Source organism: Antechinus flavipes, chromosome 1 (genome assembly GCF_016432865.1).
Source record: "Antechinus flavipes isolate AdamAnt ecotype Samford, QLD, Australia chromosome 1, AdamAnt_v2, whole genome shotgun sequence".
Classification (NCBI taxonomy): Eukaryota; Metazoa; Chordata; class Mammalia; order Dasyuromorphia; family Dasyuridae; genus Antechinus; species Antechinus flavipes.
Genome location: NC_067398.1, coordinates 223245505 through 223317593, shown reverse-complemented (window position 1 = coordinate 223317593; position 72089 = coordinate 223245505). Strand labels below are relative to the sequence as shown.

The 72089-nt window shown below is 33.8% G+C and overlaps 1 protein-coding gene and 1 long non-coding RNA gene across 3 annotated transcripts; one reads left to right on the top strand and one right to left on the bottom strand.

Annotated features, from left to right (window-relative positions):
• Nucleotides 1-14016: 14016 nt before the first annotated feature.
• Nucleotides 14017-16080, bottom strand: LOC127553820 (uncharacterized). Its single transcript, XR_007951830.1, has 2 exons — nt 16000-16080; nt 14017-14310 (listed from the first exon to the last, which is right to left on the bottom strand). It is a non-coding gene; the product is annotated as an uncharacterized LOC127553820 (long non-coding RNA).
• Nucleotides 16081-31711: 15631 nt separating this feature from the next.
• Nucleotides 31712-71817, top strand: HABP4 (hyaluronan binding protein 4). Of its 2 annotated transcripts, none has more exons than XM_051996812.1 (7): nt 31712-32269; nt 39312-39474; nt 45638-45802; nt 54003-54086; nt 61781-61955; nt 65553-65735; nt 69238-71817. In XM_051996812.1, exons 1-7 carry the CDS (start codon nt 31807-31809, stop codon nt 69292-69294), a joined length of 1290 nt encoding a protein of 429 aa, XP_051852772.1. In that variant the 5' UTR covers nt 31712-31806; the 3' UTR covers nt 69295-71817. The 2 variants fall into 2 exon arrangements, with proteins under 2 accessions (XP_051852772.1, XP_051852762.1); XM_051996802.1 differs by having other exon boundaries at nt 54000-54086.
• Nucleotides 71818-72089: the final 272 nt, after the last annotated feature.

Here is a 72089-nt window from a genome sequence, read left to right as displayed (position 1 = left end):
GGTATATGAAAGTTATGGAATATTATTGTTCTGTAAGGAATGACCAGCAGGATGAATACAGAGAGGACTGGCGAGACTTAAATGAACTGATGCTAAGTGAAATGAGCAGAACCAGGAGATCATTATATACTTCAACAATGATACTGTTTGAGGATGTATTCTGATGGAAGTGGATCTCTTCGACAAAGAGAGTTAATTCAGTTTCAATTGATCAAAGATGGGCAGAAGCAGCTACACCCAAAGAAAGAACACTGGGAGATGAATATAAACTGCTTGCATTTTTGTTTTTCTTCCCGGATTATTTATGCCTTCTGAATTCAATTCTCCCTGTGCAACAAGAAAACTGTTCAGTTCTGCACACGTATATTGTATCCAGGATATACTGTAACTTATACAACATGTAAAGGATTGCTTGCCATCTGGGGGAGGGGGTGGAGGGAGGGAGGGGAAAAATTGGAACAGAAGTGAATGCAAGGGATAATGTTGTAAAAAATTACCCTGGCATGAGTTCTATCAAAAAGTTATTTAAAATAAATAAATAAATTCTCTATTTTGGAAATGAGACCTTTATCAGAACCTTTAACTGTAAAAATGCTTTCCCAGTTTATTGCTTCAATGGATGCTCTATTTAAAAAGATTAGAAAACATGGATCAAGAGGAAGCTAGATGGTGCAGTAGATGGAGCACCAGCCTTAAAGTCAGGAGGACCAAAGTTCAAATCCAGCTTCAGACACTTAACACTTACTAGCTATGTGGACTCAACTGGAAAAGCCAGAGAGAGGGTCTTAATCACAGCAGATCAGCAACTGAGATCCTTGGTCCTGCCTCAGTAACTAGCTGACCAGTGGAGCAGCCTCTCCAGTCTCAGCACAAAAGGCAAATTTCCGGTTAGAGAAATCAGGCTGTTTTCTGGAGAGAGCAGGTACCCTCTATTACAAGCAAATCACCAAATCAAGGGGCCCTTGTGCTCAAAGCCAAGACTCAAAACTACACAGGAAGCTTGGGACAGTGCCCCCCTTTGCCCCAGGAGCAGAGCTCAACCACAAGAGGCACAAAACAGGAAATTAAAAAATAAAATGAGCAAGAAACACAAAAAAGGAAGATCAAAACACCAATTCAGACAAGGACAAAATGTCCACATGGGAAGTTTCAAAGGATGATATGAATTGGTCTCAAGCCCAAAAATGCTTCTTGGAAAAGCTTATAAAAGATTTTAAAGGCAAATAAGAGAGGTAGAAGAAAAAATAGGAAAAATGAGAGGTATGGAAGAGAATCAACAGCTTGGAAAAGGAAGGAAAAAATTGAAAATAATTCCTTAAGTATACAATAAGCCAAATACAAAATAAATCCAGAGGGAAAAATACCTTTTCAAATGGATAAAGAGATACAAAAGCTAACTGAAGAAAACCACACATTAAAAACTAGAATAGGGCAAATGGAAGCTAATGACTATAAGACATCAAGAATAAATATCTGAAGCTGGATTTGAATTTAGGTATTCCTGACTCCTAGTCTAGAACACCACCTAATTAGCCTGTGGAAGGCAGACAGCCATACATGGTGGGACAATTATAGTCTTTAATTAAGGGAGTCCAATTTTTGAGTTGATGGCTTTCCCATTCATAATCAAAGACATAAAGAGATTTGGTTGAGTGTCTTTGGCATGTTGGGCATGGGGAACATTTCTTTTGGAGATAGCATATTATGTATTGTTTCCTCCTATCAGATTCAAATTTTTTACTGATTGTGATAAATTGTGATTTAGTCTCAAGGCTTAGCATATAGCTTTGCAGATAATAAGAGTTTACTAAATGCTTTTTTTCCATTCACTTATTAATTTACTCATTATCTGGAATCCATTTTTTCTTTCCTTAGTACTTTAGTTGTCTTTCACCAACTAGACAATTATGTATACTCTGCTGAAGAGGTTAATGATCCTAACACATCTTTCTCTTAGTTCATGTACTCCTGATGGATTTGTGAAATAAATCCACTAGTCAGATATATTAACTGTACTTCCTTTTATGATTAAAAAAAAAATCCACAAAAAAACACAAAACAACTTTTTAAAAAAATATTCTAACCACAGATAGCCATCTGGGTTACTTCTTTTCTTACAATCCTGAGATCACAGAACAGACTGCTGTTTGATAGATTGTTTAAGACTGTTTGGTTAATTTCCCTGAGATCCAATAGTGCTTTCTAGCAAATATTCCTTTCAGACTGGGCTATTCCCAGTTCAAATCTGTTTGCCTACTGGACCTCTCTTCAAAATCATTTTTAAAAGATTAATCTGGCTAATACAATTAGAGATAATAGCCATGCAATAGCTTTACTGGAATAGCCATACTCAAACAGTCATTAATGGGTCAATGCCAACTAAGCAGGAGGTCTCCAATGGAGTGTTTCAGAAATCTGTGTTTGGCTCTCTACTGTGATATGATATGACAATATCATCAATGATTTTGATAAAGGCATAGATGGCATATTCATTGTAGATGACACAAAGATGGAAGAGTAATTTAACAAACTGGATTAGAGTCGGGATCCAAAAAGATCTTGATAAGAAAACTGTACCTAATAAGAAAAAAATGAAATAGGAATAAGTATAAAATCTTTCATTTTCATAAAATCAGACTCAATAAGACTGGATAGAAAGGCATTGTTACATATTTAGAAAAGAGGATTTTCATTTGAAGATGAGAAGAGCACAAGATACCTGTGAAAGATGGTACTGTAATATTGGATCTTAGTTCACTGTTAGAGCTCAGCTAAGAAACAAACTAGATCCAATGAATAATGGATATATCTCCTAAACTATCTACTTATGTTACTAATCTCCTGTGCAGTTTAATTGTTTATATTCAGGTGTCAGAGGAGTAGCTTTCTTATTAATTAAAATAAAAACTACCAAAAACAAAGCAAATTATATCAGTAATTCTATTCACAATTAAAGTATGTCATTTAACTTTCAGACTTTAGAACCACAAAGTGGTTTACATTGCTTTAAGATTACTCAGTCACTTAGTAACACTAAGATGAGCTACAAAATAAATTATAGCAAATTTGCAACATCAACAGAGCCTGACTGATTTGAGGAGACAAAAATTTGCTAAAGTTATAAGCTAGGAAAAGAATGAATTGTTTCATTATGGTATTTTTAAAATAATTTTTAACATTCATTTTTTAAATTTTTGAGTTCTAAATTCCCTCTGTCTAGTAAGAAGGCAAACAAGATGATATCAACTATACATATGAAGTCATTAAAAACATATTTCTATCCTAGCTATGTTGGGGGTGAGAGATGATGGCACAGGAGGAGTAAAAAAAATAAGAAAAAGTGAAAAAAATCTTTAGTAGTTTGATTGGTATGGCACTGAATAAGTAAATTCATATTGGTAGAATTATCATTTTTATTATATTGGTTCAGCCTACCTATGAGCAATATTATTTCTCCTATTATCCAGATCTGTATTTATGCAAAAAAAAGTGTTTTTGTGTAATTGTGTTCATATAGTCCCCTGTTTTATCTTGGCAGATAGGCTCCCTAGTATTTTGTAATTCCTGCAAAGCATAGGGTTTAAAGACATACATTTTTAGACATGGCCATTATATGAGTTGATTGTTTGACTATGCATGTTTGTTACATTTCTGCCATCTGTCTTCTTAATTTGGGGATTGTTGGGTATTCAGAGGATTGTCAGTACTGATGCTCTAAAAAAAACCCCACTACTGAAACATTTTTAAATGCACAGGTAAGAACAGAAAGATATATAGAAGCTTAGACAAGCAAGACAGTTGAAAGCAATGTATAGAATTTATTACATTTGTTTTTCAAAAACAAACAATTTCACATAGAATACATAACATTGACTTCCCAAAATTCTCCATTATTATTTAGCCAATTACATTAATATACTTTTACAAAGAAATGTTACTGAGAAAGTATAGCAAAAACAAAAGGAGAAATATTTCCCCTAAGAAATTTGATACCCTATTAAGCAGAGTAGCCCATCAAAAAAAAACCAGATATTTGGAATTCTAATCATTTTTTCCAATGTACATGGGAAGAAGGCAACTGTTTGGACTATGAAAACATTCCTGCTCTTTACTGAAGTTGATCAAAGGAAAAATCATGGGAATTCAGGAGGCTGATGATCTAGAAATCAATTGTATTTAAAGAGAAACAAATATGTACATCATAGTCCTCAAGCATGAGGGCAAGAGTAAGGAGAGAAAAAGTTTGTCAAGTATTTCTAGATGGCACAATGGAAAAGAGATAGAAAGGGATTGGAGAAGAGTAAAACTGAGCTAGATAGGAATTAAAGAGTAAGAATAATAGGAAGGGAAGGATTTTTTCATTTCAACAGTGGAATACTCTCCCTCCTACAACCTCCTCTACACTTCTTTGGCTTTCTTAAAATCAACTGGAATCCTACTTTCGCCTTTTTGGGTATTTCCCTAACCTCCTTCTTCCCACACTATTATGTCTTCCACCTGTGATTACTTTCCCTAAACTCTGTATGTATTTTGTATATGTGTATTTTGTTTGTATGTTGTCTCCCACAAATGTGAATTCCTGAGGACAGGAGGATGGGATTTTGTTTTTTTGCCTTTTTTGGAACTTGATAAATACTTGTTGACTAACAATAATTTTAAGTGATAGGCATTAAAAGAGACATTTTTCTAGACATAGAGCACTCAGCTTCTAGGTCCCATATTGACAGAGAGTGACACCATCTTGTACCCTGTAAACATTTGGGAGCAGGGAAATGAGTCAGAAGGAAAAGGAGTTAGTCATCTGGCCTATTTTTTAGAACTGTTAAGGAAACAAGCTTTGAGTTAGTGTTTGGAATCAGATAAGAATCACATTTTGATACTTCTTGCAACCTCAAGATTTTCACAGGAACTCTGAGAAACAATCAAGTAGCTTTTATGCATTCTGAAGATAATCTAGAGTTATTTCTGGTTTTAACATTTAAATGCAAAATGTTGCAAACCAGCCTAGAACTGTCAGCTTTAAAAAGTAAACTCAAAGATCCTTTTGTTTTATTAACAAAACAGAATATAGTACATATTCTCTAAGAGATTCTGATTGAAGATATTGCAGCTTCCAAAGAGGCACATTGTTAACAATTTTAGAGCAAACAATTTTAGATTGTGCTCAGCGGTTTACTTCCTATATTCTACTAATGTATGCATACTGAAGTTCAGCTGCTCTCTACTTTACACAGGATGGTTCCCAGAGAAATCTAAAGGTGCATTTTAGATGAATGGGGTCCTTTTATTCTGTTTAGAATGAATATTGAATTGTAGATTCATGATATTGGGTGGGTATTTTAAGATTTGTCCTAGTCCCAGCAATTGATACAAGACACTACAAATGTAGTACAAATTGATACAAGACACTAATCCTGGGAGAATGCTAAACTGTTTACTGAATATATAGTATGCTTTTTAAATTACCAAGACTCTCTTCCCAGGAGAATTAAGCCTTTAATCAGAAATTTAGGTCATTGAAAAAAATTGATGCCTTTGTTTTTATATGTGTAAAAGAAGGTGCAAGAAATGCCTTTAATTGGCTGTGGAGACATAACTGAATGTGCTTGTGAAAGGTATTAATTGAATTGTACCCTTTCCCTCTTGTGGCTATCAAGAGAAAAATGCCTGCAAATGGCATATCAGATGTTTATTTCTTTACTTAGACTCGATGTGTGGCCTTGAACACAGGTTTTTTTCTCTCTCTTAGGTTAAATACTCTTTCCGGTTTTTAGGTGATTAAATATAGAGGATGGACAAGGCTAGAACCCCATATGCTTCAACAGATTACAAGAACCACCAGAGGTGTTCTCAATGAGTACATCCTAAGGAGTAAACTGAGAGACCTAGTCCAGGAGCCTTGGACAGAATTAGTAGCTGAAAGTCTGTGTTCTGTAGCAAATGAATAACTCATCATCAGCTATGCTTCACCTGGAAGGTGAGGATGAATGGTTAGTAGAAACCATTTAAATTTAAACCCATTCTTATACCCCAAAGAGATACTAAAGAAGGGAAAGGGACCTGTATGTGCCAAAATGTTTGTGGCAGCCCTGTTTGTAGTGGCGAGAAGCTGGAAAATGAATGGATGCCCATCAATTGGAGAATGGTTGAGTAAATTGTGGTATATGAATGTTGTGGAATATTATTGTTCTGTAAGGAATGACCAGCAGGATGAATACAGAGAGGCTTGAAGAGACTTACATGAACTGATGCTGAGTGAAATGAGCAGAACCAGGAGATCATTATACACTTCGACAACGATATTGTATGAGGATATATTCTGATGGAAGTGGATCTCTTTGACAAAGAGACCTAACTGAGTTTCAATGGATAAATGATGGACAGAAGCAGCTACACCCAAAGAAGGAACACTGGGAAACAAATGTGAACTATTTGCATTTTTGATTTTCTTCTCGAGTTATTTTTACCTTCTGAATCCAAGTCTCCCTGTGCAACAAGAGAACTGTTCGGTTCTGCAAACATATATTGTATCTAGGATATACTGCAACATATCTAACATATATAGGACTGCTTGCCAGGGGGTGGTGGGAGGGAGGGGAAAAATAGAAACAGAAGCGAGTGCAAGGGATAATATTGTAAAAAAAAAATTACCCTGACATGGATTCTGTCAATATAAAGTTATTATTAAATAAAATTTTAAAAAATAAAAATAAATAAATTTAAACCCATTATCCTCAGGTACTAAGAAGATAGAGGAGAGATATGTATTCTGATTCATGGAGATGTTATATATTTTTTAAGTTAATTACTAATTGGTGATATCTAGGAGATAGTAATCAATTAACTGATATTGAGGCACCAATCACTGGCAATGATATTGCAAGAGAACATATTAGAAAGAGGAATTGAAATAATAGCACTGAAAGGACCCTATAGTCCCTCAAAGTTACCCCTAGGACCTCCTTAAGGAGAAGAAATAATTACCTGTGTTCTGAGAAGGCAACATACTAGTGTGCATGCTGGTTGAGAGAATAAGTCCAGAATATCATAGATGAACCCATGAAGGGGGAAAATTTTTAGAATCAAGACAAAGTTCTGACAGTCAAGGGCCATAATTGTGAGAAGGGACCAAGTATGAGCTGGACTCCTCTCTCAATTCTCACTTTTTGATCCTCTCAAGCAATGTAGCATTTACAGTTTCCAAAGCACAGATCTGGAAGTGGAAGTAACATTTAACATTTGAATTCCCCATAAGTTACCATCCTAGAAACTCTAGAGAAACAAAGAAAACTTACCAACAACCATTAAAGGCAGGGCACTTGATAAACTAAAGAAGAAAGTTGGGAAACTTTCTTGGTTGCCAAGAAATTGCTAATTTCTCCAATAGCAATTGCATTGCATATAAACTTGGATATTTACAGCACCCCCTAACTCCAGCATATCTAAGCTTTCTTCCAAAAAATTTTTCATTTGTAATAAGTACATTTTGTATATAGATTCTCCTTTTTTCCTCTTAAGATGGATGATGATTTAATGCAATCACAATGTGATTTTTTTTTTAAAACTTGGTTCTACAAATCTAAGGTCTCTCTCCTCAACTTGTAAGCAATCTCAGTAAATACAGACACCTACCTCTTAAAATTATATTCCTAATCTTCCCATCAAAGTATTTTTTTAAATTTTTGTTAATTTTTGGTTTTGTATCATTTTTACTTCCCCATATGTCCCTTTCCACAGATGTATTCCCAATTATGAGGAATAAAAAAAAAGAGAAAAAATTCAGCAAAATTAAGGGGGGGAACGGAATAAGCATTTATATTGCACCTACTATCTGTCAGATGTTATGCTAAGCATTTAAAAAAAAAAAACAAATCTGATTCTTACAACAACTCTGGGAAGTAGGTTCTATTATTACCCACATTTTACTGTTGAAGAAATTGAAGCAAAACTAAAGTTACATGACACACAGTTAACAAACATCTGAGACCCAATTTGAACTCAGGTCTTCCTAGTGCCAGGCCTAGCACTCTATACATTCTGCCACCAGTTGCCTCTGTTCTAAGCAACTCTAAACCAACCAACATAATATCCAAATTTAACAATATATGCAGTGTTCCATATCCATATTCCCACAGCTGTGTATTTCTTCTTAAAGGTCAATTTTCATCATCATAATTATAGAGCATCCTTCTTTTGTTGTTGTTATTGTTCTTCCATTTATTTTGTTGTAGTCATTTTTTCTTGCGTCCCTGGTTCTACCTACTTCATTAGAAAAAAAAAATGTTTTATTTTTATGAACTTGATTGACTAATATCAGTAAACATTATCATTTCTATATAAAACAATGAGAAAAAGAGAATTGTGTATAAGCCTATGAAGCTTTAATTCATATGTGTATATAAAATAAATCTACATAAATTTTAAAGTATATAATAACACTAACAATAAATTCCACAATAGTTCTATTTGTATCTCTCCCAATTTCCTTATGTACTTCTCTGTGCATTTAAAAATGTTTCATCCTTTTCCTTCTTTTATTTCTGGAATAAATATCTCTGCTCTTTCATGTCCTTCTAATGTCCCCCAAATAAAAATAAATACACTTCCTTGTAACATACATATCCAAGTAAAACAAATTAAATTCACACATTAATGTAGCTCTTATCCATCCCTTCTTTGTTAAGAAAGGTGAAACATGACTAAACATCAAATTTTTGGAATCTTGGTTGGTCATTGCCTTGAGTAGAATTCTGGAACTCTCCTTGTAATTTCTGTGGAGAAGTCATGTTTCAAGCCTTTATATGGTATTTTCCCTTCAAAGCTCTAGGCTCCAGGCTCCACTAGATCATCTTTAATCTCAAGATTAATCTCAGCACTATGACCTGTAGGCTCCTTTAGAGTGTTATAGCTCAGAGTAAACCTACTCAGAGTTTTGGTTGGTGCTTCCTATTTTAGTGGAGTGCTACAGGCTTTAGGTCCCTGAAAGTGTCCGTGGCCACAATACTGATAAATATAATACTTACTTATAAAAGTATATGTTGGCTTCCTTTGCAGAATCCCTTCTCAAGAATCTATAGATTTATTCTCCAAATAACAAATGATCAAATAATACGAATAGACAATTTTCAGATAAATTAAAACCAATTCTCGTTATATAAAAATGCTCTAAATCATTATTGATCAGAGAAATGCAAATTAAAACAACTCTTAGGTACCACTTATACAACTATCAGATTGGCTAAGATGATTGGAAAAGCTAATGATAAATGTTGAAGGGAATGTGAGAAAACTGGAGCATTAATATATTGTTGATAGAGTTATGAACTGATCCAATCATTCTAGAGAGCAATATGGAACTATGCCAAAAGGGCAATCAAACTGTGCATATCCTTTGATCCAGCAATGTCTCTATTGGGCCTGTATCCCAAAGAGATCATGAAAAAGGGAAAAGAACCCACATCTGCAAAATGTGTGTAGCAGTGCTTTTTGTAGTGGTAAGGAATTGGAAACTGAGTAGATGCCCATCAGTTGGAGAATGGCTGAATAAGTTATGATATGTTAATGCTATAGAATATTATTATTGTATAAGAAATGACCAGCAGGATCAATTCAGAAAGGTCTGGAGAGACTTAAATGAAATGATGCTAAAGGAAGTAATTAGAACCAAGAGAACATTGCACACAGCAACAACAGGATTATATGATGATCAATTCAGATGGACATGGCTCTATTCAATAGCTAGGTGATTCAGGCCAATTCTGATGGTCTTGTGAGGAAGAAAGCCACCTGCATCCAAAGAGAGGACTGTGGCAACTGAGTATGGATCACAACATAGCATCTTCACATTTTTTGTTATTTCTTTGTATTTTGTTTTCTTATTTTTTCCCTTTTTGATCTGATTTTTCTTGTGCAGCATGATAATTATGGAAAGATGTATAGAAGAATTGCACATGTTTAATATATATTAGATTATTTGCCATCTAAGGGAGAGAATAGGGAGAACAGAAGGAGAAAAATAATTTGGAACATAAGGTTTTGCAAGGATGAATGTTGAAAACTATCTATGCATGCATTTTGAAAATAAAAAGCTTTATAAAGAATCTATTGGCTTCTGGTTCTATTTTGAAACATTTCTGGGCTAAACATAAGAGTTTAGTGAATCAATTAACAAACATTTATTATGAGAAAAGAGAAGAAAACACTAGACACAGTGAAGAAATACTATGGCTTAAGAGAAACCAAGAAAGTTAACTCAAAAGAATAGAATAAGCCTAGAACAGCTATAAGTAGAATCTCAGAGAAGAAAAAAGTGGATTGGCCAAAAGAATGCCAAGAGTGAAATGAATAAGTATAGCAAGAAATTAAGTACTAAATTGAGCTTATGAGAAAAAAATAAGAATAATTGGCTTAGAACAGAAAGTAGAAAAATGCTCTAAATCACTACAGAATAAAGAAATGCATATTAAAACAACTTTGAGGTATCATCTCACTTCTGTCAGATTGGCTAATGTGACAAAGGAAAATGACAAATATTGGGAGAGGTGGGAAAACTGATATAATAAAGCACTATTGGTGGAGTTGTGGATTGATCCAACCATTCTAGAGAGAAATTTGGAAGTATGCTCAAAGAGTTATAAAACTGTGCAGACCCTTTGATCTATTTATACAAAAAAATATTTATAGCAGCTTTTTTTTTTGTGGTGGCTAAGAATTGGTAATCAAAGGGATGCCCATCAATTGAAGAATGACTAAATAAGGTGTAGATATACAGGGGTCCTCAAACTTTTTAAATAGGGGGCCAGTTCACTGTCCCTCAGACTGCTGGAGAGCCAAGACTATAGTAAAAACAAAAACTTTGTCCTCAGCTGCCACATCTGTCCCACAGGCCATAGTTTGAGGAACCCTGGTACCATAGGATATAATTATGGTGGAATATTATTATGCTGTAAGAAATGACAAGGAGGATGACTTCAGAAAAACCAAGAAAGGCTTATATGAACGGATGCAAAGAACAGTCAATAGAAGCAAAAGAATACTGGACACAGTAATAACACTATTATTGTACAATGAAGAAAAGAACTGTATTCTTAGCAATACAGTAATTCAGGACAATCCCAAAGCACTCGTGATGAAGTATGCTACCTGCTTCCAGAGAAAGAAGTGACATTGTCTGAATATAGATTGCAACATACTATTTTCCACTTTTATTCTTTTTTTGGGGGTGGGGCAGCAGAGTCTTCTTGTACAAAATGATTAACATGGAAATGTCTTGCATGAATGTACATGTATAACTGATATTGCATTGTTTGTTGCCTTGGGAAGGGAATAGGGGAAAGGGGAAAGGCTATAATTTAGAATTCAAAAATTTTTAAAATGTTAAATTGTTTTGACATGTAATTTGAGGGAATAAAATATTATATTAAAAAAGAATAGAAAATAGAAAAAGTATCTAAGTTGCATACTTCTGAAAAAATAAGATGAAATAAACAAAACTCAATGATTCCATGGAATAAAAGAAGTCAAAAGATGTCTGTTTCTTTTTTTTAATAGGAGAAAGTAGAAGATATCTACTCTCAGAAACAATTGAACTAAAAGGAAGATTGAGAAGAAACAATAAAAATCATTAGGTTGCAAATGTACAGATCTTTAATGCTCTTAAAGTAGCCTGAGATCTGCAAGTTCATGACCTGGGTTTGGGTCTGAATGCTATATTATTCCTATGGCTTGCCCTGTTTTGAGTTCTAGCAGACTGTTGCTGGACTCTATGACTATTAATCAACTGGAAAGCTCTGCTAGTTCAGAGTGACAGAACCACCCTTCTGTTTGAGAATTCTCCCCTACTTACTCTATTATAGCTTCAAACTGAGCTGGAGGCTGGAGTTGAGATTCCTCCACTCCTCGCTTCTGAATCAGTGTTTGCTTCTAAACTTGTTCCTTGCTCAGTACACAACTTAGAGTTCATTCAAGAATGCCTCTCTTAGATGCAAGTCCCTCTCTTAGTTCACTCTGGATCTGTGGCTTGGAATTGGATAGTAAATAGGTTGTTGTTTGTCCTCATTCTTGAAGAAGATCATGACATCAGGGAGGTGATGCCATGACATGCAAGTGAATTGGATTCAAGTGAGAGAGAATTTTGCAAGGTCACCTGCCTCAATTTTCCTCCAGAGACATCTGGGTCCAGTGGCAAGATGTTGTTCAAGAACTGAAGATGGTCTTGGATGAAATGGGAGATCTTGGCTAGATAGCAGTTGAGAAAAAGAATCTCTTCTTTCATCTAGCCCCAGACTAGCAAATAAAAGAATCTCCAATTGGCATCTATTGCTGAATATTGCACAAGTTTAGGGCCACTCTATACAGAATCTGTGACCTTTTCTTATCTTGGTGCACAGTCTCATCCTCTGTTAGAATGCTCCACTATTGCTAATATCCTCAATTCTTTTAGTCTTTTTCTCTGTTAGTCTGAGTTCAAGGAGAGTGAGGCTAGGAGGGAATCAATCACTGTGATTTTGTGATGTGTTGCTATAGTCCCTTTCCTTTAACATTTTGTTCAAATTTTTTGTATCAATATTCACTAGGAATATTGGTTTACAGTTTATTTCCCTATCTTGATACTACCTAGTTATTCTGTTAAATGATACTTTTCTTTTTGTGTTTTGTTCCCATGAGCAATATAGAGAAGTGGTGATTTTATGGATTTTTTTTATAAGATTGTCTCAATCAATCTTAATTGATTTTCTAAGATAACCCCATAATTTGAAAATAGTGATAGTGCTTCTTTCTAGTTAACATTTGATCATTTATTCATTTTTTAAATGTATTTTAATCTTATACTTAGCATCTTATGTACTATGTCAAATAATAATGCTAATCATGGGTTTTCTTGATATCTGCTTGATCTTATTGGAAAAGTTTCCAGAGTTTTTCTAATATCACAATGTTAGCTCTTGGTTTTAGACAAATATGATTGATCACATTTATGAAAAATCCTTTTATTCTTATCCTTCTTAATGCTTCCAAAAAAACCACAGATAAGCGCTATAATTTTCAAATCTATCTTTTAAGGTGCTCTAAATCACTATTATTCAGAGAAATGCAAATTAAGACAACTCTGAGATACCACTACATACCTCTCAGATTGGCTAAGATGACAGGAAAAGAGAAGGATGAATGTTGGAGGGGATGTGGGAAAACTAATACATTGTTGGTGGAGTTGTGAACACATCCAGCCATTCTGGAGAGCAATTTGGAACTATGTTCAAAAAGCTATCAAACTGTGCATACCCTTTGATCCAACAATGTTTCTACTGGGCTTATATTCCAAAGAGATATTAAAGGAAGGAAAGGGATCCACATGTACAAAAATGTTTGCGGCAGCCCTTTTCATAGTGGCAAGAAACTGAAAACTGAGTACAAAATGGCTGAATAAGTTATGGTATATGAATGTTATGAAATATTATTGTTCTATAAATAATGATAGGGGGGTATTTTTAGAGAGTCTGAAGAGACTTAAATGAAATGAAGCTAAGTGAAATGAGCAGAACCAAGAGATCATTGTACACAACATCAATATTATATGACAATCAATTCTGATAAACATGACTCTTTCCAACGATGAGATGACCGATGCCAGTTCCAATGATCTTGTGACGAAGAGAGCCATCTACACCTAAACAGAGAATTGTGGGAACTGAATGGAGATCACAACATAACATTCTCACTCTTTTTGTTGTTGTTCGCTTGCATTTTATTTTCTTACTCATTTACTTTTTTTATCTGATTTCTTTTGTGCAGCAAGAAAATTGTATAAATGTGTTTATACGTATTGGATTTAACATATGTTTCAACATGTTTAACATATATTGAATTGTTTGCCATCTAGGGGAGGGGATGGGGGGAAGGAGGAGAAAATCTGAAAGACAAGGCTATGCAAGAGTCAATGTTGTCAAATTATCTGATGCATCTGTTTTAAAAATAAAAAATTTATTAAAAAATAAATACAAATTTTAAAAATCTATCTCTTGATAAGTCATGTGATTTTATTTGTTGTAATATGATTATGTTATTTCCTGGAATAAATCCAACTTATTTGCAATGGGTAACATATACATTCATTCATTTTTTTCTCATGTAGTCACTTACAGGGTCTCAATACTCTCAAAAAAACATAATTTACAGGGATCTAAATGTAATTAGAATCTTTACCAATATGAAATGTTTATTCACCATACAGGCCCCATAATCCCAACTGGGGCATTCTAAAATTCCATTCACATATTTTCTGGAGCTCTCTCTCTTCTTCTCTCTGTCCATCTGGAAAAACAAAGCATCTAATAATTATTTTTTCAGTGATTTATCCTAAATTAACATTGAACATCAATACAAATGTATCAGGGTTTAGATAACTTCCTCATAAGTAACAAAATACATAAAATCATTCACTTCACTTGTAAGTCATCCTTCAATCAGCTACTTGATTCATTTTCATATTTAATCTTATTTCACTGAGATCTAGGGTAATACAGAAATATGTTGGATTTTTTTTAGTAATCAATAAAATTGCAGCTTCTATCCCATTACTCATTTAACTCAATATCCACCATGGTTCATTAAAAAATATTTTTTAACTAATTGGAAAAATTCCCTTTCCCAGTAGCAATTACTTATAACACTATATCTTAAATCCATTTACCCCAAAGAAGTAAATAAATATTAAACTTATGAATTTGTAGTAGTGATAAAATAAATAATAAAGCAAATATTATCTCCTTTTTTCTCTGAATTCTGCCTCTCTCCAAATATGATAGAATCTCACCCCTTAAGATTTTTTCTTTTAGATTTAATCTTCAAAAAGTATTTTTTCTAACATTTTTTCATAAAATAATTTAGACAGTTCTAAAAAGTAAAGCTTCTCCTTGCCTTCTTTCTCATTTTTTCACAAACTCCTCATAGATGCTTATATATCAAAATCACCTTCCTCACTCAGACTATCTCCTTGATTCTTCAGTTACAATCACCTCAAAGAATGGTAATTACAATTTCAACTTTAATATCTCAACTCTCAAAGAGACCAAAACATTTTTTATAGCTGTTGTATGAGAGGTTTTTGAAACAATTGTTGCACAAGTAATAAACCTTAGTAGATATTTATATTTAAATTAATTTTCATGAGAAATATTCAATAACTTTTCATTTGCTCTCGATTTTAATCTGGAGTCTTTTTTCCATTCCTTTCTCCATACCTATTTTCTATTGGTTTAGCTTTTCCCACTGTACATGGGCAAGTTTTGGTCATGACTGATTATTTTCTGTTTTTAATCATTTTTGCTTTAATTTTACTGATACCTTTTGTTTTCATATATCTTTCACTATCAAGTATAGTCTTCTCCCTTGTCCTATCCAGTGAGTCATCTTTGGTAGCAAAGATTATTTTTAAAAAGGGGGGTGAAACTCACAAAATGAGACATATATCAAACTTGTCTGACAGTATGTATAATTTTCCATATCCATATTTCCTGATTTCTACAAAGAAGAGGAGATAAATTTTCTCAACCTTTTCCACGACCAAGGTTGATTATAATTATAGAGAATTCAGTTACACTCTTTTTTCTTTCTGTTTATATCATTATTGCCATTGTGCATAGTCTTCCTAGTTCTGATTATTTTCTTTATTTCTTATAAATTTTTCCATTCTTCTCTGAATTTTTCATATTCATTATTTCTTTTTAAAGTAGCTTATTTTTATTTTCCAATTACTATACATTTAAATTAATGTGTCCTTACCACTACCCCCCATCACAACTGAACAACAATAAGAAATCTGAAAAGTTAATCCTTCAGTACATAACTATATAGTTCAGCAAAATAAATCACCATATTAAACATATCTGAATATGTATGTATTTTTCTATATTTTAAATTCATCACTTTTCTGTCAAGAGGTTAATGACATGTGTTATCTTCTTTTAGAACTCATAGTTTAACTAGTGTACCTGCACTTACCATTGTAATCATAGACAAAAAAGAAAAGAAAGTACTTGAGTTGAATCTGAATGCTTTCAAACTCCAAAAGATGCAAAATCTAAAAGGAAAAGGAAAAAGGGGGAAATTATTTCTCAGACTTTGCAAAACTGTGAAGCTGCAATCAGTTGGAAAAATATCAGGTGCTCATGGATAGGCTGAGCAAATATAGTAAAAATGACAATACTACCTAAATTGATCTACTTATTTAATGCCAAACCAATCAAACTCCCCCAAAATTATTTTACAGACCTAGAAAAAATAATAACAAGGTTCATCTGGAAGAATAATAGGTCAAGAATTTAAAGAGAATTAATGGGAAAAAATGCCATTGAAGGTGGTCTAGCTGTGCCAGACCTAAAACTATATTATAAAGCAGTGGTCATCAAAACCATTTGGTACTGGTTAAGAAATAGAGTAGTCAATCAGTGGGATACACTAGGATCACAGGCCAAAATCACAGGCACTATAGCAATTGAGTGTTTGTCAAACCCAAAGACTTCAGCTTTTGAGATAAAAACTCATTTTCTGATAAAAACTGGGAAAATTGGAAACTAGTATGGAAGAAACTAGGCATTGACCGAAACCTAATACCACATATCAAGATAAGGTTGAAATGGGTTCATGATTTAGACAAAGAGTGATATTACAAGCAAATTAGAAGAACATAGGCTAAATCTGTGGAGAAGGAAGAAATGTGTGTCCAAAAAAGAACTAGAACTCATTATTGAACACCAAATATATAATTTTGATTATATTAAATTAAAAAGGTTTTGTACAAACAAAACAAATGCAGATGAGATTAGAAGGGAAGCAATGAATTAGAAAAAACATTTTTATATTTGAGGTCTGATAAAGGCTTCATTTCTAAAATATATAGAAAATTGACTTAATTTCTAAAATATATAGAAAATTGACTTAATTTATAAGAATTCAAGCCATTCACCAATTGATAAATGGTCAAAAGATGTGAACAGACAATTTTCAGATGAAGAAATTAAAGCCATTTCTAATCATATGAAAAAATAATCTAAATCACTATTGATCAGAGAAATACAAATTAAAACAACTCTGAGATGCCACTACACATCTCTGAGATTGGCTAAGTTGACAGGAAAAGATAAGGATGAATGTTGGAGGGGATGTGGAAAAAGTAGAACACTAATACATTGTTGGTAGAACTGTGAATGGATCCAGCCATTCTGGAGAGCAATTTGAAACTATGCTCAAAAAGTTATCAAACTGTGCATACCCTTCGATCCAGCAATGTTTCTACTGGGCTTGATCCCAAAGATATATTAAAGGAGGGAAAGGGACCCACATGTACAAAAATGTTTGTGGCAGCCCTTTTCGTAGTGGCAAGAAACTGGAAACTGAGTAGATGCCCATCAATTGGACAATAGCTGAATAAGCTATGGTATATGAACATTATAGAATATTATTGTTCTATAAGAAACAATCTGGAGAATGATTTTAGAGACGCCTCGAGAGACTTACATGAACTGATGTTAAGTGAAAAAGAGCAGAACCCGAGATCATTATACATGACAACATCAATATTATATGATGATCAATTCTGATGAACATAACTCTTTCCAAAAATGAGATGATTGATGCCAATTCCAATGATTTTTGATGAAGAGAGCCATCTGTATCCAGAGAGAGGACTGTGGGAACTGAATGTGAATCACAATATAGTATTTTTACTCTTTTTGATGTTGTTCACTTGCATTTTGTTTTCTTATTTTCTTTCCTTTTTGATATGATTTTTCTTGTCCAACAAGAAAATTGTATAAATATGTTTACACATATTAGATTTAACATATATTTTAACATGTATTAAAATATAGTAGATCACTTGCCATCTAGGATGTGGAGGGAAGGAAGGGAAAATCTGAAACACAAGGCTATATAAGGGTAAATGTTGAAAAATTATCTGTGCATGTTTTGAAAATAAAAAGCTTAAAAAAAAAACTGTGAAGCTACCTTAAAGTTTGCTATGGCTAAAGTGTGTTTTTACTTTTCAGATTTCTAATTTTCTGAAGAAAGTATCTGATTAGAAACTCAAAATAATTTGTCCTGTGACGGAAGAAATATTTTATATATAAACATTTTAATGTCCCAGAGAATAAAATGTCGCTCCTTGAATTAATATATTTATTTCTTTTCCATAGAAGTATGTGATCAACATGCCCATAGTTGTTCCACGAGCCTATCAAAAACAATACTTTTGTATTTTTTACAGAATATCATTAAAAGTCTTTTTTTAATTGTATCAGTGACTATAGAATTCAAAGGAAATTGCAGAGTTAAGTGGATGATTTTCTAAATCTCAATTTTAAAAAATAGCTTTTTATTTTCAAAATATATGCAAAGATAGTTTTCAACATTCACCTTCGCAAAACCTTGTGTTCCAATTTTCCTCCTCTCTTTCTTCCTCCCTACCCCCTCCTCTAGACAGCAAGTAATCCAATATTTGTTAAGCATGTGCAATTCTTTTAAACATATTTCCACAATTATCATGCTGCACAAGAAAAATCAGATCAAAAAGGGAAAAATGAGAAAAAACAAAAAGCAAGCAAACAACAACAAAAAAGATGAAAATGCTGTGTTGTGATCCACATTTAGTCCCTCCTCTTTCTGGATGCAGATGATGCTTTCCATTACAAATCTATTGCAATTGGCCTGAATCATCTCATTGTTGAAAAGAGCCAAGTTCTTCAGAATTGATCATCACATAATCTTATTGATGCTGTGTTCAATGTTCTTTTGGTTATACTCTCTTCACTTAGTACTAGGGTATGGGATCCTGCCAAGAGGAAATACAGAGGCCACCTCAACCTTTGGTGCACAATAAGTTTTCTGCCACATTACTGAAACACCCTTGTTGAGCAAGGAGCAGTGATGCATGACATGGGAAAGGGATCAGCTTGAGGGTCACAGTAAAGTTGCTCATAAGCAGGGATGCCTTGACAGAGCCTCTCACTTGTGAATGGGTTGCTAGAATGGCTAGATTGGCTCTCCTCCCATTGGCAGATACCATGCATAGGCAAAACCATGAGCTGTTTCTCTGAATGGTGATTGTGAATTGCCATGTGCTGATCTCACTTGCAAAAATGCATATCAACAAGGATGTACAGCATACACTTTTCACACTCTATGAGTCTCCTGCTTCATTCATCTTGCCTCTCAGATAAAAGGGCTCATATATTTTGAGGTCTCTATCAAGACAACCGCAACATCTTAGTATCAGCTCATATAAGTCTCTCCACGCCTTTCTGAAATAATCCTGCTGCTCATTTCTTAAAGAACAATAATATTTTATAACATTCATATACCATAATTTATTCACTCATTACAAATGATGGGCATCCACTCAGTTTCCAGTTTCTTACTATTATAAAAAGGGCTGCTACAAACATTTATACACATGTGGGTCCTTTTCCTTTTTTAAGATCTCTCTGGGATACAGGCCTAATAGAGACATTGCTGGATCAAAGGATATGCACAGTTTAATAAGTCCTTTGAGTATAGTTCCAAATTGCTCTCCAGAATGATTGGGTAAGTTTACAACTCCACTAACAATGTAATAGTGTCCCAGTTTTCTCACATCCTCTCCAACATTTATCATTATCTTTTCCTGTCTCTATATCTCAATTGTAAGCATGGCAGGTAATAAAGAAGCCACAGACCAGTTTATTTATAATTTACTTTTTTAATTTGTATTCTAAGATAAATTTAGATTGCAATTATTTTCATATCATTTATATTTTGATTATGTCTCAAATTTAGCAACTATTTGGAACATTAAAATGGCAAACCAATAGAATACACACACACACATACACACACACACACCTTCTTTTGAGTCTTCAGTGAATTTAACTCCTACTCCCTTATCCTCATTTAAGAAGCAAATCATGTGCTTCTTAAAGAAAATTGTTAGGCAGACCAAATAGAGTAAAACTGGATTTCATCAAGGATTTTTCACATTATGGAAGGTTTTATCACAGGATTATTTTAAATTATGAATCCTAATTTAAAACATGTTTTCATTTAAGTTTAATTTATATGCATCTTTTTGGGAATGGAAAGGAATTTCTTCTGAAAATTGTGTTTGTATTCTATTTTTTAGATGTGCTTTGTAATGAATCAATTATATGTAAGGAAATTTGATTATTACCAAAGTGGTTTTTTTAGTGTATTCATAATAAAAATATATTCTTTTATTTCATTTAGCTTTCTAAGACTTATTTAAAACATAAATAAAGGGGGCAGCTAGGTGGCACAGTGGATAGAGTCCTGAAGTCAGGAGGACCTGAATTCAAATTTAGTCTCAGACACTTAATACTTCCTAGCTGTGTAACCCTGGGCATATCACTTAATCCCAATTGCCTCAGCAAAACAAACAAACAAAACAAAACAAAACAAAAAATCATGAATTTAGTTGTGAGTTTGAGTATATTTTAAATATACTCAGATAATATAGTTAAATGAAAGTTAGAATGAAATTTGGTATAATTTTGATAGTGGAATAACTGAATTTTGTAATCTCACTAAATACTCTTTTATTTGACTTTGAAAAAAAAAGAAAGAAATTTGTGCTAAAGAGACCAAAAGAGAGAAAGAAAGCAAGATAAGAAGTGGGGCACAAATATTTGCTTCATACTTGTGCTTCCTTTGCTTACATTCTTATTTTACAAATGATGATCTAGCTATAGTGAAAAGCAGAATTCTTTGCCAGCAACAGTATATCCAACAACAACAACAAAAAAAAACCACTTAGTCTTAGCATTTCCCATTTATCCCAGCTCCGAAGTCCTGTGATTTAAGGACAGGATACAAGAATTCCTGAGTTTTCAGCTAATGGATGACCTTACTATGTAGAATGAATCAAACATTAGCTGGAAACCATGTTATATTGTCTATATTCTTTTACCCATTTTTAGATACAGTGGCTCTAGTGAACTAAATTAATGAACCAATAACTTTCCTAGAATTCCTTGGAGGTTGCAGCAACCTATGTACTGTCATGGGAGGAGAAGATTTGCCTAGATCTAGAAGAAGCTGTAGATCAAAACTAACATTGTTGATACTTTACCATGTGCTGATTATTGTTTTTTTTATTCCTATTTAAAGACTAAAATACTAAATAGATTTTAGCACAGTCTGTTTGTTCCTGTGGGGATCAACCCCATTATGCCAAAGTCACATGATTAGGTTTCACTCAAATATCAATGATTCAGGAAAAAGGCAAGATAGGATGACTGCTCAGAGATGGTTCTGACTGGGTAAATTAATATTAACCACATTTCCCAGACAGAAGAAATTGTTAGGCATCCAGAGGTGAAGAAGGACTTCAAGAACCACACAGGGCTTGGCACATCCCTAGCACTTTTACTAAATGGAGCAGAGTACAATGATAACTAAAATGAGTTTAGGGTTCCAAAAGTCTAATCCTTCTTGCTGAATAAGATTTTACAAATAAAGCATTTTAAGAAAGAAAAAAGGTTAATTATTAAAAGGACTAGACTATGGGCTACTGGCAACCATTGGCATTATAAAAAATAAATTCCCAATAATGGGACTTGTGGGGTGGAAAGGTATAATTACTTTTTTGTAATTTATTGTATGCTGCACGCCTGCAAATTTATAGAAATTTTTTGGACATCATTTTTCTTTGACAATGAATGAATCTATCAGTTTCTCTACAACCTCACTTATATTATTTCATTGCTTTTCAATATTTTTTCAAGTTTAATAGATATGAAGTAGTGCCTCAAAATTGTTTTAATTTTTTCTCTTTGATTACTAGGAAAGCAGAACATTTTCTAAGTCATTGATATATAATGAATTCTGGACTTTTTGTAATTTCATTCTTCCAAAAGTAGAATATAGAGGACAACAGATATTGGGGAACTTTGGAGAAATATACTTGAAACAAGTTTACTTACAACAAGGTGTTAATTCAGTGGAATTGATGAGATGATGGATTTTTAGTATACATATACTTAGTACTTAGCATGATGATATAATGGTCCTCTAGTTCACACACGTAATGTGCTGTAATGATATAATCATAACCAAGGTTTTTAAGGGCTGAGAAGGACTGGAAATAAGACATTCTATCTTTGACCATTCTGCTGGTGGCTCTCCTGCTTCCTGCACTCCTCCACTAAGATCAAGAGTGAGTGAGTCAGTCAAACAACCGTAGAGGAAAGACTGAGTGAAGGAGTCTGTGAGAGTGAGTGTGCTCTAGCTTGACTTGAGACTCAAGAATAAAGACTTTAGACTCTATTCCTGACTATCTTCATGGTGACTATCCTGCTGAGACCAAGGCCTGTTCGAAGGACCTCCAAGAAAGCTAGCCCGAACATTACAGTAGAAGAAAAAATGAATAAAAATTTATATTTGATTCTAGAAGAAATTGGCTGCCTTTGGAATTTATGGAGTAGTAGGATGACTTGGTTAGACCTCTGACAGAGGTTCACTTTGGCAGCTGATTGGAAGTTGAACCAAACGGCAAATAGCAATCCTCAAAACAATCTGGTACTGGCTAAGAAATAGAGTAGTAAATCAGTGGAATAGATTAGGCATGCAGTAGTAAATGACCATATTAATTTACCACATGACAAATTAAAAGACCTATCCAATTGGCTAATATGACAAAAAAGGAAAATGAAGGGGATGTGGGAAAACTAGGACACTGATGCACTGTTGGGTTTGTGAAGTGATTCAATCTTTCTGGAGAGCAATTTGGAACTATGACCAAAGGACTACAAAACTGTGCATACCCTTTGATTTAGTATTATTACCACAATATCTATATCCCAAAAGGGAAAAAAAAAATATATATATATATATATATATATATAACAGCTCTTTTTTTGTGGTGACTAAGAATTGGAAATTGGTGAATAACTAAACAAGCTAAAGTATATGATTGTGATGGAATATTATTGTGTTATGAGAAATGGCCAGCAGGATAATTTCAGAAAAAACCTGGAAAGATTCACATGAACTAATACAAAGTGAAGTGAGCAGAACTAGGAGAACATTGTACCCAGGAACAGCAACACTGTATGATGAAGAATTGTGAATGACTTAGTTATTCTTAGCAATACAGTGATTCAATACAATTCCAAAGGATTAATGATGAAACATACTGCCTCCAGAAAAAGAACTGATACTGTCTGAATATGGACTAAAGCATGCTATTTTTCACTTTCTCTTTTATTCAAGTCTTCTTGTACAAAATAACTAATATGGAAAAGTTTTACCTGAATATATAACCTATATCAGATTAGTTACCATCTCAGGGATAGAAAACAGGAGGAAAGGACAGAGGGACAGAATTTAGACCTCAAAATTAAAAAAAAAATTAAAATTGTTTTTAACATGTAATAAATAAAATATCTTTTTAAATTTTAAATCATCAGCATAGACATGCTAATTGAATTCACGAAAGATGATTAGGTCACTAAGTGAAATATTACAAAGGTAGAAGAGAAAAGGGCACTGGACAGAACCCTGTGGGATACTCCATAGATATCTACTTAACTAGGAGGTGTGACCTAGATAAATAACTTTCAAAAGATACTGAGGAATGGTGAGATAGGTGGAAAGAGAACCAGAAAACAGTAATGTCATAAAAACTAGTGAGAAGAATATCAAGAAGGGAGTGACTGATAGTATCAAAAATTGCTCACAGTCCAAGAAATAAAAAACACCATAAGATTTAGCAATTAAGAGATTATTCATAACTTTGGAAAGAACCATTTTGATTCAAGCCAGATTGTAGAAAGTTACAAAAAGAATGAAATAAAAGGAAGTAGAGTCATTAATTGTAGATACTGTTCTTGAGAGTTTAGCTACAAAAGGAAGGTGAAATATAGTATGATAGCTGGATGGAGCAAATGAAGGTTTTTCCAGCAGGAGGGGAATACATTGGGCATATTCATAGGCAGTAGGGAAGCAGATCAGTGAGAAAGTAGGTCTGATAGAGAGGGTATCAAGCTGCTGAAAAAGAGTAGAATGTGATCCCTTAAATTAAAATTCTATAGAGTTAGTGAATGCTCAAGAATGAAATGCTCAAATACAAAGAGAAGCAATTCAAATGTGAGAGATAAAGAAGTTTTCCAAAAAACATGCTGTGAATGCAAAGTGAATATACCAACCCAATTAGCTTTTTTAAAATGTATGCATAGAAGATAGAATACAAGTCACATTACAGGATGAATAGCAAAAACAAAACAAAACAAAACAAAACAAAAAACCTATGCCATAGTACTAATTTTTTTTTGTAGACAAGGTTAAGTGGCTTGTCTATGATCATACAACTTGTAAATATCTGAGCCTGGTTTTGAATTCTGATCCTCCTACTTTCAGGGTCTATCCACTTTACTCCCTAGTTGCTTCCTACACCCCTATAATAATAGTGTAAGGTATACTCAATGAATTAGTTTGGTGAGGAAAGTGAGAAGAAAAAGAGATTCATTTTATTTTGTTTTGCTGCTATGCTGGAGAAAAAAGAAAATTATTAAACAGGACTGCTAATCAAAATGTGACAGAAAATGCAACAATGGGAGAGAAGGAAAAACTGCTCAACTTTTTTTCTTTCAGTTTTCTTTATCAAGGAGAATAATCTCTGGTTCAGGGAAAAAACCACAGTTGACAAAGTTGATAACTGACATATGCAAGGAGATTGTAAAAGTACATACAATTGTTTTTGATGAGGTCAAGTCACCAGCTCAAATGAATTGCACTTCAGAATGAAATAGATCCCATTTCCATGTCACCATGTAGATGATTTATATCCCATTTTAGAATCAAAGCTAATAAGTAGACATAACTGCTACATGAGTCAATGATATCTGAAAGATCTGGGAAACTAAAAGAAATCTTGCATTATCTAAGGTCAAATACCATATGATTTATAAAAAATGGGAGAAAATGAAGTCTATAATAACTGTAGGCAAGTGAGTTTAACTGATTCCTGGTGAAATTCTAGATGCTATTATTAAAGTTAATGAATACATAGAAAACAGCAATTATGGACAATCAATATGTTTTCATCAAGAACAGGTCATCCATTTTTGTCAGCATTATTAGGTTTATATATTGAAAGGATGCTATAGATATATCATGAGTTTCAGAAATTTCTCATATTATTCTTGAAGACAAAATAGCTATCAGCTAGATGAGCATATACTCGGGTGGACTTAAAATCCATTGAATGTGACCAGTAATGAACAGAACCAGCTATATCCAGAGAAAGAACACTGGGAAATGAGTGTGAACCACAACATAGCATTTATACTCTTTCTGTTATTGTTTGCTTGCTTTTTATTTTTCTTCCCAGGTTATTTTTACCTTCTTTCTAAATCCAATTTTTCTTATGTGTAATGAGCTGAGGCTTGAATTGATGCACTGAGGTCCCAAGCACATGAGGCTAAATAGTAATTGGACCATACTCTATTAATATATAAGCTTGGAGAAAGAATGGCCCTTGCCTACTCTTTGTGCAAGTCCTGATGTGTTGTATAGGAAATGACGATTCTGGTGGGTGGAGGCAGGGGAGTGAAAAAGGAAGGGGAGGAGGAGCTCAGCCCTCACTTGCTCTGCTAGCTGGCTTCCTGTCGCAGCTGCCCATATTGCTATTGCAATCCTTCTTGCCCACATTGGGCATTTTTTCACCTCTTCACTTGAATAAAGACTGAAGATTTTTTCCCTTAACCTGAGTTCCTGATTCCGGCTGATTTTAAATACGCGATCATTACACTTATGCAACAAGATAACTATATAAATATGTATACATATATTGTATTTAACATATACTTTAACATATTTAACATGTATAGGACTATCTGCCATCTAGGGGAGGGGATGGAGGAAAGAAGAGTATGGACTAGAGAGAGATAAGGTGAAGAACTTACAAGAATGTATGAATTCTTTTTCTGTATTTTATTTTCATTATTTCTGTGTTTCCCCTATGACCTGTATAATATGTGCAGGTTCATATTTACTTGAGCCTTGGCCAGCTACACATTTACTTAATCTGAGCTGATGACATTTATTAGTATTTGACATTTATCAATATTTAATCTATTAGCTTGACCACTATCTGTTTGATTAAACCTGAAGGCCTGATTTTCTGTTTCCTAGAAATCAGGAGATTTCAGGGAAACAGAAACTTTCCATTCCAAACTCTCTGAATAGCAACAACCAATTAGATGCTTCCCTCTCCCCTTCCCAATGCTCTCTTACTTGTGATATAATCTCTTGTGTAAAAGCTATGTATCTTTACTATTTCTTTAGCCTCCTACCACGAGCTTTCTCTTTCTTATCTCGTGATAGGACAGCTCATCCTCCGGAGGTTTTCAATAAACAACTTGTCTGCTTTTTACTGAATGATCTCTGAGTAGTCATTTTGGGTATGGGTTTTCTATATCCCTCACAAGGAGAAAAGTTGGAACAGAAGTTTTTGCAAGGATCAATATTGAAAAATTACCCATGGATATGTTTTGTCAATAAAAAGTTATAATAAAAAATAAAATAAAATAAAATCAATTGAATGCCCCTACCCAAAGAATAATTATTAATATTCTTATGTTAGTTTGGAAGGTACCTAGTGTAGTACCTCAGCTCTGTGTACTTAGTATTTTTATCATTGACTTGGGTAAGGAGATATATTGCATGTTTATGAAATACGTAAATGACACAAACCTAGGAGGAATAATTAACATTTTGAATGAATTAAGCATCACAGAGATTTTTAATATGAGGATAAAAGTTATGAGGTTCAATTTTATGAGGCTATATGTAAATTGCCATACTTATATTTTTAAAAAATCCTTCTTCGTAAGTATAAAATAGTACAAGTCTTCCTTCACAACTATATTGTCTGAAAAAAATCAGCATACTTCAGTGGAATGCAAAGTCAAAATGATACAATAGTGTGATATAGTAGGTAAAAATTATAACCAAACTTGAGGCAGCATAAAGAAGTGGGTGGAGGGGAAGCTAGGTGGACAGTATATAGTACACCTGCCCTGAAGTCAGGAGGATCTGAGTTCAAATTTGGCCTCAGACACTTAACATGTCCTAGCTGTGTGACCCTGGATAAGTCATTTAACCCCAATTGCCTCAGGGGGAAAAAAGTAAACTATAAATATTGTAGTAACATTCTGTCATATTCAGGATATAGCTGGACTTTTGAAGTGTGTTTAGGGTATATTTTCATAAAATAAGTATATGAATATGAATACATGTATGTTCTCATAGAAACCAAAGAAGGAGACTGAAGAAGAACAATTAGATACATAACAGGAAACTTGTGTAGCTTAATTGATAACCAAGAAGAAAATAATTACCAAGGATCAATAGTCAGAACTGTTAACAGTGAATTTCTGGGGAAATATAACTAATTACATTTTGTTCTTTATTATCCATCTTTCTGTATGTGACTCCTTCAGAGACTATAAGACCATCACCAGCAGCTGGTTTCCCTTCTATACTAATCTTTCTATACCAATTTGAAAAGGAAAGAAAAGACATTTAGTCTTTTCTTTCCTTTTCAAATTGGTATAGAAAGATTTTCAGAGTCTTTGAATTATCCTCCTCTTTTATCTAACTTGACAAGTAGTTCCCCTTTGATTTAGTAGAACTGACTATACTATCAATGACACATATCTACCTCCTGAAGCTATTGATATATTTTCCTTATGTATACTATTTTTATTCATTGGGTATAGCCAGCTGCATTGTAATGAGCAGCCACATGTTTTCCTTGTTTAATATAATGTATAAAATTGCTTGCTAAGGGAATTAATGAAAAAAAAAAAAAAAAGCAAATGAAGGTGGCCTAGCTATGCCAGACCTAAAACAATATTATAAAACAGTGGTAATCAAAACCATTTGGTATTAAGAAATAGAGTAGTCAATCAGTGTAATAGATTAGGTTAACAGGACAAAATAGTAACTATAGCAATCAAGTGTTTGACAAACCCAAAGACCTCAGCTTTTGGGATAAAAACTATTTGAGAGAAACTTCTGGGAAAATTGGAAACTAGTATGGAAGAAACTAGGCATTGACCCACATACCAAGATAAGGTTGAAATGGATTCGTGATTTAGAAACAAAGAGTGATGTTATAAACAAATTAGAAGAACAAAGGATATTTTACTTCTCAGATCTGTGGAGAAGGAAGGAATTTATTGCCAAAGAAGAACTGGAGTTCTTGAATACAAAATAGATAATTTTGATTATATTAAGTTAAAAAGTTTTTGTACAAACAAAACAAATGCAGAAAAGATTAGAAGGGAAGCAATAAACTGGGAAAACCATTTTTCATTCAAAGATTCTGGCAAAGGCCTCATTTTTAAAATAGAGAATTTATTCAAATTCGTAAGAATTCAAGCCATTCTCCAATTGATAAATAGTCAAAGGATATGAACAGACAATTTTCAGATGAAGAAATTGAAACCATTTCTAGTCATATGAAAAGGTGTTCTAAATCACTATTGATCAGTAATGTAAATTAAGACAACTCTGATGTACTGCTACACAGTTCTCAGATTGGCTACGATGACAGGCAAAAATAAGGACGAATGTTGGACATTGTTGATGGAGTTGTGAACTGATCCAACCATTTTGGAGAGCAATTTGAAACTATGCCCAAAGGGCTATCAAAATGTGCATACCCTTTGATCCAGCCTATATCCCAAAGAGATCTTAAAGAAGGGAAAGAGACCCACATGTGCAAAATGTTTGTGGCAGCTCTTTTTATAGTGGCAAGAAAATGGAAATTGAGTGGATGCCCATCAGTTGGATAATGGCTAAAAAAGTTATGGCATATGATTGTTCTATTGTTCTATAAGAAATGATCAGCAGGATGATTTCAGAAAGGCCTGGAGAGACTTCCATGAACTGATGCTAAATGAAATGAGAAAAACCAGATCTTTGTATATGGCAGCAAGATTATATGATGATCAATTCTGATGGATGTGGCTCTTCCCAAGAATGAGATGATTTAGACCAGTTCCAGTAGAGAGCTTGAACTCTGAAAAGGTATACTTAAGATACTGATAGTAGGATGCTTATAAGTGAAGCACCTACCAGGTGTGATTGATGAGATAATGATTCTCTAGGTAAACACATACTTAGTGTGATATAATGATGTAATCATTCTAGTTAAGTACATATTTAGCATGATATGGTGATATAAAGGCTCTCCTAACAGTTGGCACATGCTCAGTGTACTGTAGTGATGGAATCCTACTGAGGTATTTAAGGGCTGAGAGAACTAGGAATCTCAGATACAGACACAGAGAAGATTCAGGATTCCATCTTTGACCAGCCTTGTGGTGCCTCTCCTGCCTTCATCACTTCTCTACCTAAAGACCAAGACCAGTTCTGAGACCCTCCAGAGATCTACCCTGGACATTCCAAGTTCCAATGATCTTGTGATGAAGAGAACCATCTACACCCAGAAGAGGACTGTGGAAACAGTGTGGATCACAACATAACATTCTCCCTCTTTTTGTCGTTTGCTTGCATTTTATTTTCTTTCTCATTTTTTCCTCATTTTGATCTGATTTTTCTCGGCAGCAAGATAATTGTATAACTATGTATGCATATATTGGGTTTAACATATTTTTACCATATTTAACATATAATGGATTGCATGCTATCTAGAGGAAGGAGAGGGGAGAAGGGAGAGAAAATTGGAACTCAAGGTTTTGCACAGGTCAATATTGAAAAATTGTCCATGCATTATGTTTTAAAAATAAAAAGCTTTACTAAAAAAAAAAAAAAAAAAAAGAAAGAAACACAATAACAGTAACAAGGACCAAAAAAAATCAACCCCCTCCCCCCAAAAAAAGTTTGTCTCTTGTTCAAACATATAGAAAAAAAAATAGACTTCTGGTCTTTCCAAATTTTTTGTTTGAATTAAATTCTATGTTCACTAAAAATAAAATAAAATTGCTTGATGAATTGTGAATGAAGCCATTCTCTATTAGTTGCTTGGAGGGTAGGCTTCACACTGTACTTAAGCCTGTCTTCTGATTTTTTTTTTTTCTGGCATATTGATGATACCTAGTTTAACTGATAAGAAAATTCATAAAAATTCAAATGCTGCAAAGACATTAAAATAGACTAAGTTCTAAAAAGTACAATAAGGAAGTCATTGATAATCTTGGAAAAAGAAATTTTAAATTTAAAGGATTTAAAAATGACTGTAAGAGGTAGAGGCAACAGGTGTAGTTTTTTTTTTTTTTCTATTGTCATTGACAATTTGAAAGATAGCAGGGAAATTCCTTCTTTAGTTCGTTCTTTCCTTCCTTTCATCCTTGCGTATAAGAAAGGAACCAAGAAAAAGGAGGCAGTAGAGAGGGAGAGATTGCAAATACATGAGGGAAATTAGGGTTGATTGATGAAGTAAAGGTCAAACTGGATCTGGGAATGATTGTGACTAAGAATAAAGAGGGAGTAGTTAAAATGATGAGATTTGACAAATAGGAGGGCCACTTTAACCCCTGGTACTGAATGGCAAATGAAAAATTTGAAAGCTTTAGGGGGGAATTAAAGGGAGTAATTATTGAAAGCACTTGGCTTACTTTTTGGCACATAGTTGATATCTAATAAATGCTTGTTGAATGAATAGATGGCTCCTATAGTTTTAGTAAAAGAAATAGGGTCTTCTCCTTGGAGTAGTATTGGTAAAGCTGGGAATTTAAAGAGATTTGGAACAGCCACTGTGAAGAGTTCAATTCAATAAGAGATTAAAAAAAAAAAAAAAAGAGTTTGCTATGTAGTGGTACTAGGTTCAGCTGTGATGAGATAGCTATAAATTTGTAATGATTCTAGTCAGGCTTGGTTTTGTGATTTCTTCCAAAACTAATTTTCACTATTTAGAAATAGGATCAGACTGTGTAACCTAGGGTAAAAGAGAAAGAAAACAATTGAGGGGACCTTTTCCACAGGATGCAGCTGTGAATGCACACAGATTATATGCATTTGCTGTTGTGGAGAAATTGAGATTATGATTTTCTACATAAATTTCTACAGAAAATTGTCTGTATTGTTACCTTGGAAGGATAAACAGGGTGATTGGCCAGCACTGAAGAAATAGGTTTCAGAGACCCTTATTTCTACCATCCATTAGACCTGACAGTTACTGAAGAGTGCTATATGATATCCTTACAACAGTGAAACTCAGATCTCAATGCGATACTTTCCCCCCCAGTAGAGCTTAACTTTTATGGACATTAAAAAAACAAAACACTCATTAAAGCTATTGAGGTGTTATGGAAGTTAGTGGTTTCAAGAGTCCACCCACTGCCAAAGACACTGGACTGTATTTGTGGGAGGAACTGGTCTGCTCCACCTAAGTCCACGCTTCTCCAATTTTACTGCCAACAAGCCCCGCCCCTATAGTCAGTACCTCCTCTCAGTCGACTGGGTTAGATGGGCTGAGGCGGGGCAGAAAGTTCGCGTGACGAGACAGGAGAAGGCATGCAATTGGCCGTGACGAAGGGTCTGGGCGTAACCAAACCCCATTGATTGGTTGATGGGCGGGGCCTCACGAGCCGGGGGACATCTACGGCGGCTGGTGGGGGATCCGGGGACGGCTGGCTGTGGGGGGGGTGTGGGCTGTGGGGCTGGGGACCGCGGAGGGCTGAGGGCTATCGCGGCGGCGGTGGCGGCTGCGGGATGGAGTTGAGCTCCCGGCTCCGTTAAAGATTGGCATCGGCTGCGGCGGCAGTCGAGGGAAGGAGGGAGCGGACCATGAAGGGGGCTCTGGGCAGTCCGGTGGCCGCCGCCGCAGCCGCCACCTCCGTGATGCAGGAGAGTTTCGGCTGCGCGGTTGCCAACCGCTTCCACCAGCTGCTGGACGACGAGTCGGACCCGTTCGACATCCTGCGCGAGGCCGAGCGGCAGCGGCAGCGGCAGCAGCAGCAGCAGCGCAAGAAGCGCGACGAAGCGGCGGGAGCTGCGGGAGGAGGCGGCGGCGGTGGCGGCGGCGGCGGCGGCGGTGGTGGCGGGGGCCGGAGACCCGCCTCGGCCGGAGCTGCGGGCCTTAGACTGAGTGGCAGCAGCGGCGGCATCGGCGGCGGCATCGGCGGCGGCGGCGGCGGCGGCGGCGGCAGCGGAGGCAGCGGCGGCCGAAGGGAGTCCCAGAAAGACCGCAAGATCTTCTCCTCCCCCTTCTCACAGCCAGACAGCTTTGGGGGAGGCCCGCAGCCGCCCGGTACGCCCACACCCTCTCCCTCTCGCGCTAGCTGAGGGAGCTTTTTACAATTTATTAATTTTTTTCTTTTTTAGTTTACAAAAATCTGCCCACTCTCTTCCCTCTTCCTCCCCTCCTTGGTGGAAAGAGAAAAACGAAGCCAAAAAAACCCTTGTAAACAGATGCATAGCCTAGCAAAACCTCCCGCATTGGCCATAGCCAAAAACGTACGTCTCATTCTGCACCCAGAGCCAGTCTCCTTCCCGGCCCTTTGGAATCGTGGTTGGTCCCTACGTTGATCAGAGTTTTTAACTCTTTCATAGTAGTTTGTCGTTACATTGACGTGGTTACTTTATACATACTTTTGGTTCTGCTCACCTAGCTGTGCATCAGTTCAAACAAATCTTCCCAAGGAGAAACTCAACCCCCCTTCATCCCTCCCGTCCCCTTTATCGTTTCTTACGGCACAATGGTATTCCATTACATCTATATACCGTAATTTATGCTGCTATCCCCCCCTTTTGCTAGTCACATCCTTTAGTTTCCTATTCTTTCTCACCTGTTCCCACTCCCCCCAACTACAGTAGTAGGGTAGTAATGTGGCTGCGGTGGGAACACCACAGAAAGATGATGATAAGAGGAAACTCAGAAAAATGGGAAAGGAACGTCATCTCGATCCTTCCCCAGCCCCCACCCTCCACCCCTATTCTGTTCTCCTTGTCATCCCTCTGAAAAGCTGGAGAAAAGTCAAAGGTGAATTTGAAGTATGGTGAAGTGTGGAGATAAGAGACACTGAATGTGCTTGAAAGATCCCAAAGAAATCCATTTTTTTTTTCTACCAAGGACAATTTGAAGGGGGGAAATTATACTGTTTTTGGTTTAAATGCGGGGGAGGAAGGTAGATAAAATCATCCTTGTGAGGCAGAGAGAAAAGTACAGTCAAGGATGCTGGGAGGGGAAAGGAAGGAAGAAGACATTTACGACTCTGTGGGCAGAAGTAAGAGCCTGGATAATCTGGAACAACCTGGTAATGATAATACCTGTTAAGAATGAAGTAACGGAATGGTGTAAAACAACTGAGTAATGTGTTTAAATTAAAAAAAAAAAAAAAAAAAAAAAAAAACTGGGAGGAGGAAATATCCTAGGTCGATTTTTTAGGTAACGAACTGCCTGAGATTGAGAACCAGTGCCTAATTTGCTACCCAAAATTGAGAACCAGTGCTTAGCTGATTTGTTTGGGGATGTGCATGGGAGCTGAGGCACAGCCTGGAGTTTACTAGAGTACTAAGTGGCCACTGGGGGGGATTCAGTATTTTAAACAATCTTATGCAAGTTTTTTTTTTTTTTAAATTATCTGGTACTGAATAAACTTAAAAATAACTGATAGCATTTTTCTTTTGGATTTTGAATTTGGGAGTATGCCAGTCTGTTGCTGATATATCATAGAGTTGGTACTCAATAAGAGTGTAGTCAAAAAAATAATTCCAATGTTGTTGGTAGAAATGTCACATTTCTTTGTAGCAAGTAGAAAATCGGGTCTCCAGGTTGGGGTTCCAATATCTCTACAAAGTAAGTGTATTTCATTATTTCTAAATTCCAACTGATAATTTGTATTGATAGATAATTTTTAATTCTACAAGACAAGCGCAATCCCTTTTGCCTTCTACACAATCCAATTTAGTCAATGTCTGATTTTTACATAAAACTACTACTATATTTGCTTTCTGCTTAAAATTAGAGGATTTAAGATGGCAGTTTCCTCAAGATTAATATGAAAATGATGAAGTGGAGTAGGTTTTTCAATTTGTCCATTTGCAGGCATGCTGTCTACTTTGCTGACCCTAGGTCAGTTTGGGTAAGGAATCATACAACCATAGCACTGAATTATTTGGTCTAATTTAAGCTTCAAAAATTTGTCTGAAGGCATAGATAATAATGAAGTACTTTTAGCTGTTGAAATTTAATCAAGTTATTTTACTTTTAGTAACTGTACTTTACAAAACTGTCTAAATGTGTCACTAAGTATGTTTAGCTTGCCAATTAGGGATGATATTTGAAAGCTATATTTATTTACCATGTTATTTTGCATATGGTTCCTTTGAGGTCATTATCAAAGTAAAATTTTGCTGATGTAGTTTTTTTCCTCTTGGTTAAAAACATTTTGTTTAACTTTAGGTTAATCTTTTTCTTCAGTGTCTTATATGTTATTCCAACAAATGAAGATTTCTGTTCTTTGCCCCCCTGGGGGTTAGTATGAAACTTTATTAGTAGTATGTAACTAATATGATTAAAATTATTTTAAGTTCTTAAATCAACTTTTAAAAAGCACTTCAACAGCTTTGGGTAGTCTCTTTTCCTCTGTCTAGGAAATTTTTGCTACTCTACTATTATTTTAAAATTTTTATGAGATCAATTTTTTAAAGAGTTTTGGGTGGCTTTGATAAGTCTCAAGACTTGAGTTCCAGGAACAAATAATTTGCTTATCTTTGTGAAATTATTGTGCTGAGTTTTTGTTTAATAGGTATGAAAAATGCAAGTCCCAAGTTGTTATTATAGTAGGTGTGTTGGGCTTTGTTATCTCTGAATTTTTATTCAAGTAGAACATTATTTACATGTGAAAATTTAATATGGATAAGAAATCAAAATTCAAAGAATATGAATGATTTTTGATAGATCATTTATTAATCAGATAACATCATACAAATCCTAATCAGATTTCTTCATTGAAAATGCCTAATATCTCTTCTGTTTAAATAGTTGATCATGTATTGACTTGGTAAATGTAGACTCATGTAAGTGTAACATTTCTTCAGGTTATCAAAGTTCTTGCCTCAATCCTAACTTCCCTTAGTTACCATAACTGTAGGAAATTCCCTGATGTGGTCCTTAAACTAAAAACTTGATTTTTGTCAGATAATTGTTGTACATATTATTTATTTATACCCTTTTATATGATCTTGCTTGTCTTATTCTTTGATCAGTGGTCAAATTGCATGTGCCAACCCTCTATTGAAAAGGACTGTGAAATGCAAAGTTTGCATTATGCATTTACAATGCTGATCGAGCAGAAAGGAGCTGAGTTCCACCCTAGTCATCTCTTAACACTGTTTTTCCAAAATTGGAATCACTGATATTATACATCTTTTAGAATTTTGCAGGCATGAAGTAACCCTTACAACAACATATAGTACTTTATCCAGTTCATAAAAGGCTTATTAGGGAATAGACAAGATTTTGGCAATGAGGCCTTAGTAAGGACACATAAAACTACGTGATTTTTAAAATCTAAATTCTAACTTGATATTTTTTAATATATTGGAGTGGGATACTTACTAGCTATGTGACCCGTGACCCTCACAATGATTGTCTTCAAATATAAATTTAAATAATATATGCACACATGTGTGTGCATGTACACACGTACACACATACATGTGTATGTACACATATGAATTATGCATACGCATTTACATACACTTGTATATACATTGAAGGGGAAGGAAAAGTATTGTCTAAATTCTTGTGAGGAATTTTCTAAGAGGGATTTTTTAAAATCATAGTTAGTTGACTTCCCTACCTATTTTTAATTTTTAAAATGTGATAAAATGACTTCATGTTGAGAAAAATTCAAATTATTTTAATATAAAATATATTTACATGTTTTTAGTGCATGTGCTGATGACTACTTATATTCAAAATCAATCCTCAATTTAAAACACATCTTAGAACAGTCTTTCATTTTCCTACTTGTTAATTCATTTTGATAAGCATATTTATCAGATTACATGGTATCCCTTTCTTTCTTTAGCAGTATGTGCCAGAGGAACTAGCATTGCATTAATTTTTGATCTTCTCAGTATTCTAACTAGGCTTCTCTATATATTTTATCTATATCCATATCTGTATTCTAACTGTTGTTGTTCTGACTCTTCAACAAAACTGTAAATATTGTATTTATAATAGCAATATTACCTGTGGTACCAAATTAGTCATGAGCTTCAAATTATAATTTTTTTGCAAGATAGAAATCAGTTTAAAACATTTTCAGAAATAAAATATAACTATTATTGTAAATTGAATTTAATTTCAATATACTAATTACTATTAAAATAGCAACATTCCATATTTTAATATCAGGAAATGTTGTTTTTTGCATAGGGGCTTAACCTACCTCCATTTTCAGTAGTACTAAGTATATGGGTTTTTTTTTGGGGGGGTGGGGGGAAGGGAGAGTTGTTTTCACTGAAAGTTGAATTTTATAATTTATTAGAACCATTATTTTTCATCTGGTCTTTAGAGTTTTATTTGGAACAAGTTAATTTTCCTGATAGTATTTTGTTTTTCTAATTATATGTAAAAATAGTTTTCAGTATTCATTTTGTATTTTGAGTTCCAAATTTTTCTCCCTCTCTAAGACAGTAAACAATCTGATATAGGTCATGTATTAGTTTCCATATTAGTCATGTTGTAAAAGAAAAATCAGAATAAAAGGGGAAAACCACAAAAAGAGAAAGAAAGCAAATAAACAAAAAAAGATGAAAATAGTATGCTTCTATCCACATTCAGTCTCCATAGTTCTCTCTCTGGATGCAGATGGTATTTCCTTTGGGGAATTGTTTTGGATCACTGTATTCTTAGAAGAGCTAAGTCCATCATTGTTGATCACTACACAGTCTTGTTATATTGTATACAATGTTTTGGTTATGCTCTCTTCACTCAGCATCAATTCATGTAAGTCTTTCTAGGTTTTTCTGAAATCACCCTGCTCATCATTTCTTAATAGAAGGGTAATATTCCATTACAGTTCCATACATTATATAATAGAACTTGTTCAGCCATTCCCCAGTTGAACCGCCCAAAAAGAACTGGTACAAATGTTTTTGCACATGTGTATCCTTTTCTCTTTTTTATGATTTCTTTGGAATACACACCCATTAGTGACACTGAATCTATTTTATAAGTCCTTTGAGTATAGTTCCAAATTGCTCCAAAATGGCTTCATCAGCTTACAACTTCATCAACAATGTTTTAGAAAGATCTCAGTTTTCCCACATCCCTTTTCAACATTTATTATTTTTTTCATGTCATCATGAAATTTACTGTGTAGGTATTGATATATATAACTCAGAGTGAACAAGTTAATTTGTGATCAAATTCTCATTAAAGTGCTGTTCTATAGTGTGTAATATAAACATGAAGACATTCCAATAGTTCAAAATAGTTAACTATAGCATTAAATTTTTATACCCACAAATCCTGAGAAAAAATTATATGTAATTAGAGCTGAGTTAAAAGATATAGAGGATACCTATTATTAATCAATGGAAATTCAATAAACTTAACATGTAAAATAAGGCTTTTTGACCTAGTAAAAGTAGATGCGTTTTTGTCCATTTTTCTGTTCTTAACTTTCAGTTAAAAGCCATCTTTGAATAAAGGAATGGAATAATATTACTTCTCAGTCTTTTTAGTCTTTTGAATGAGTGAAGTGGCAAACCCAATTTCATATTGAGAAACAGAATTCATGTATAAATGTCATTGACGACAAAAAAACTTTAAAAATAGATATATTAATTTCAAATAGAATAAAAATACTGTTTCAACTAGTGATTTTAATTGTTAATTGATAGTTGTAATTAACATGTAGTTGGATTCTATAGGAAATCAGCCATATTTGTACCAATATTTGATTTGCGTGTGCTTTAAATTAACACTCATGTTTTCATAGTTTACACTAATGAAACATGGCAGCTTATTTATTATTGCATAACTATATCTGTTAGTAGCATTTTTGAACCAAGGTATTTTTATAGTTGGTTAAAGAATTTTATATAAAATTGTTTATTTTGTGGCAAATTCTAGAACATAACTAAAACTTTAGGGGGTTTAGTTGAATTTGTGGTTGCATTGGTTTGGGGAATTTTTTCTATGGATATAAATCTGAAACCCATGTGTAGCCTCCCATTTTATTTATTTATTTTTAATTTTATTTATTTAATAATAACTTTTATTTAATAATAATAATAATAATAATTAAATAAATTATTTAATAATAATAAATAATAACTTAATAATAATAATATTGACAGAATCCATGCCAGGATAATTTTTACACGACATTATCCCTTGCAATCACTTATGTTTCGTTTTTTCCCCTCCCTCTCCCCCCCCCCAGGATGGCAAGCAGTCCTATATATGTTAAATATGTTGCAGTATATCCTAGATACAATACATATTTGCAGAACCGAACAGTTCTCTTGTTGCACAGGGAGAATTGGATTCAGAAGGTAAAAATAACTCGGGAAGAAAATCAAAAATGCAAATAGTTCACATTCATTTCCCAGTATTCCTTCTTTGGGTGTAGCTGTTTCTGTCCATCATTTCTCCAATGAAACTCAGTTAAGTCTCTTTGTCAGAGAAATCCACTTCCATCAGAATACATCCTCATACAATATCGTTGTCGAAGTGTATAATGATCTCCTGGTTCTGCTCATCTCACTTAGCATCAGTCCATGTAGGTCTCTCCAAGCCTCTCTGTATTCATCCTGCTGGTCATTCCTTACAGAGCAATAATATTCCATAACATTCATATACCACAATTTACCCAGCCATTCTCCAATTGATGGGCATCCATTCATTTTCCAGTTTCTAGCCACTACAAACAGGGCTGCTACAAACATTTTGGCACATACAGGTCCCCTTCCCTTTTTTAGTATCTCTTTGGGGTATAAGCCCAATAGAAATACTGCTGGATCAAAGGGTATGCACAGTTTGATAACTTTTTGGGCATAATTCCAGATCGCTCTCCAGAATGTAGCCTCCCATTTTAGACATTTATGGGGACACTAAGTGATTAAGTGACTCACTTGTGGTCACATAGATACTGAATATCAGTGGCAGAACTTGAACCCATTCTTCCTGACTGCAAGTTTTCTAGAATGGTATTTACTCTGCTTTGTTGCCTGTCATGGGAAAAAATGTAACTTAATATTACTTCTCAAAGTTACATTGAACACTGCTTTGATGTAATTACTGTTTTCTTGACATCTTTTTCAAATTTCAGGTCAAAAGCGAGCTGCTAAAAGAGGGGAGCAGCAGGCATGGAATGATAACCGGGGAACAGATGTAAAACTGGACAAGACAGAACGAAGAACTTATAGGGAATATCGACCCTATGAAATGGAGAGACAAGTGGAGTTTACAGTGGAAAAGTTTACAATTGGAAAGTATGTACTATATGCTTTAAGGTGACTCTGTTGGGAGTAGGAATTTGGAAAAGGCACTTAATACAAGTATAGTAGTTCAGTATTATCTAAATTACACTGGTATTCAGCATCATTTCTTACTGCTTAACAGTCCAGCCAGTAGGCATTATGTGCCTGTTATATACCGGGCACTATGCTAAATTCTGGGACTATAGAAAGGCAAAAAAATAGTGCTTGCTATCAAAAACATCACAGCCTCTCAGATAAGTAACTATGTATAAACAACATACATAGGATAAATTGGAGATAAACCCAACAGAAAGGCACTAGCATTGGGGGGGGGGGGCACCAAGAAAGGTGTGGGTTTTTTTGGTTTTCATGATTTGGCATTTTACTTAAGATTTGAAGAAAGCAGAGAGATCAGGGAGAGGTGATCTGGATACTTCTAGTGCCAGAGTTAGGAAGACAAGGGAGCATATATGAAAGATATTATGAAGCTAGAATTGAGAAGACTTAATCACTAATTGGTTGGGGGGGGGGAGTGATAGTGGTGAAGGTGAATGAGGAATTGGGGATTACAGACACCTATATTGTGAACCTGATTGACTGAGAAGATAGTGACATTTTCAGTAGTAATAGGGAAGTTTAGAAGGGGGAAAAGATTATTGAGAAAGATAATCAGTTCAGTTTTAAAATTTAAAATTTTTGACACATTAACAGATATCCAATTTGACACATCTACTAAGCATTTGAAAATGTGAGATTAGAGATCAATAGTAGACTATTAGAAATATTTTATTAACTTAAATCACAATTCTATTTCACTTAGAAAAATTTTGTTTGTCCATACATTTAGCCTCCTTCATTTGTCTAACTGGAGCCTTGAATACCTCTAATTTTATAGAATTAGAATCATAAGTTAAGAATTGGATAAGAGACTTGCAAATTATCAAGTCTACTCTCCCAATATACAGATGAAGAAATTAAGGTACAGAAAAGCTAAATGTTTTGCCTAAGGTCACAGAGCTAAGTTTCTGATGTGAGATTTGAAATTTACAGTCCTCCTGACATGTATATGTGTGTGTGTGTGTGTGTGTGTGTGTGTGTGTGAGAGAGAGAGAGAGAGAAAACATAGACCATATGCTCTTTACAAATATATAAAACACTTCCCCCTACAAACTGGGAGGAAGGTATTATTTCCTTATAGCTAAAGTATGAGAATTGAGGTTTAAATGATTTGTCCAAATCACACATAGTAAATTAATATAGAGTTTATCATGCTCTCTCTTTAATTAATGCCTACTTCAATCCCAATCAATATCAAAATAACCTTGCCTTTTACTTTAGTGGGGAAAAAAAGAGGCTATCTGCTGCCAGTTCCTTTGTCTTTCCTACTCAATACATCAGATCCTTTTCCATCTTCACCCTTACATGACTTCCTAACTTATGTCTCTTTGGAAAGAAGTGAACTTTTTCATTGCAGGTATAAGCTTTCTACCAGTATCCTTGACCCTTTTACATTTTTGTCTCCTTCCATTTTCTTTCTACCTATCCATCTAGCTTCCTTTTCTTACCTGCTTATAAACCTGTTTAAATCTTCCCAGTTGTGAAAAATTCTTCATTAGACTCTGTCATCTTTTTTTTTTCTTTGACTGTTGTAAGTCATCACTCAGTTCAATTAAATAAGCATTTATTATGTTTTGGTTTTGTGATCTCATTGATGTGAATACTACTTTCAGTGATATATATTGGAAAGCACTGGTGCCTAGTCATCACATACTATTTTTGTCCCTGTCATTTGGTTAGTCTTATCACAGAGATAAACCTAAGGTGATAGAGAGACCTTTAGTATTTGCTGTATGAATTTGCTTTGGTTCCTATGTAGAAACTTTTTCACTTGCAGATTATCAAAGATGAAATACCAACATATTGAGAAAAGCTTGAAGAGGGCTTAAATACCTTGTTAAGAATTTCAAAGAAACTGGGGGGAAAACTTAAAGGAGATTTAGCAGTATCAGATTTTTAAATTAAATTATAAAAATTGTTGGAAGTGTAAAATGTAGAAGTTCAATTATTTTAATAAAAAAATTTCTTATGTAAACAAAATCAGCATAGCCACAAATAGGATTACAGAAAATTGGGAAAATATTTTCATAGAAAATCTGTCAGGATATGATTATGTTGGAATATTGCTATTGTGTAGGAAAGAATGAGCTGGTTGATTATTAAAAAAACATGAAAAGACTTGGACATATGAAGGAAGATGCTATCTATCTCAAGAGAAAAAGATGACAAGTGGAAATATGCATAGTATGGTCTTACCACATATGTGTATGTTCATAGATATCTGTGTACATGTATATATCTCCCCAAGTTTTAATGTAGTTTTCTTTATGAAAGGAATGGGAGGAGGGAAGGGGGAAAATTAAAAAGTACACAACAGAAAATAAAAGAAAACCTAGATGGAAGAAAAGAAAAGTTGTGTATCTTTGAAAATAATTTGTAGAATTTATTTTGTAGGTTTTATATTGAATCCTCTCTCTATGTTCTGCTGTGTACTTGGAAATGTTTTTTTTTTTTTTCCTTTTCCAACTATGTATTCGAGTATAAAAATACATTAAAAAATTATGAGGAAAAAATCCCACTAACCCTCCATGAACTTAGGATAACTGAGTTCAAAAACTTCTAAGATGATAAAATGGCCTCTTTTTATTCCAATAGATCATGATGAAGGTGATGATAATAGTATGATATAGCAATCAATTGAGCATTTATGAAATGCCTGTTATATGTGCCTGACATTTATATCTGGATAAAGAGATAAGGCATCTAGGTAGAGTGGTAGATAGAGTTCTGGACCTAGAATCAGACTCATCTTCCTGAATTCAAATTCAAACATTTACTTGCATGATCCTGGCCAAATCACTTAATTTGCCTCTGTTCCACATCTGCAAAATTATCTAGAGAAGGAAATGGCAAACTATTTCAGTATCTTTGCCAAGAAAAGCCCAAATAAGATCATGAAGAGTCTGATAGAAATAAAACAGCTGAACAGCAGCAAAACAGAGAAAAAGTGAAACAATTCCTTTCTCTTAGAGATTACATTCCATTGAAGAAGCAACATGTAATATGGTTATGTACAAAAAAGATAAATACAATGCAATTTTTATATTTTTCAATTACATGTAAAAAACAATTGTTTTTAAACTTTTGAGATTCAAATTCTCTTCTTCCCTCCCTTCCCTCAGATGACAAATAATTTGAATACAGGTCATACCTGTGTAGTCATGCAAAATCTATTTCCATTTTAGTCATATGATTACAATATAATTTGAAGAAGACCCTAGCACTCAATGTGAATGAAAGTGATAGAGTGACAAGAGTCTCTTGTTATTGAGTCATAGGATCCTAGCTGGAAAGCTGGAACAGGCCCCAGCAACTATCTTGTCCAACTCCCCCATTTTACAAATGAGGAAACTGAGGTCCAGAAAGGTTATGATTTGCCCAAGATCATAGTCACATATAGTAAATATTCAAAGAGTGATATGAAATCCAGGTTCTCTGACTACAGAGCTATGTTTGCTTTCCCCTCTCCACGCACTTCCCACTGTACCATATTTTGACAAAAACTAGGGATTTTAAGAAACAGAGGTGAGGAGGAAGTGTATTTGACAATGCAAAATTGTGAAAGCAGGAAATGTATCATACAGGGGGATGGACAGTAAGACAGCTAGTTTGGATATATAGTTTGGAACATAGTGCAAAGAAGAGAATGTTGTGTACCAGTTTTGCTATCAGGATGGGATTCAGATTTGGGATTAGAACAAAATGAGACACTTGTTGACTATTTACTAGTTAATTGAATGAAGTTTACTTAATTATAGTTTCGAAAGGATGTGTTCAGAATTCATTTGGCACTTTCTTTCTGTGCCTTTAATTGGCCATGGTGCCATGCTGGCTAGAATAAATTTAAATTTAAACTTAAGGAACCTTTAACTGCTCATGTCCCTCATCCCCACAACTTCTTCTGGTTTTTGTACTTAGTGTCCATCTTATCTTTTTTTATTATCTTCTTGGACCAATTATGTTTTGAGGATGTTTCATTACTTTTTTATAATGATAGCTTTTTATTTTTCAAAATACATGCAAAGATAATTTTCAACATTCACCTTTGCAAAATCCTGTGTTCCAGATTTTTCTCCCTCCTTCCCCCCCCAAGATAACAAGTAATTCAGTATAGTTTAAACATGTGCAATTCTTCTAAACATATTTCCACATTTATCATTCTGCACAAGAAAAATCAGATCAAAAAGGGAAAAAAATCAGAGGAAAAAATAAGCAAACAATAAAAAAAAAATGAAAATACTATGTTGTGAGCCACCTTAAGTCCCCCATAGTCCCCGCTCTGGAATGCAGATGCCTCTCTCCATCACAAGTCTATTAGAATTGATTTGAATCATCTCATTATTGAAAAGAGTCTATCACTGTTGATCATGATGTAATCTTGTGGTTGCTGTGTACAATGTTCTCTTGGTTCTATTCACTTCTGTTAGCATCACTTCATATGAGTCTCTCTAGGTCTTTCTGAAATCAGTCTGCTAATCTTTTATTTATTTATTTTTTTTTGCTGAGGCAAATGGGGTTAAATGACTTGCCTGGGTCACACAGCTAGATAGTGTTAAGTATCTGAGATCAGATTTGAACTCGGGTCCTCCTGACTTCAGGATTGGTGCTCTACCCACTGCTTATCATTTCTTATAAAACAATAATATTCCGTTACATTCATATACCATAATTTATTCATCTTTTCCCCAATTGATGGGCATCCATTCAGTTTTGCAGTTCCTTGCCACTATAAAAAGAACTGCTACAAATATTTTTAATGTATATGTAGGAACTTTTCCCTTTTTTGGCTTCATTACTTTTTAAGGAAAAACTAGGTGGTGATATATTGCTTTGTTCCTACAACATACTACTTCTTAAAGATAAGATGCTAAAAAGGTTTCTAGAAGATCTTTTATCACTTAAATGACCAGGCCCATACTGGAAAATAATGACTTTTGCCATGGGAGAAGCTTAGCACTGGAAGATATGTTGAATGTAGAGTTTAAAAAAAAAAAAATAAATACAACTCTGCAATTTATCTTCTTCCCCCCTTTTTATTTATACTCAATTTGTAATAAAAATGGGTCCTGTAAAGGAGTGACTGAATATGGAGAATTAAAAACCAAAAATACTTTTTTTCCCTTTCAGAAAACCCAAATGTTGCCTGTGTGGGAGATAACAATGCCAAATTTTTGCAATTCACATTGATTTTACAGATACAATGTAGTGATGGTGAGCTAGAGTAGCATTGGGATTGCTTCTAGATGGGGTTGTAACAATTTATTGTACCAATTCCTTTCACCAAGATTGTATAAATGTACCCTTTTTTTTGGTAACCTCTTCAAAATTTGTCATTTTCCTTTTTTGTCATCTTTGCCAATCAGAAGAATGTGACATGGAACCTGAATTGCTTTAATTTGCTTTTCTTTAGTGCTTAGTGATTTGATCATTTTTTTTCATATGGCCATGGATAGTTTGCAACTCACTCTTCTTTTAAAAACTACCTTTTGTCCCTTTGACTATTGGTCACTTATAAAAAAGTCCAATCAGTAATTTTTTAAATCTTATTTAAACTTTTTCCTTAAAATAGCTTTATTTTAAAGGTACTCTCTAGTATAGGGATTCTTAACTCTTTTGTATCTTGAATCCAAAGCACATTCTATTGAAGGCTATGGACCCTCTTCTCAGAATAATGATGTTTTTAAATGTGTAAATATATAAAATTTTAAAAGGAAACCAAAGATTAGTGAAAATTTTAAAAATTGTGATCTAAATTCAAAAATTCTATAAAATCTCTACAAAGACTCTCACCAGACTTTTAGATTATGAATCCTTGCTCTAATGATTCCTATTAAATTTAGAAGTTGCTTTTATTATTATAATATTTTATAATTATATACATAAATATAATTATAATAATATATAAATAAATTATTTACTATTAAGTTAGAAGTTACTTTAGTGCCTATTAGCTATGATTTCTAACATGCTAATAAGAATTATTAAAATCTTATCAGATTTTTTAAAATTATGTTTAATTGACTAGTTAATTATTTCCATATTCTTTATTTCCTTTTAGGCCAGTTGAAAGATTTGAACGGGAAAGACCAATTAGAGGCCGTGGAGGCATAAGAGGTGGAATGCGAAGCAGAGGAAGAAGTGGTGGAATAAACAGAACTTTTGATGGTTTTGACCAAAGGGGGAAGAGAGAATTTGAAAAATACAGTGGTGGAAATGATAAAACGTAAGTTCCTTGGGATATGCTGTTTTTATTGTGTAGCATTAGATAATATGAAATGCTCTTAGGGTTTAAATTAGTTTCGAATTAATAAGTCTTTTGTGTAACCTCACCTTTTTATTTAGACTATTTCTGAGTTGGAGGAGTAAGAGAAATAGGCCTTCAATTTAAAAGAATATTGTTTCTACCTCTGAGAAAATCAGATTCGAAAAGGTGGAAAGTGGAGTTCATAAATAGGGATGAGTTAAAGAATGATACAAGGTACAATTCATATTTGTGACCCCTCTATATACTCTGAAATCAATTTAGAAAGTTTACTTTCTAGCCATCTTTTGGGAGAGCAAAGAGGCATAATAAGAGTACTGAATGCTGATTTCAGAATCAGGAAGATGTAGGTTCAATTCTTCCTCCAGATATGTCTTAGCTGTGAGACCGTAATTAAGTCACTTCCCCTTTTAAGAGAGCCTTAGTTTATCAACAAAAGGCAAATAACATCACCTACCTTCAAGGTTGTATAAGAAGCAAAGGAAATGATGCATGTCAAATACTTTGTAAATCTTTGAAAAGCTGTATATACATGTGAACTATTCTTATTGCCTGGAAGTGTGTTTTCTTTTCCTAAAAATAGTTTTCCTAGTGATCTGCTATTTGCATGTCATTAAGGAGGTTCTAGTTTGAAGACAGATAAGTTACTTTTAAGGTATCTGTTTCATAAAATTCATGAGACATCTCTACTGAGAAGACTTGCAGTGAAATGAAATTTCTTTCAACTAACATTTAAGTGCCTGGCTCTTGTGCAATGACATTTTTAAGTTCTTTTTAAAAATTTTCACCAAATACTACACAGTTTTAAATCAACAGTTTGTTATACCCTGTCAACCAAATGCTTTTGAGCATCTATTATGTTTCTATATTCCTCAGATTTTTTAAATAACAAATTATCTAGAGCTTTAAGATTTTCAAAATCTTTTCTTACCATATCGCAGTGGAGTTTAATAATACAAACATAATTATGCCATGATACATGGAAAAAAAAACAGGTTTTGTGAGGTAAAAGGATAATGTCCCTGGTCATACAACTATTATATGTTATGATTTGAACGTAGCCTGACTCTGAATCCAGTAGATTTCCATTATATCATAGTGCTTCGTGGAAACGAGTAAGAAAACATAATTAAATTTTCTCAATATTTTTGTAAGTCCATGATATTTTGCTTTGTTCCCTTAAAATTATTTCTAGAGTTCAGATGCATTTTTTAAATCAGGGGCAGAAAACTGAAAGAAAAGTCTTTAATGATGTTGAAAATTTGAAAATTTCTCTTGGTGATTTTATTTCACCAGAATTTTAATACTTTTCATACCTCTTCTTCTGCCTTTTCTATCTTTTATAACAACTGTAACAATATAGAGATATTTCTCAAATGGCTTCTGTAAAAATGGGTATCTTAATATTCTAAGATTCATTCTACCTTGTGATATTTCTGCTTATTGGAAAGAGTAGAACCAGGTATGTTAACTACTTTAGGAAAGGATAAATTGCTTCTATAAGCAAGAAAGTATGTCTGTAGATGAAAAAAAAAATGTGGGTGTTGTATGTCTATGAACATCTGGAATTAGATTTCTTAAAATGGTTGCTTTTTTGTGGTTGCTTAGGGGTCTGGATCTGCGATTTCATCTTAATAAATAGATCTGACTATTTATAAATTGAAAATTGACTTGTTGCCTATTTGTAGTTTGGAAGGTATGATCTAAACAAGTTTAATTAGGACTTAAATAAAAAGATAATTTCCCAATTTTCTCAAGTTGCAAAACAGTAGGGAAAAATCATTTAATTAATAGACCATGAGTTTAAAAAACAAAAAACACTGCACTTTACATTTATTTCACTGAGCTAAAAGGAAATTCTGTGCTTGGCAAAAAATAAATAAATAAATAAATGATTGGTATTTGCTGTCATATCCAATGGAGAATCCAAATCAGAGAAGGATTCCCATACTACAATAGAAAAGGCAGTATCTTAAGAATCAGAGGATCTCAACTCAAGTGCCACCCCTCTTAAGTACCATTTGTGCTACCTTAATAATTCATAACTTCCCAGGCCTCCATTTTCTAATCTATAAAGTGAGAAGATTGGAGTAGGTGTCCCCAGAAATCCCTTCTAACTCTAGATCCATATGATTATATGATCTCTCTGGACAGTGAAGTCTTTCGGATGCTCATTTACACTTAGCATTGACTTTATTTTTAGAATTTCAAGTTTAGTGTTTGACTGGGGGTTTTTAATTTGTTCCTTTTCTAGCATTTTTAGTTGCAAACCCAATTCATTGACCTTCTCTTTCTCTATTTTATACAAATAGGCCTCCAGAGATATGAAATTTCCCCTTATTACCGCTTTGGCTGCATCCCATACATTTTGGTATGATAGCATTGACTTTATATATCAAATCCTGAAACATAGGAAATTCCTAAATGAAGTTCAATAGTTATGCAAAAGAATTTGCCTTCTCTGTCCGCACAGAAAACTGATTAGATGAAGAATGTTTATTATCCACAAGATGTTATATAGTTAAATGAACAAGCCATATGTCTTATTTATCATCTCTCTGCAGATAATTCACAGATCTTTATATAATAGATTGTTGTCATTCACTTGTTTCAGTCACATCCCTGACCCAATTCTTTCTGATTCCATTTGGGGTTTTCTTGACAAAGATACTGGAATAGTTTGCCATTTCCTTCTCTAGCGCATTTTACAGATGAGCAAACTGAGGCAAACAAGGTGAAGTGACTTGGCCAACGGTTATAACAGCTAGCAAATGTCTGAAGTCAGATTTGAATTCAGGTCTTCCTGATTGCAGATCTGGCACCTCCATCCACTGTACCGCCTAGCTAACTGTCCAATAAGACCATACTGTATATGGACAATGAGCCAGAGTCTGAACTGTGAACACGTAGAGATAATAATAATTGATTTTGAGAAATTGAATAGTTTAATGAAACCTAATCATCTCTGTGAAACAAAAGATTCATATTTCGAATTTTTAAAAAAAAGTTGACTTTTTAATTTTGTCATTTCCTAATTGAACCATTCCTTTAGAATTGCCTCTTGTTACAAAGAAATAGTTAACCATTATAGATCAACCAATTACCAATATCTTGACACAGCCTATGCAATCCACCACTTTTCTGGTGAGTAGAAATAGAGGTATTTCATTGTTAGACTTCTTGGTCAATGTTTTGATCTTGAACTGTGAGGCAATACTGTTGGACTTAAGAAGAATTTGTTTGAATCCTGCCCCAGACCTTAAATTTGTGACCCTGGGTAAGTCCATCAATGTTTATTTGCCTCAGTAAAATGGGGATAATAATAGCACTTACCTACATGGTGTTGTTAGAATCAAATGAGATAATATATACAAAGTATTGTGCAAACTAAGCTTCAGGTGCTGTATAAAAGTTAGCTATTTTTATTATCCAAATTCAGATGTCTTTTACTCTTATTTTTTCCTTTATGTTGCCTTGATCATCATATATCTTAGTTTCTTAATACTGCTTACTTTTCTCTTTCATTTTATAAAAGTCTCTAGAAGGGTCTCTGAATTCTTCATTTTCATATATAACTTCTTAGACTGCAGTAATATATGTAAAATATATTACATGTAATATATAACATATGTATAATATAACTATATAACACGTAATGTAGTTGTGTTATATATTGTAATATTATAACATTATGATTTATATTTCTTCAGATATCTTCCAAATACCTCTATTTTTCTGATGTTTGACAGGGACTCATGGAATACCACAGTCTTTATGATAATGAAGAAATATATGGTAGATATGAACAGGCTATAATAAAGATTAGTATTTGTATAGTATAGATGACATTAAAATGTCATCAGAGAAGTAGGAAAAAAGATAGACATACCCATGTATTAAGGGCGTAGGATAATTAATTTATAACCCACTCTCAAAAATATCAATATTGTACTTTGTATTTTTATGTTCCTCTATCAGAAACAATTTTATTGAATTTAACATTAACCTAATAGACAAACATTTATAGCTTAGAGATATAAATGTTTAAATTGGCATAGTCCAATCCCCTGTGCTCTCCAATATGATTCTCTCTCTCTGGTCCCACAATGATTTTTTAATGCTTATAAGTATTATAGTCTTCAAAAGAAGATATGTAGGCTGTTCACAATCATAAGAAAAAATGCTCCAAATCATTAAAATAGAAAGACATTTTTTTTTCTGAAGTTTCACTTCCTCTACCCATCATATTATTGGCAAGGATGCTGACAAGACAAACATTGCAAATGTTGAAGGAGTTGTAGAAAGATAAGCATAGTAACACAATTGTTGGTAGAACTTAAACTGGTCCAACTATTGAGGAAAAACAATTTGGAATTATACATTTGAAAAATCACTAAATTACATAGCCTTTAATTCAGCAATGATTCCATAGAGATCAAAAACAGAGGGAAAAGCTCTCATCTGGAAGTATAGAGGCATGATTTTAGAAGCCTTGATCCAGAAGGACATTTTCCATCAATTTGAAAATGGCTGAAGAAATCATGACATATGTGTATAATCTAATAGTACTGAGCTGTAACAACCTAGAAATATGAAGAATTCAGAGAAATTTAGGAAGACTTAAATGAACTGATGCAGACTGAAGTGAGTAGAAGAAGAATAATTTATAAAGTAACCACAATACTAGCAGGAAAACAGCATTAAAAGTCTTCAGAATTGCTATCAATATAGTGACCAATCATGATTTAAGAGTACTGATACTAAAATTTGCCTCGTGTTTCTTGGAAATAGGTAGTTGACCCTTTAAGGGTGGAATGAAGCACAGATTTTCATATGTGATCAATTGATATTCTCATTTCTTCTTTTTTCTAATTTCTTCTTTTGTTTAACAGTGTTTTAGTGGGGACCACTGGTGTCTTTGGGAAATGACAGTGATAGCCATGCTATTATTGATGAATATCAAAACATTTCAAAGGGAGGAGGAAGAACATCGTTTACTAAAGTGCACAATGTTCCCAAATGTAAAAATGTTATTGAAGTCAGTTTTAATTAGTGCTGTGCAGAACCAAATACTGTTTTAACTCAAGTCGATGACAAGCATTTTTACTAAGTATCTACTATATGCCAAGTATAATATGTGTTAAATTCTGGGAATCAAAGAAAAGTGAAAGGCATATCCTGCTTTCAAAGAAGTCATAGTTTAATGGAGAAAGTACTTTTGTTCTTTATTTCTTTTAATATTTTTCCCAGTTAAATTGAAAACAAAAGAAACATTTTGCATTTGCTTTTAAATTTTTTTGAGTTCTAGATTTTCTTTCTTATTCTTACCCACAATTAAGAAACCACATGTGAAGTTATGCAAAACATTTCCATAAAAGTCAAATTGTGAAAAAAACATAGAAGATAACTTTTAAACAACTATGTATTCCCTCTTTCTCAACAATGTTATTCTTCCCATGAAATGTTTTATTTGATCAATAATGTCATATATATAATCATATCCATGTATGATAAATTGGAAATAATTTCAGGAAGGAGGCACTGGCCTTAGGGGGAGATCAGAATAGGTGCTATTTGTTTGTTTTGCAGAAGAGTAGGATTTTATTTGAGATTAAAGAAAGCTAAAGAAAAACCAGACTATGAAGGAGAGAATTCCAGACATGAGGGACAGAGAGGAAAGGAGTTGGGAGATAGCAAGGAGACAAGTGTTACCAAATCATGGAAGAGAAGGGAGTAAGATGTAGCAAAACTGAAAAGGTAAGAAGGGCCAGATTATGAGGGGCTTTAAATTCTAACAGGAGATTTTACATTTAATCTTGGGGGGGGGGGATAGGGAGCCATTGGAATTAACTAAATGGTAGGGGTAGGTCAGATATGTGTTTTAGGAAGATTATTTTGGCAGTTGAGTGGATGATGGGTTGGGGAAAGACTTGAGGGTAGGTAGACCAACCAGAAGTCTTTTGCAGTAGCCAAAATGTATGTAATGGGATATAATAAGAGGCTGCACACTAGGGTTTTAGCAGTGTCAAAGGAGTGGAGGATTATACTAGAGAGATGATAATAATATCCAGCATTCATATAGCATTAAGATTTCCAGAGTGCTTTACAAATATCTCACTTTATCATCAAAACAACCCTGGGAGAATAGGTATCCCCATTTTATAGATGGGGAAATAAGCACAGAGATATTAAAAGATCTGCCCAGGATCACTCAGCTAGCTTCTGAGGTTGGATTTGAATCAGGTTTTTCTAATTCTAGATTTGGCACTCTTGTCTATTGTTTGACCTTCCTGCCATGAAGATAGTGAAAACAAAATTGATAAGACTTTTAAACAGATTGGATAATGGGGATGGGCTAGCATGAGAATGAATGAGAAGTTGATGATGACAGACACTTAAGTTGTGAGCTTGTGAAGCTGGGAATGATAGTGTTTCTCTACAGTAAAAGGAAAGGAAGAAAAACATTTTAAGGGAAAGATAATGAATTTGAATAAGACATAATGCCTTGAAGATAAGATGTCTGTAAAATATCTGCTTCCAGATGTCTAAAAGACATTTGGGCATGTGAATCTTTGAGAACTGATGAGATATCACTAAGTGAAATCTTATAAAGGGAGAAGACTCCCTTTATAATTGAGCCCTGTAATAGAAGGTGGACACATACTGTCAGCAGGAATGACCTGGATGAATGAATATTCAGTAAAGGAGACTTAAGAGAATAATCAGACAAGTGAGAATCAAAAGAAATTGTCACAAGAACCTAGAGGGGAGAGTATTAAGAAAATAGGGTAATTGATGGTGCCAAAAATTGTTGAAAGGTTAAGAAGGATTAGGATTGAGAAAGGGCTGTTAGATTTGTCAATTAAGAGATCACTGGTAACTTTGGGGTGGTTTCAGTTGAAGGATGAGATTGGCAGCTAGATTGTAGAATTAAGAAGAGAGTGAGAGAAAGTAAGTGGAGGCACTCATGGAGGGCCATTTCAAGGAGTTTATCACAAAAGGAATGAAAGATAGCAGGTAAGAAGAGATCAAAGTAAAATGTTTTTGATGATGGGGGGAGGGGAGGAATGGGAGTATATTTGTAGAAAGTAGAGAAATAGCCATAGAACAGGAAGAGACTTAAGGAAAATAAGTGAATTGGTAATGATAGAGGAGTAATCTCTTAGAGGAGGTGGCATGAAATGCAATCACTTGAACACACAAGGGGGTTTCTTTTGACAAGAAAGGCCTTTTTATGACAGATGGGATAAGGGAACAGATAGTGGTGGAACACATCTGAGTAATATGATATAAAGAAGGGAGGAGAGGTAGCTCTCAGCAAATTCCCTCAATTTTTTTTTTTCAGTGAGATGATGGGGGGAAAGGGTAGGGTAGCCAAGGTTTCAGGAAGAATGGAAAGTTTTGGAAGAAGCACTGTGGTGAATGGGACACTAAGTAGATTAGGGAAGTGTAAAAAAAGACTTTCTTCCTGCATTGAGGGCCCAATTGAAAAATTTAATAGAAATTTGAAGTGGATTAATTCAGTCAACATAGTTACATCATTTTCACCATCTCTGTTCCACAGCACATGAGTTGTTTGAATTTTAAATAGAAATGTATATTTATTAGTCTGTATGAGCAAAAATAATGTTTCAGAGGTGCTCTTTGTTAACCAGTGATTCTCAAGTTGTTTGAAGTTGACAGACACAATTAAAAATATTTGTTTGTTGCTATGTTGCCTCTTTTTATTCTCCTGTGGATTTTTCTTAAGAGTGTTTTAGTTTATATCATTTTAAAATTCAGTTGTAGAGTGGAATATAATTTTTGTTAATTTTTTACACTACTATAATATCTAATTTTTGTACAGAAGAGAATCTTAGATTACAACTTGTTTTCTTAGAATAATTTATTCTTTATGTTTGAATTCAAAGAAATACAATGATCCTTTTGATTTGCAATGGTACTTGCTAAAGTGATCTATAAATATTCAGTGATATAATATTATTATGGGAAAATTTTAAATCGCTTCTTATGAAATCAAGTAAAAATAAATTTGAAAAAATATAACCTGTATTTCTGATTCATCACCTTTATACATACACATATGTACATTATTCATGTGTATATTATTTTATGGATAACAATAATAATTTTAAATTATGGCCATCTTTTTGTCCAGCAGTGAGTTGGAACAAACTGCTCCTATGGAAGAGACTGCAGAAATAGAAGAGCACCAAGGAGTACCTGAAGGAGAATCTTTGACTAAGTATTATGTTTCATTTAAGTATTCTTAATTTGACTAGGCTCTCAACAGTATTGATTAATTGATACAATAGAAGAAACTGCTAAAAAAGCTAAAAGATAGTCTTTATACTTATTTCACTATTAGCAATATGTATATGTTTGAAGGACCAATGAACCAGCCTTGGATTAACTGAAATCTTTTTTTTTTTTTTTCCATTTATTCATTTATTCCTTGTATCATTTCCTTTTTAAGGGGGGATAGCAGATTTATATTTTGATTTTTTTATAATTCAAAATTTTGTAGTCATGTTTTTCAGAAAGGACCTACTGAGGTATAACATTTAGTATTGTTAATATTAACATTAATGTTATAATAATATTAATATCATCACCGATATTCATAGAAACATAAAGGGTAAAAATTATCCAAAGCACATGCCTCCAGTTGGACAAGTTTAGTGCTAATTCTGGTATGTTATTTTCCTCAAAGAATATTGTTGAGGCACTCAGGTGGCACAGTGGATAGAACACCAGCCCTGAAGTCAGGTGGACCTGAGTTCGAATCTAGCCTCAGACATTTAACACTTCCTAGTTATGTGACCTTGGGCAAGTCACTTAACCTCGATTGCCTCAAGGTATGTGTGTGTGGGGATATATATATATATATATATATATATATATATATATATATATACATATATATATTTTGTTGATGATGTTTATTCTTTATTCCACAAATATTTTCTAATATATACAATTTCCCTCTATCTCCTCCTACTCCCATCAAAACTCTCCATATCCTAAAGAAAATTAGTTAAGCAAAACCATCACAGCAGCTTTGTCCTGTGGCATATGCAACATTCAGCATCTATATCCTTTTCCTTTCTACTGGAGGCAGGTCATATGTTTAATGATGTCCCCTGGAACTAATAATGATCTTTGTCTTAAAACCTTATTTTCTTCTTTTTTTTTTTTTCTTTTTTAACAGTACTTGTGAGTTCATTGAAAACTTTCCACAAGTCTCCCCTCTTCCTTTTCCATATGCCTTTTAAATACATACAATGATTAGCATATAGGAGGCACTTGATATAAATCCTTATTGACTTGATTTAATATGCTACTTTTTAAAAATTATTTATTTTCCCCAGTCACATGTAAAAACAAATTTTAATATTTAAAAAAAAATTTAATTCCAAATTCTCTCTCTTCTTCCCTTCCTCTCATTGAGAAGGCAAGCAATTTGATATAGATTATACATGTGCAGTCATGCTTTGGATTCAGGAATTTTGACTTTTATTGTCTTGCCTACTCCCTCCCTCCAGAGACAGCAAAAGGACCCCTGTAATCTCCTTCTGATCACTTGTTTGATGCTCTTAACTTCTGTGGGTTGAGAGCTTGAGAACCTACTCTGACTGATTTGAGTCATGCCCAATGCCTACTGCCATTTTGCTGGGCATTGGTCTATGCTCAACTCTTAGTTCTTATGTGATAGACCTTTTCTGCTTCTAAGACAGATTTTTCCAACTTCTAAGTTGTCTTCAGCTGAAAAATTCTTTTACCTTATCTTTTTTGTTTTGAGATATTGTTTGAAAGGAAATTTGAAAGAGCTTAGGAGTCCCTTTATTCTCCATCATCTTGGCTCTGTCTCCTTCATCTTTTCTAATCTTTAGTAACCTTATATCCTGTATTTTCTATGACAGTTATATTGTCTTTAGTAGGAATTTTCCAGAACTTTTCTGGTTAGTTTTTCATGTTTTAGTTCTTTACAAATGAACCATTAATTACATGTTTAATTGACCATAAACCCAAAGTTAATAGAATAAACAATTGTCTCTGTACAGAGAGTTCTTTCTTCTTGAAAGTTCAGTGAAGTTAGCTGTTTGATGTCTAAATTTCCCACTCAAGGGAAAGGTAGTGGGGAGAAAATAGAAACAGCATTTGCACAAAAGTTTATCTTGTGCATAAGATTTCCCCCCAACCACACCCATATATCCGTGTTTCCTGAAAGCAGATCTGTTTTTCAATATTATAGAACTAAGCAAATATTTAACAATATTGCATAGTAAGTTTGTATTTTGGCATTTTTCCATAAATACTACTAAAGAAGGGCCTGAAATATTTGGCAATTCACAATTCTCTGTTTACTTCTCACTTAAATGCAGCCTGAAATCTTTCTGGTAACATTTGATATAGTCACAGTTGCACTAAATAAATACCATCTGTTATTATATATTTCATATGAACTGTAGTTTAAAAAATTGGGGTCAGGATTTTGGAAATATTGTTTGTTTATAAATCAGAAGGAATAGCCCTCAATGTCAAAATTGTTTCATTAGAATTTACCTGCTTTTGAAAGGAATTAACCCATAAAGAGAAAAAAAAAACCTTTTTAATGGAACATTTGTTTTAATTTTCTACTATGAGAAATAATTCATTATGTTATTTTTGCTTCATGGTTTTTTCTTCTTTTTTCCCTTTTCTTTTTTCCTTAAATATGTATGCATGTACATACTTTTGTTTTACCCAGAGTAGAATATCCCCTTCTTTAATGTATTTAGATTTGTATTATTGTGAATTTTGCTGCCAACTTGAATATATTGACTTCTTTCATAGGAGACATACTTTTGTCAGATATGTTGAGGAGAATCATGTTGCCAACTCTGTTGTCTTTTTTTTTTCTTTTCTAGTCATGTCTATTTTCTCTTAACATATTTATACTTTGAAAGAAAAAACATATTTATCCTTTGAAACTTGGTTACATGTTCTTTAACATATCTAACGTATTGGTTTACCTGCCATCTAGGGGAGGGGGGCTGGGAGGAAGGAGGGGAAAAGTTGAAACAGAAGGTTTTACAAGGGTCAATGCTGAAAAATTACCCACGCATATATCTTGTAAATAAAAAGCTATAATAATAATAATAATAATAAAACTTGGTTACTATTCCTCACCTCCACTCTTTTTTAAAAATGCAAGGACTCTTATCTGTCTCTTTTCAGTTTTTGCCTCTCTCTTGTTGTCTGTCTCTCTTCTTTCTGTTCTCCCCTCTCCCCCCAAAAAAAGTTGGAACTGTTATAGCCCCTCATGTGGCTGATCCCACTTCTGATCATCACAGGGGATTTGACTCAATCTGTTTCTGACAAAGATTATTATCTATGTTCTCCAGGGACGCACAACACATTGGAGCTGCAGTTAGTACAGATTTCTAATTGGTTTAGCAACCTATAGCTCAGAACTCCAGAAACTATTCACCAGCCTGTCTCTTCAGTAGCACAGATTACAGGCATTTGCCACTATGTTTAGCCCTATGTGGGGTCATGCTTTGGATTCAGGAATTTTGACTTTTATTTATTGTCTTGCCTAACCCCTTCCTCTTCCCCCTCCCCCCCAGCTCCAGTGAGAGCAAAAAGATCCCTGTAGTCTCCTTCTGATCACTTGTTTGATGCTCTTAACTTCTTTTAAGAAGTTTTTATCTTTTGTTTATATGTGATCTTCACTTCTCAATATGTCTTTTTCCTCCCTTAAATATATCAATCCCTTTCAAAAATTAAAAGAGAACAATGACAGCTTTGTAAACCTATCAGTCAAGTCTAACAAGAATATCATAAGATTCTTAGGAGTAGGGATTTTCAAGAGGTAAAAGTTTTAATTGTATTTTTATTTCTAACACTGTGCTTGGCACATAATAGATGCTTAATAAATATTGACTTAATATTTTCCCTCCCCATTTACTCCCAGCAAAGAAAAAATGGCTGGACCAACACTTTTATATCTCTTCAGGTCCAAGCTTGGCCATTCCATTTGTGTTTGTGTTCCATTTTTAATTTTTAGTTTGTTTTGTTCTTTCCATTTATATTGTTGAGATGTGTGTATATTGTTTACCTTAATTCTCTATATTTCCTTTTGGATCCATTCATAGAAATCTTCCCATGCTTCTTTCATATTGATAATTTCTTATGGAGCAGTGATAATCCACTAAATCATGTAAAAGATTTTGCTTTTCCAACTCCTCAGTTGTAGGGATCTAATTTTTTGCTTCTCCAAGGTATACCTACTATCCATATTTTATTGTATATTAGACTCTTTGTCCTCTCCTTCCGTTCCCCCATTTTTTATCTTTCTAAGGCCAGCTTTAGTTTCAGCTAGTCCATTGAGTCCATTGATTCAGGGTCAGTGTTATAATACTGTAAAACACATATAAATCATAAAATGAAATAAAAACAGAGAAGAACTAGTAACAAAGGAAAGCAAAATTTAAAGATACTAATTTAAATAAAACAGCTACTCCTTTGCCTCAGCAGTCACCTCACCAGCTTCTAGGTTTGAAAGGCATTTTCAATAGGGCAGTGGGAATTTGGCTTAAAACTGTAGCCAACTTTAGAGGTGGGAGGGGGTGTGTGCCTTTTACCTCTCAGGCCAACAAAACCACCACCAAGTTCTTTTAAAGAAACAACCTAGGGGCAGCCAATTGGTGCAGTGGATAGAGCACCAACCCTAAAGTCAAGAGGACCTGAGTTCAAATGTGCCCTCAGACACTTAACACTTCCTGGCTGTGACACCCTGGGCAAGTTGCTTAACCCAGATTACTTCAGCAAAAAAAAAAAAAAAAAAAGGCAGCCTAGCTACATAAAGCATGCAGCCTTACCATTTTAGTCATTTTCTTAGTATAATTTCAAATTCCTTTTAATAGTAAATGAGCCAGTTCACAATTCCACACTTAACTTTTAAAGTTTTTAGCATTTTTAAATGCTAGTGAGTTTTTAGTTGGTTAATACTACCCTAACATTTTACATTAGAAAACAAAATCTCAGAGAAATATAAAATTTAAATTCAAAAGAAAATACCAGTTTCAAAAATCATATTTCATTTGGTTCTATAGTACATTTTCAAAAACATTTTCAATATCCAGAGAAAATAAGCCAGGCATAAAAGTTGTCCATACTGTTGTTAGGAAAACAAGGTCCAAAGAAGATATATACGTTCTTGGTTTTCTACTTTTTCACTTCTCAACAGAGATCATAAGAAGAAACTTACTGGAACAAATACCAAAAATCCTTAGTCATGATCTCATTGAGAGGAATAATGCTTTTAATTGAATTCTTTATTTCAGTATTTGCTTTTACTGGCTACATTCGTGGATTCTTCATATTGAGATTGACTTTTCTTTGCACTGGCCTCTCTGCCATAACTCTTGGAATTATACTAATGAATCTTATAGAAGAAATGAAGTGGTTGAGATCTTTTAAGAGTTGATCAAAATAGAACCCAAGGCATGTTGCATGATAGACACCAAATCTCCACCAGACTAGAGTATAACTACAGGCTCTAGCTAGGTTTAAACTTTTTTGTATTAGAATTTCTCTTGATCTGAATTATTTTTTGATTCTTTTTTTTCCTAAGTAGAAACCTCAAAATATCCAGTGTAATAGTTTATACTTCATTTTATGTAGCATACATGTACTTGAAAAGTACATTTGATCAATGAAAATGCACCTGAGGGGCAGCTAGGTGGTGCAGTGAATAGAGCACCAACCCTGAAGTCGGGAGGACCCGAGTTCAAATCTGGTCTCATACACTTAATACTTCCTAATTATGTGACCCTGGGCAAGTCACTTAACCCCAAATTAGCAAAAAAGAAAAAAAAATGCACCTAAAAAACCAGGTGCATTTTATTTAAGAAAAACTTCCAAAGAATTCTTAGTATTGAAAATACTTGTCTGGCAATTTTTCTGTTTAAATTTGGAATTTTGGCATATCATTTTTAGGCATACTTTGAAATCTGCTGTTTCCAAATCTAGAATACATATCCGAGACTATCAAGTGTGTGTTTGTGCTTGCTTTCTCTTCTCCCTCTTTCCCCTGCCCCTCGAGTGTGTCTGTCTCTGAATTCCAAGATGAGATGGTCATTTACCCAAGAATTTCTGTTATTCTTTCTGTAGCAATCATTTAATCCTTGTTGATGAAATCATCAGATTCAAAATAGAAACTTTTGCTCATTCTTCCACAAATTTAAAATGGCATAATTGTGATACTATTGACAACAATATATTCTGACATATTTTTTAACTTGTAGTTGCTAACTATGTATTCACTCCTACTGAACATTAGGTCACTGCCAAAACATCTAATAATGATTCTTTTTAGTGTTATATCAACTGAATAATTCTTAAAACTATTATGGAGGAGCTATCATTTTGGCAGTTTTTGGTCTTACTAAGTTGCTTTTGAAATCATGATCTACTTTAAAAGCATTTTAAATATATAATCTTTATCCAATCATTTCTGACAGTATTATACTTTATTATTTATCTCTTATAAAAACAAGCAAAAAAAAAAAAAACAAAAAACGAGCAATCTTTTGTAAGCATGTATTTCTGAGTGAAAAAAAGTAGAGAAGTTTCTGTGTTAGGTTGGTAACCCTAGGGAAAAAACTATTATCTGTTCTAAAATTCATGTTCAAAAATGCATCATCTTATTGCTTTTCTACCTAGTTGGTACTTTCAATTCAGGATCATTTGTTGTACCCAAATGTGTAAGATAGTATTATGATTTTTAAACACTTTAGTATTTTTTTCTTTTTCAGTTTAATATGTTTAGTTGAAATCGGTGATTTTTCTCAACTAGTGTTTTATTGTCTGTTTAAAAGATTCTTGGATGCATAGAAATCTTTGAACATGTTTTGTGAAATTAACATTATTCTTTGACATTGTAAATAATTTTTAATATTTCATTTGTCTTCTTCCCAGCCTTCTATTGTGAAATCATATAGAATATATGCTGTGTTAACATTCTTCATAATGGGACCTCTCACATTTATTTTGTGTTTAATAGTTTTCTTCCTATATACTGGCTTTTCTTTTTCTTTTTTTTTTTTTTTTGAATTTTCATTTTTTATTTTTAACATTCATTTAAAAAATTTTTGAATTCCATATTCTCTCTCCTGCCTACCACACCCCACCCATTGATAGGGCAAGCAACATGATATCAATTATACATGAGAAATAGGGAGCAAAAAAAAAAAAGAAGAAGAAAAATAAAATAAAAAAAGTATGATCCAGCCTGCACAGAGTTCTAATTGCTGGTTTATAAAACCTGCAAATCATTTACCCTTTCAGCTTCATTGGATTTTCTGATGTATTATCCCTAATCTCCAGACCTAGTAACACAGAATCATAAAAATTTTAGAGACAGAGGTACTTTTATAATGCTTTTTATCTAGAAGTAGATCTTTTTTGATAATAGTCTATGAAGTATCCCAGTAATTTCTCATTTTTGCAGAATCTTCTATTTTGTCCACTTAGTACATTTTTTTCTTTTAAAACATACTACATCATTCTCAAGAGAATCTTTAAAAAAGCAGACATTTTATGTTCAGTTTTTATTTCACATGTGTGATTAATTTTTATTAATTTTATTGGGGGGGGCATTTTATGCTGTCTTATCTTGAGGATGGGTATTTTTGTAACATTATTGTCATGGAGTTCATGTTATGTCTATCTTCATTATATCACCTGAAGATGAAACTATGATAAGAAAGCATGAAAAACAAAAATTCAATGGGAAATTATAATTAAACATTCCCCTCTCCCCACATTAGCTTATGCATAATGTTTGTGTGATGATTAATATGTGAATAGTTGGCCAAATAAAGTATCAATTTTCCTTTCTTTTTTGATATATCACTAATAAATTTCATCTTTACAACTATAAATTTTTAGAGTTGCTGAAGTTGGGGAACTAGTGGAAGAATCTCAAGTTCAAGAAATGACCTTAGATGAATGGAAAAACCTCCAAGAGCAAAATCGACCAAAGCCTGAATTCAACATCCGGAAGCCTGAATCCACTGTTCCTTCCAAAGCAGTGGTGATTCACAAGTCAAAATATAGAGATGATGTAAGTATTGCCTTTTAACTGTAGAGACAATTCTAATTTTTTTCAGGTACTTCCTTTTTTCTGACAAGTTAGCATTAATAGCATTTATTCTTTTTTAAAAATCACTTATTATAAAATTTATAATATCTGTTGGAGTCAGAGAGCTTAGGTTCAAATTCTACCTTCAATGTTTATCACCTATATGACATTAGGCAAATCACTTACTTTTTTGAACCCTAAAATAAGAGGGCTAGACTAGATGATTGCCAAGATTCCCTCTGCCTGAAATTCATCATACTCTGGTTTCGTCCCTGCTTTCTTTACACAAAAACTCTCACTTGTATAATAACAAAGCATAAAAAAGAGGGAAAAAAACAATTCATCAAAACCAAGCAACCAAGCTTGACAAATATGTATTGTCTATTATCCATACAGTATGTAAAAAAAGACAAATCATCAAAGGGACATAGTGACTCATATCTTCATTATTCTTTAAAAGTAGAGTTTTTTTCCACTGAAACCTTGAGTCATATGGCTCTATGAGACTTAACACATGTGGATGTAGATGTGTGAATACTTTCTATATTTAGAGGCACAGAGAAGGGTATGAGGTACAATCAGAATAGCCTTACCATAGTGTCTATGGAAGGAAGTGACTTTGGAAAGACAGATTGGAACCAGATTATGGGAGACTCCAAATGCCAAAAAGGCATAATATTTGATCATAAATCTAATAGGGACTTACTGGAGTTTACTGAGTGAAGAAATGGCAATGATCAGATCTGTACTTTAGGAAAATTACTTTTTTTATTAGGGCAGCTAGATGGCTAAGAGCACCACCAGTTCTGGAGTTAGGAAGACAAGTTTAAGATCCTGCCTCAGATACTTACTGGCTTTGTGACCCGTTGGACAAGTCACTTACTCTGTTTACCTCAATTTCCTCATCAGTAAAATGAGCTGGAGAAGGAAATGACAAACCACTCCATTATCTGTGACCAGAAAACCCCAAATGAGGCCATGGAAGTGCCAGACGTGGCTGAAATGACTGAACAACAATAATTGTTACTGCTATTACTACTGCTACTAGAACTCTTTTTTTTCTTTCCAGCTGTGTACTCATTTTGTAGAGGCTACAGAATACTATACTGCCCTGTAAAGTCAATTTGTGTAATAATTTTGAAGACAGAAAAACTTTAGTTTTTTTTTTTTTAAAGGCCAATAGTTTTATTACTAGATGGTTGTCTTGATGTTCAGTTTCATACATCCTTTTTGTTTGGGGACATGAATTAAAATTTCTTCTAAGGTAAAAAATGTGTTTAGAATATAATATGTAGCAGGTGATATTCGAAAAAATACTACTTCAGAAATTCCTGCTCCTTAATCTGATCCAATGTTATATCATTCAAGATGTGAAAAAAAGCAAGATGAATTAGGGATCCTTAATGTAATGAGGAAAATTATATATTATAGGTTTCACTCAGACTTGAAAAGGATTTGAGACTTATGTTTGGAATATGAACCCGAATCTTTAAATCTTTCCCAAAAGAAAACAGGATAGGTAAGGGATGTGGGTGTGTGACATGGAATAGCATTACATATTAAGAAGATAAATTCATACAGTAAGTTCAGGAAATAGTTTGGGGGAAGCATGGTGAAATGCATTAGGCTGAGGATGAACAGTGTTAGCAGTGGCAAGCAGGATTGATACTGTCATCTGGATATAAATTACAGGTCCCTTGGACGGAAAGTTTTCTAGGCAAAAGATCATAAGCTTAATATGTTAGAATTAAATCATAGGAAACTTTCAGGTATCTAGGTGCTTGTTGCAGCTGAAATTTTAACTTGATGATCAGAGCTTGATTGCTGGGGTAGAGATGAAGGCTACTGGGATGGAGAGGAAAGAGGGAAGGGTATCTTAGCATTTATGAAAGAGAAGAAAGCCAGGTGCTGTCAGACAGGGTCTTAGATTAGGTGAGATCATGTATCAGAGGGTTTAGAGAAAGGAAAGCCTGCTCTTGTGGTCTAAAACTTCAGGGGAGAGAAAAGTTCTGTTGAGAATAGAGAACTTGATAAAAGAAATGATTGTAAGGTAGAGGGAACTCTTTTTAAAATTTTTTCAAAAATCAAGCAGAAAAGAAAAGTAATAATGTGCAACTGAAGATAAATACAAAGAAAGATCCAATTGTATAAGAACAGTGAGGTATGTTAAAGCTCAAATGAGGAAATTAAAGGAATTTGACATGAATAGAAGCTTATGAGGAAAGTTAAGTACAACAAAAAGATCTTTCCTTATAAGCCATTATTACAGGAAGAAAGAGTCAAATAGAAAGGAATGGATGGGACAGTAGTAGTGAACAACAGAAAAGATGGAACTGACCTGTCCTGTATATGAGCATGTGAACATATGTGCATATGCAGGAGAAAGATCCCTGGGAATGAAAAGGATAGAACAAAAATAACTGGGAAATAAACTGGTAATATTAAAAAAAACAATCTCTTCAAGTTTTGGTTCCTATCAACTGCAATTCTGGAGTGACTTAATAGTAGATCACATGTTGTTCAATATTTTTTATTTTTTTGCTGAGGCAATTGGGGTTAAGTGACTTCTTTAGGGTCATATAGCTAGGCAGTGTTAAGTGTCTGAGGCCAGGTTTGAACACATCCTCCTGACTTCAGGGCTGGTGCTCTATCCACTGCGCCACCTAGCTGCCCCAATTACTTTTTTTTTTTTTTTTTTTTGCTGAAGCAATTGGGATTAATTGACTTGCCCAGGGCCATACAGCTAGGATGTGTTAAGTGTTTGAGGCTAGATTTGAACTCGGGTACTCCTGACTTTAGGGTTGGTGCTGGATCTACTGTGCCACCTATCTGCCCTCAGTATTAAGTATTTATTAAATAACTATTCTTAAATAAAGTATGCTTCTAGCATAATATATATTAGATTTATAGCATATACCTAAAAACAATATTTATAAATAGGAAATAAATTCAAAAATTTTCTTTTAAGATAGGAATTGAAATATTTAGATGATATAAATGTACATGGATATTTAAACATTTATCTTAACTGATGCTGACGCTGTCTGATTTTAGAATGACAGGTTGGGGGAAACAAAGGGAAATTGTAGTATTGTATTATTTGTAATACAAATAAATTGTATTACAATTTATTCCTTAATTAAAATAGCAACAGAAAAGATTGAAGATATAATTGTACAAACTGTACAGATACATTTTTTGAAAATTCATGTAATTTTCACTGTTTTTGTTGTAGTTTGCTTGCATTTTATTTTGCTTCTCTTTTTACTGGTTCGATTTTGATTTTTTTGTGTGGCATGATAATTATATAAATATGTATGTATATATTGGATTTAACATATTTCTACCCTTTTTGGCATATATTGAACTACTTGCCATCGAGGGAAAGGCATGGGGGAAGGTGAGAGGGGGGAGTAGAGATTGGAACACAAGGTTTTTCAAAGGCTAATATTGAAGAATTGTCCATGTATATGGTTTGAAAAATAAAAAGCTTTATGCATAATATAATTGTTTTGCTTAGTGTGATAGAATTAGATGAATTTGAAGGTATAAACTTTTTAACCCTTTGATACTTTTTAGATGATAAAGGATGACTATGAGGATGACACCCATGTTTTCAGAAAAGCAGCCAATGACATCACATCCCAGTTGGAGATTAATTTTGGTAATCTGCCTCGTCCTGGACGTGGAAGCAGAGGTGGTACACGAGGTCGAGGAAGAATCAGGAGGGTGGAAGAATCTGGATCAAGACCAGAAGTTGTGGTAGGTGTTCTGTTAATTTAATGAGTACTGAATTATTTTGTAAAACTTGTGAACATTGATCAACATTTCGGTTTGCATGTAAGTGTGTGTGTGTATGTGTAGCTCAACTACTTAATTAAAATAGTGATGAATCTTTTAATATCTTCAAGTTATCTTTATATTTTGTACCTTTTCTTTCTTTCCTAATTGTCTGACGTTTCAATGTATAAAAAGAAGGCACCAGATGATTCAAACTGTATTTTCATGTGCCTGATAATAATTTCAGCCCTAGTTATAGGGAGTCCAAGAATTCTTGAAGAATAAGCAAAACTCATTCCTTTCTCAAATTAAATGAAAACCTCAAGCTTGATAGCAAATCATGTTAGCTAGGGTATCCTTACTGATATATAAATAGGTTAATGGTTACTATGATTAATAGCTTCTATTATGTTATAGTGCCACCTTGTGGGTATCTTGCTATTCAATTTATGAACTTTCACCATGCTAACTGCTATATTAGCTATAGATTATAAAATATATTAACAATTTTTTGACAATGTTTGAGTAAAAGAAAAGAGGTATTAAAGGTAATCATAAGGTTCCAATTAGAAATCTAGTATCAAAATGAAAAATGCTTCCTTTGTGACATTGTTTCAGTACTAAATAATTTTGAATATTAGAATTAGAAAAACTTTAAAGATCAGCAAGCCTGACTTCCCACCTAGTCCCAGAATAATACATCACTAAATTATTTAGCATTTGCTTGAATGATACTAGTTAATTTTACTGGTTAGGTAATTACATCCCCAAGTATCTTAAATTTTATCTTGGAGCAAAGCATTAATTGTTGTTAAGATTTTTAATTGCACTGTGAATAAATGTACAAATGACCTTAGATAAAAATGTATGCTTTTTATTCAGTTTGATTAACCTACAGGCTTCATTTTTTGTCTTCTGTAGCTACAAAATAAGTTTTATCTCTGGTCCTTGAGGTAGCCCTTTAGGAATTTAAAGAGAACTATCATGCTTTCTTCCTCAGTCTTTGCCTAATAGTTCTCCTTTCCAAATATTTCATCCACCCATCCCCAATTCCTTTAGTTTTTCTTGTGATGACATAATTACAAGTCCTATCATCATTCTGTTTTCCTTTGACATATTGACTTGTTACACAAGTGCCAGCCTGAACTGGCTCATGAGAGGACTGTTAAATTTATAGTATGGACATTTATACCTTGGAAATACCCAAATACTACAAATAACGGTTTGAATATATTGTTTTGTGTAGACTTCTAGACTCGTCTTCAGCAGCAGTGATAAAAACAAAGTAGTAGTTTCACGACCTTTATTTTTTGCCCAATACTCTGCCATCTATCATTTATGTTATTATCTTAGTTTTGTAGTACCTGTGATTTAGATAAGTATACTATGTTGATGATTACTTGTAGGCAATGTTGTAAAAAAGGTTTCTGGGTTAGTTATAATTGGTACTGAATGGTCTTCGATGTGCTTTCTAATTCTTAGTCTGTACTAAAAAAAAAAAAAAATCTCCTTAGTCTTACTTTTTCTTTTTTGAGCACATCCTAGAATTTTATCAAATTTCATTGTCAAGTTCTCTTATCATTTAAAATATCCCTCTTCTGAAATTTAAATGTTTTCCATTTACCAAGTATTGTGGCTACTTCTTTAGTTTGCTATAGTTTAGCAATTATAACTTTTAGTTTGAAGTCAGATGAATTGAACTTATTGCACATACCTACCAAAGTGTTCTTCCTTAATTAAGTGAGATCATTTTATCTTACTTTGGAATCCTATTATATGGTGACAATTTTTGTGTTCTTTCTCCAAAACAAAAGTAAAATTAAGATTTACAAAGTCATATCAGTCAGTAAGCATTAAGCACTTTCTTTGCACCAAGTACTGTATTAAATGCTGGAAATTCAAAGGAAGAAAAAAAAAAAAAAGCCCAGACTCTCAAAATAAAATAACCCCTCAGTTCTGTCCATACTAATTAGGATTCAAATTCAAAAGGATATCAATGTGTTATTGAGATTTAACCTCACTGGGCTTCATTTTTTGAACAAAGATTATCTTTTAGATCTATTATAGCTCAAATATTTTGATATTTTGTAATTTAGGCCTTTTCTTGATCCCAATATAATTATCTTTACTAGCTTGTAGTATTTATAACAATCCCAAGGTTTATTCTGATCTTTTTTTTCCCCCTGACTTTTTTTTTTTTTTTTTTGCTGAGCCTTGTATTCATTCTCAATTGCCTTTTCTTTTATAGATCTTTTAAGTACTTCTTTCCAAACCATCTCACTTTCTTTCTTATCAGAATCATTTCACATTACCAAAATGGTTTTTGCTTTTTTTTTTTTTTAATTTTTGGAGGGCTGCTTATTTTTCTTGAATTAACTTCTTTGCTATATAGCCTTGGAATTCTTTCTTTAAAAACAAATATTTTATTGATGCTTTTAAAAACATTGCACTTCCAATGACTCTATAGAATCCTCAGAACACAGAAGTATACAAATGAACTAAAATAGGGATCATATCCAACAATGTATGCCACATTTCCATAACTTTTTATCTACCAAACATTCAGGGTGTTTTTTAAGTTACTTAAAAAGCAAAAAGTATGAGACACTCTTTTTGGTAGAAGGAATAATTGTTTGAATGGGAAGAAGGACAGAGTTGATGGAAAAGCTTGGGGAGAGGAGAGATTTTTTTCTTTCCTTCCTTTCTATAGAGATGATCCATGTGATTTCAGGCCTCCTTTAGTGTGAAACAATCACACAAAAGATTTTGGAAAGTTACAGTCATCTGTAAAGGAGTTGGCACTTACTTTTTCTCTTTGCCTTTTTTCCCAAAGAGTCTGGAGGATCTGTTACTTAGATGTCCTCTCAAATCAGGAAGGAAAAAGGTCTCTGCTCTCCCAAGCTTTTGTACTAACTCTGCCTCTCTTGTAGAGGCTTGCATTGGGGAAGAACCACTCACTCTCCCAGGGAGGAGCGTCTCACTTAAGCCGGGCACACAAAATGCCTCTGGGTTTTGAGTATTCAAAGTTAAAAAAAGATCGCTGGATTTGATTTCTTTCATTGCTGTGGATTTCTTTTATCTATGACTTTTTTATGTTCAGATACATAAACATGCCTGGAGGCAATCAGCACTGGAATCAGGAATTCTTAACTTCTCATCTCCTTCTTCTTCCCCTACCCTTTTCCATTCAGCTATTGGAAAAAAGTGAAGTCATGTTTCTGGAAAAGTTTCTCTATCTTTCCTTCTTTATACCTGGAGCTACTTTTATAAAAGTTTTCATGTTGTGTGCAAATACTCTAGATCCTTTAGACTTTGTACATCTTATTTCTTAGGTGTCCATTATGAATAAACACGTTTCCAGGTGGCTGAGACTGGGAATTCACTTGTTTTAGAATTCCCATTCCAATGACTTGTAATGTGTTCCTCTTAAGATTAGATGAAGGACAACATGCTAATTTTGAGAAAATTTCTTTTTCTTTTATAGACACAAATCATTGCTCCAAACCCAGATGACCCTGAAGACTTTCCTGCTTTAGCTTGAAAGAGCCCTCGTTTAACAGCATCATAAAGTAGCTTTGGCACAGCTATGGGAAAAAAAAAAAAAAGACTTTCCTTGCTATGGGGAAGAGGGATAGTCTGAATCTATGAAAACAATAGAAGTTGCTTTTTTCCCCTTGTAGTGTGAACTTGTTGCACTTTTTGATTTGGGAGTTTGAGGTAGGTGCAATCCAGAGATTCCTAGAGCATGAGGTTCTGGGGTCATTAAGAACCTTCTGCAAGAAGGTGAAGGGATGATGATCATTGTTATACTCAAGGGATTTCAAATAAAGTTCAAGAATGATGTTTAAGATGTGTATATAGAGAATATATTGAAAAATTTTCACCAAACTAAGAGTAATATCAGCTATAAATTATAATAGTCCATAGTTCAGGCTACATAAAGCCCTGTAGATACTTGAAGGTTTATTTCCCTTCAATATTAAATTATATATAACTTGGACAAACTTAAATAGAAATAGAGACCCCCCAAAAAAAATAAAATACAATTAAATTAATGTTTTTTCTTATGTATTTGTAAATGTTATATCTCCTAAATGTTTTTAGTTGTTTTTTTTTTTTCATTTGCCAAGTTAACTTTCAACTTTACCCTAAAAGACACTTTAAATTTTCTATTATGCAAATATTGGTCACTACCTCATGACATGCCAAATTTTTCAAAGAGGTCAGAGGTGATTGGGCAGAAGGGAGGAAAAAGACCAAACCCAGGTAGGCTGTAGCTTTTAACAGTGCCTTGATTCATGTGGTATTTTCAATAATGTTATGTCTTGAAAGCCAAGAAAATTTGCTTAATGCATGTATGAAAATGTTTGCATGGTCTCTAGCCTGAGGAAGAGTAATTAAGTTTGATGTGTGTGTATGTACACACACACACACACACACACACACACACACACACACACACACCCAGTACCTATTGAGCCTGCAACAAATAGGGGAAAGGAAAAGGAGATGAAAAAGGAGAAAATAGTTGGTTGTAGCAGTGACAAAATTTATCATACTTGTGATAGTTTTTGCTCCCTCTATATATAGTTTTATTGCTGCCTCCTGGAGTCCATGCTACTCCAAGCTGCTGCTACAGAAGATGGGAAAATCATTACCTGCTACTGTCTCCCAGCCTCTCCTTTATTCTGCTCCCTTTCATAAAATTCAGCAAGATTCATTGATGTTTTTGCCATAACAGGGAAGAATGTGAATGAAACTACTTCATATTTCTCTTTTATTCTTCAGCATTATATAGGTGAAAAGAAGAGGATGTTAAATTTCTATTCAAACAAAAACGTGTTTAAATTCAGTTATTCAGAATATTTTAAAATTATAACCTAGCTCACCTAATTTTTAGTCCTTAGATATTAAATTCATATTTGGGTACTAGGATATGTTAACAGATTTTGTATTATTTCCTGCATTTGGTAAACCACAACAAAATGACTGTTAAGATGAAATAAAAAGAAATCTAGAAGGATGAATGTCCCATTCTGGATTATCCATTATCATGTTGTGGGAACAGTACTATTCCCATTTAAAGTTGTCATAATAACTTCTCCTTGCCTTGTTTCAGAATTGACTGATAAAAGCCCTGTGGATGTAGGTTACATGTGCTCACCTAATTGATTAAGTAGGTGAGCACATGTATTTAGCCAAAATGCTATATGCTTTTCAAACCTTAAAATGCTGTATCATGCAGTTTTTTCTCAGATGGGAGACTTTGCCCATAGCCTTGGAACAAATGTAATTTGGGGGAATCATGCTTTTCAAAAATGCCTGTTGAAAAGTTTTTTCATGTACTCTGTTAAACTAGGACTAGCCAGCTGGGTATGTAAACAAGAATTATATGTATACGATGGTTTTGTTTTAATTTTCTAGTCTACTATGAGGAACTGTGGTTCCCAGGGAAAATCTGAAAACAGGGAAATTTCTATTCATTACTTTATTGTAGCAGTAGAGGATGAGTCTATGAGGAGGAATAACAATTTAGCTGAATATATTTGTCATAATTTTTTTTAGCCTCTACGTGGGTTTGAAAACAGATCTGTCACTTGCCAACCTATTTCTAGGGCAGCTGGTAATAAGTTTTTCTTTTTACAACACAAGAAAAAGGCAAAGTTTCCCAGGAGGCATATCATTGGATACTGTCATGTCTATTTCTTAAAATAGTTTTTTCAATAAGATCAAAGTGATCTAGAAGCCCTTCAGGCTTTTTAAATTTGTAGCAGTAGAATTCAAAAGTACACGAAAAGGGAAGATGGTTTGGTTTAAAATAACAATGGAAAAACTGCAATCTAGATCAAGGGTCCTTTATATAGGAACCTGAAATTTTTTTTTTTTTTGATAACTTTTCAATGTGATTAGTTTCCTTTGTCATCACATGTATTTTATTTCATGTATTTACAGATATTCTAAGAAGTCCATCACACTAAATTAAAAAAACCCAGATCTTGATGATTTCTGGTGTATATATTTATATAAATAAATCATAGCTTAATTGCTTGTTGACTGGCCACAATCTAGTTTTTTTTTTTTTTTTAATTTATAATAACTTTTTATTGACAAAACCCATGCGAGGGTAATTTTTTTACATTATCCCTTGCACTCGGTTCTGTTCCGATTTTTCTCTTCCCTCCCTCCACCCTCTCTCCTAGATGGCAAGCAGTCCTATATATGTTAACTACGTTGCAGTATATCCTAGATACAATATACGTTTGCAGAACCGAACAGTTCTTTTGTTGCACAGGGAGAATTGGATTCAGAAGGTAGAAATAACCCGGGAAGAAAAAC

Bases quoted from the DNA above. Each gene is read 5' to 3' on its own strand.
- HABP4 (XM_051996802.1), top strand. From the start codon at position 31,807: ATGAAGGGGGCTCTGGGCAGTCCGGTGGCCGCCGCCGCAGCCGCCACC. The intron at 39,475-45,637 runs GTATGTACTATA...ATTTCCTTTTAG, and splicing joins GAAAAGTTTACAATTGGAAA to GCCAGTTGAAAGATTTGAAC. The intron at 45,803-53,999 runs GTAAGTTCCTTG...CTTTTTGTCCAG, and splicing joins AGTGGTGGAAATGATAAAAC to CAGTGAGTTGGAACAAACTG.